At 40.8% G+C, this 72,089-nt stretch overlaps 2 protein-coding genes across 2 annotated transcripts in view; one reads left to right on the top strand and one right to left on the bottom strand.

Annotated features, from left to right (window-relative positions):
* Positions 1-21,588, top strand: part of LOC311586486 (cytochrome P450 3A9) — a 27,581-nt gene extending 5,993 nt beyond the window's left edge. Inside the window, exons 4-13 of the mRNA XM_084762541.1 lie at positions 104-203; positions 2,779-2,892; positions 3,108-3,196; positions 4,637-4,785; positions 8,297-8,424; positions 10,554-10,620; positions 14,963-15,123; positions 17,095-17,321; positions 20,431-20,593; positions 21,350-21,588. Coding sequence (XP_084618667.1) covers positions 104-203; positions 2,779-2,892; positions 3,108-3,196; positions 4,637-4,785; positions 8,297-8,424; positions 10,554-10,620; positions 14,963-15,123; positions 17,095-17,321; positions 20,431-20,593; positions 21,350-21,445 — 1,294 coding nt within the window. The 3' untranslated portion in view covers positions 21,446-21,588. The remainder of the gene's footprint in view (positions 1-103; positions 204-2,778; positions 2,893-3,107; positions 3,197-4,636; positions 4,786-8,296; positions 8,425-10,553; positions 10,621-14,962; positions 15,124-17,094; positions 17,322-20,430; positions 20,594-21,349) is intronic.
* A 13,030-nt stretch (positions 21,589-34,618) lies between these two features.
* Positions 34,619-60,295, bottom strand: LOC311586488 (cytochrome P450 3A9-like). Its single transcript, XM_084762544.1, has 13 exons — positions 60,136-60,295; positions 57,112-57,205; positions 53,318-53,370; positions 52,665-52,764; positions 51,411-51,524; positions 51,100-51,188; positions 47,598-47,746; positions 46,583-46,710; positions 44,011-44,077; positions 40,567-40,727; positions 37,919-38,145; positions 35,321-35,483; positions 34,619-34,899 (listed from the first exon to the last, which is right to left on the bottom strand). The coding sequence occupies exons 1-13, from the start codon at positions 60,204-60,206 to the stop codon at positions 34,804-34,806; spliced, it is 1,512 nt and encodes a 503-aa protein (XP_084618670.1). The 5' UTR covers positions 60,207-60,295; the 3' UTR covers positions 34,619-34,803.
* Between the last annotated feature and the right edge of the window lie 11,794 nt (positions 60,296-72,089).

Here is a 72,089-nt window from a genome sequence, read left to right as displayed (position 1 = left end):
CTGTGGGTTATATAACATCTGGATCAGATTCCGGGTTCCTGGGCATGCACCAAATATGAAACCCCTGTGGCTGGGTTTAATCCTCTTTACTTTGCCAATGCAGGTTGTACGACGGTCGACAGCCTGTCTTGGCCATCACCGATCCAGTCATGATCAAAACAGTGCTGGTGAAGGAATGCTATTCTACATTCACGAACAGGCGGGTAGGCACCTGTTTACAATGTCACAGTCTCTAGTTATTTATATATTAGGGTCCTTTTGATGTGTGAACGTTTACAGGCATGTGCATGTGTTATGTACATATGTATGCAGGTGCACATACGTACACACATATGGAAGCCAGAGAAGGATATTGGGTGTCCTGGTCAGTGATTCTTTTTATTCCTTTGGGGCAGGTCTCTCACTGAGCCCAGAGCTGGGCTGTCAGTCAGCAAGTACTGGCAATTATTCTGTTTCTGCTCTTCACAGAGCTGAGTTACATATGTACAGAGCCACATCCAGCTTTTAAAGTATGTGTTTGAGATTCGAACTCAGGTCCTTATGTTTATACAGCAAGGACTTCTTTGGTTTTACTGAGCCATTCCTCCAGAGCTCCACTTACATTTTTTAAACTTTGAAATAACTATAATTTCATAGGGCATTGGCCAAATATCCACAGCAAGGGTCCATGTGTTCTTCATCTTCTTTGACTCAACAGTGATGATTTACATAACCATAAATTTAGTATGTTTTTGTAATAGAAAATTTGTGTAACTGATACTTTTTAGTGAGTACCAATTTTACATAGCCCTAATTTTGGAACGTGTGTGCACAAAGGTGTATAACTCCATGTATATTTGTTGGTGCACCTATGTATAACCACAGGACTGTTGCCTCACTGCAGGTCTATTAGAGTTGTCACACATAGCTTGCCCTTTCTTCAAATTGGAAAATACTTTATCTTTAAGTTCTATATCATTGGCATATATTCATGATACAAAATAGTGAGTTTTCTCTTGACTTTATTTTTAAATAGTTATTTTCTGTGTGTGTGTGTGTGTGTGTGTGTGTGTGTGTGTGTGTTTGTGTGTGCATGTGCATATGTGTTTAGGTGCCCACAGAAGCCAGAAGAGGGTACAGGATCCCTTAGAGCCATACTTACTAGAATTTATGAGCAACCTGATATGATCTGGGAGCCAAACTTCTGTCTTCTGCAAGAGCAGCAATTCTTCTTAATTGCTGAGCCTTCTCGCCAGTTCCTATAATATAAGTAAAACAATCAAAAAAATAAAATTATCAATACTGATAGGTGATACTTGTGTTTCTGGATCTGTCTTCACTTAATATGAAGATTTCTAGGTCTATCCATTCTCCTGCAAATGATATAATTTTGTTCTTCTTTATGGTTGAATCAAATTCCAGTGTGTGTGTGTGTGTGTGTGTGTGTGTGTGTGTGTGTGTGTACTACATGACAATGATTTAGTATTTTGAGCCTTGTGTTTGTCAGAATTGTATGTATGTGTATACAAATGTGTGACATGTGCCTATGTGAGCCTGCAGAGGCCTGAGGGGGATGGTAGGTATCCTACTCTTCTCTTTTGGATATTCTGGCTGGCCAGGGAGCTATTGGCACCTGCCTGTTCCCCGAACGCTGGGTTATAGGCACTTCTGACTATGGTCAATGCATTTTAAAATGTGGACTGCTGGGAATTTAAACCCAGGTCCCCACGCTTGAACAACAAGTACTCACCCTCTGAGGCATCTCTCCAGAACAGTGCTTTGACCTGTGAATACTTCATGTCTTTTTTCATTTCTTCAAAATTTCATTGATTTCTTTAATTAACTAATGGATTAACATCCCAATTGCAGCCCCTTCCTTCCTCCCAGTTGCACACTCCCTCCCTCCTCTCCTATACCCCTTTCCTTATCCAACAGATAACGGTAGCCCTCCCTCCCCACCCACCCCAGCTCACCAGGTAGCACCAGGACTGAGCATGCCCTCTTCCCCTGTGGCCTGGTGAGGCAGTCCCACCCATTGATTTCTTTTATGAGCATTTTAACTGCTTATTTTTACTTGGATTTTGTTAGATTCATACCTAAAGTATTTCATTTTCTTTGGAACGCTTGTGGAGGTCCTTGTGTGTTTAATGTGGGTTTGCATATTCCTCATGTACCTTACTGATGCGCCTGAGTCCTTGTGAATTGATTCATTTTTAAGTTCCAGATGTTTGCTTGTTCATGCGCTTCACGAATTCTCTATCTTAGGCACTATTTTAATAGAAAATTGGGGAGCTTCTTCTTTCTGATCTACGTATTTTCATTTTTCTTAAATTACCGTGTCAGCTGGGAGCTCCAGCATGATGAGAACAGGATTCTGGGAGAGTTCATCTACTTTTAATGAATGGAACATTAGCCTTCTACAGTTAGGTCCAATTTTTAGCTCTTGCTTCTGAGCATTTGTGACATTTGTGCAGCAGACACACCCAATGTGTTTCATTGTATCTATTAATTGTATATATTGTTGGAGTTAGGTATAGTATTGACAAATGCCTGCATATTGATACATTGATCAGTTCAAGTTTACTTTTATCAAACCTCCACAAACCAACACCTCTTTTTCTCTACCTCCAGCTTCCTAGGGAGTGAGGCATTTGAAACATGCATTTCCTGTACCATTTAATGACATTATAGTTCTAAATAAATTTTTAAGTAAATGATGCTATTGACATTAAAAAAAAAAAGCACTTTGCAGTTCTAGAAATCTGTATAGGGCAGCTTCTCTTTTGTTTTGGATTCTAGAGTTTTGGTCCATCGGGAATTATGAAAAAAGCCATCTCCATCTCTGAGGATGAAGAATGGAAGAGAATACGAGCATTGCTGTCACCAACCTTCACCAGTGGAAAACTCAAGGAGGTAATGAAGTACTCAGTTTCTCATTGGAGACATGGAGAACAGATCTGGGGACAGGCAGAGTGGAAGATCTCAGACCCTTTCCAAGCAGAGTCCTCTGAGCTGACACTTCCTTTTGTGTTAATGTGACCTCTTGCTTTGTCCTTGGAAAGGCATTGTCCACTGGGAATTGAGTCCCCCCCCCACTCACTATGCGTGACATTTTGTTTTGTGCGTAGATGTTCCCCATCATTAACCAGTATACAGACGTGTTGGTGAAAAACATGAGGCAGAGATCAGAGAAAAGCAAGCCCATCATCACGAAAGAGTAAGTACAGGCACAGCTGTTGGGTACTGGGCTCTTGTTTTAGTTACTTTTCTGCTGCTGTGACAAAAGACTCAGACATAAGTAATTGAAGGTTTTGTTTTGGCGTACAGGGAGGGTACAGTCCATCATGGCTGGAAGGCTTGGTGGCAGGATCAGGAGGTTAACTTATCCCACTGCATCTATAAACAGGAAGAAGGAAGTATAGCCAGGCTAGGCTCAAGGCCAGCCCAACATGACCTGCTTCTTTTAATGAGGCTGTTTCTCCGGAAGTTTCCACAATTTCCCCAGACAATGCCACTAGCTGAGACCAAGTGTTCAAACACACTATCTGGGGGGGGGGATATGCACATTCAAGTCATATCAATAGTCCTAGGGGACACCATCATTGTTTGCTGGGGAGTTGACATTCCCATTGTTAAGTTATACAGGACTGGTCAAAAGTGGGTTGTATAATGTCAAATGTCAGCTCAAATTACTGCTGGTGCTGAGAGTAGAGAAACCTGAGATGCCCTGCAGCAGCAGCAGGACTGTAATGGGTCACCCTGGAAAGGAGTATCTCCTATGAGAAGACCGGGTGACTGATGGAGAACACGTCTAACCTCTCTACGTAGGAGTCGTTATTGACTTGCCAACTCATACATCATTTTTGACATGCTAGAAAAAGAGATAGCTTAGAAAGGAGGAACACTATCTAAACAAGGTTGTTAGTGTAGAGTCAGATAGAAAAGAGCAGAGGAAGTCCTCGCACTTAGTAAGATGTTGTGTGTATACTAGGAAAGCTAAAATGTCAAGCAATCTATACCCTAGCATAGGCTTATTCAGACTATCCGATCAGTGAACTAGTACGTGTTTCCTTGGGCTGGCAAAGCCATTCAGCACATAAAGGCATTTGCCACCAAGGTAACAACGTGAGTTAGACCCCTGGAAGCCACACGGTAGAGGGAGGGACCTGGCACCCGCAGTTAAGAAGAAGAACAGTAACAGCAAAAAGAATACATGTATGCTTAATATTTAGCTTATCTTATGCAGTTCAGGACTAAAGCCAAGGAATGCCGTCACCTCTAGTTGACAGTGTCTTTCCACATCAGTTAACACAACCAAAGCAAACCTCGACCCGTAGCCCTGTCCAACTTGGTATACACAATTCTTCTTTGAGACTTTCTTCCCAGGCGGTTGTAGATTATGTCATTTTGGTGATGAAAAGGCTGCCATTCATAGTCTCCGTGCCATCCTACAGCACGAAGACAGGCTCAACACTGTCTCCTGACAAACTCCTTGCAAGTGAAGTGCAATAGATGAAAGGACACCACAGACAGGCCTTCTGCGTGGCACTCTGACGGCCTTGGCTGGATATGTGAATGTGCTCTTGATTCCTACCTTATGTGTCTCAGGTGGACTAAAGAGATGTTTAACTGTTCATTTCCTTCTCTTCATTTGCAGCATCTTTGGGGCCTACAGCATGGACGTGATCACTGCCACATCGTTTGGAGTGAGCATTGATTCCCTCAACAACCCCCAGGATCCTTTTGTGGAAAAAATCAAGAAGCTCTTGAATTTTGATATCTTTGAACCATTGTTCCTCTCAGTGAGTAAGTGACCTTATGTTCAATCTTTCTGTCTTTTTACATGTAACAGTGTAGTGAAAGAGAATCCACATATGTTGGAAGTAGCCTACTTAAACTGGCCAGTATATGGCTTTCAGTATATTTAAAACACTTCCATCCATTCCTGTAGTCTGCTATGGAACATTTTTTTTTGTCATCCCAGAAACTGTACTTTTAATGATCGATTCCTTACTTGCCTCAGATATAGGCATAAGTAAGTGTACTAACTGTATAGATTTGCCTAGTCTGGACACTTCGTATGACTAAAATTGTATAATAGGTCACTTTTTGTGTCTAGCTTCCAAATCAATGTGTTTTAAAAGTTCATGTATCTTGAAGTGTATTAGGATTTCTTTTTTAAAATATATTTTATTAATTTATTCATATTATATCTCAATTGTTATCCCATCCCTTGTATCCTCCCATTCCTCCCTCCCTGTCATTTCCCCCTTACTCCCCTCCCCTATGACTGTGACTGAGGGGGTCCTCCTCCCCCTGTATATGCTCATAGGGTATCAGGTCTCTTCTTGGTAGCCTGCTATCTTTCCTCTGAGTGTCACCAGGCCTCCCCATACAGGGGACGTGGTCAAATATGGGGCACCAGAGTTCATGTGAAAGTCAGCCCTCACTCTCCACTCAACTGTGGAGAATGTCCTGTCCATTGGCTAGATCTGGGTAGGGGTTCGAAGTTTACTGCACATATTGTCCTTGGCTGGTGCCATAGTTTGAGCAGAACCCCTGGGCCTAGATCTGCCCATCATAATGTTCTTCTTGTAGGTTTCTAGGACCCTCTTGATCCTTCTATTTCCCTATCTCTTATATTTCTCTTACCAAGAGTCCCAGTGTGGTGTCCTCACCTCTATCCCACTTTCCTGGTAGGTGAAGACTTTCATGGGACATGCCCCGTGGGCTAGTGTCTAGTTATAAGTGAGTATATACCATTTGAGTCTTTCTGCTTCTGGGTTAACTCACACATTATGATCATTTCTAGTTCAATCCATTTGTCCACAGATTTTGGGAATTCCTTGTTTTTAATAGCTGAGTAGTATTCCATAGTGTAAATGTACCACAGTTTCTTTATTCATTCTTCTACTGAGGGACACTTAGGCTGTTTCCATGTTTTGGCTATTATGAATAGGGCCACTATGAACCTGGTTGAACATATGTCCTTGTTGTGTGTTGGTGAATCTTCTGGGTATATTCCAAGGAGTGGAATAGGTGGGTCTTGAGGGAGCCCTATTTCCAGTTTTTGGAGAAAGCACCAGATAGATTTCCAAAGAGGTTGTACAAGTTTGCATTCCCACCAACAGTGAAGGAGTGTTCCTCTTTCTCCACATCCTCGCCAGCGTGTGGTGTCGCTTGAATTTTTTATCTTAGCCATTCTGATGGGTGTAAGATGGAATCTCAGAGTCATTTTGATTTGCATATCTCTGATGACTAAAGACATTGCACATTTCTTTAAGCATTTCTCAGCCATTCGATATTCCTCTGTTGAGAATTCTCTGTTTAGTCTGAGCCCCATTACTCAACTGGATTATTTGGTTTGGTGGTGTTTAATTTCTTGAATTCTTTATATATTTTGGAATACTAGACCTTTGTCAGATGTAGGGTTGGTGAAGATCTTTTCCCAGTCTGTCGGCTGTTGCTTTGTTCTGTTGACAGCATCTCCTACCTTACAGAAGCTTCTCATCCTCATGAGGTCCCATTCGTTAATTGTTGACTGTAAGGCCTGGGCTGTTGGTGTTCTGTTCAGGAAGTTGTCTTCTGTGCCAACGTGTTCCAGGTTCTTCCCCACTTTTTCTTCTAACTGATTTAGTGTCTCTGGTTTTTTGTTGAGGTCTTAATCCACTTGGACTTGAGTTTTGTGCATGGTGACAAATATGGTTCCAATTGCATTTTTCTACATGTAGACATCCAGTTAGACCAGCACCATTTGTTGAAGATGTTCTCCTTTTTCCATTGAATAGATTTGGCTTCTTTGTCAAAAATCAAGTTACCATATTGATCAATGGATTCAATTCCATTGATCAACCAGCCTATTGCTGTGCCAGCACCATGCTGTTTTAATTACTTTTATTGTATAGGAGTGTTTTATCTATTCTGGGTTTTTGTTTTTCCATATTAAGTTCAGAATTGACCTTTCAATGTCTTTTAAAAATTGTGTAGGTATTTTGATAGCAATTGCATTGAATCTGTAAATTGCTTTGGTAAGATTGCCATTTTGACTATGTTAATTCTTCCAATCCATGAACAAGGGAGATCCTTCCATCTTCTGATGTCATCTTCAATCTCTTTCTTCAGAGATTTGAAATTTTTTCAGACAAGTCCTTCACTTGCTTGGTTAGAGTAACTCTTAAATATTTTATATTACCTGTGGCTAACATGAAGGGTGTAGTTTTCCTAATTTCGTCCTCGGCATGGATGCCATTTGTATAAAGGAAGGCTACTGACTTTTTTGAGTTAGTTTTGTATCCAGCCAATTTGCTTAAGGTGTTTATCAGCTGTAGGAGTTCTCTGGTGGAATTTTGGGGGTCTGTTATGTACACAATCATATCATCTGCAAATAGGGATAATTTGACTTCCTCCTTCCCATTTGGATCTCCTTGATCTTTTTTTATTGTCATATTGCTCTGGCTGGGACTTTAAGCCTTCTGGGTATTTCTTTGTCTTCATCTTACACGGCTTTCTTTGGTTTTGAGTTTTTGGTTAATGTTATCATCATCATTGTCATCATCATCATCACTGTTCTTATCTTTGTTGAAGATGTTCTCCTTTTTCCATTGAATAGATTTGGCTTCTTTGTCAAAAATCAAGTTACCATATTGATCAATGGATTCAATTCCATTGATCAACCAGCCTATTTATATTTATATATTCATGGATGGGTGGGTAGGTGTACTTGTATATATGGGTACACATAAGCATGCAGAGGTATACCTCAGAGGAAAATCTCAGGCATCTGCCACTTTTTACTTGAGGTAGGCTGTGGTCTGGCCTAGAATTTCACTGAGTAGGCTGGGCTAACTAGCCATGAAGCTTCCAGGAATTCATTGTCTCCACCTCTCATGTTGCCATTGCTGAGACACTGCACTTGGCTTTAACATGGGTTCTAGGAATTGAACACAGATTTTCAAGTCTGCAAGGCAAGCACTTTGCCCACTGAGCCATCTCTGCAGCCCTGAAAGCTCTTGCTTGAACACCTTGATTCAGTGCAGCACTGGACTAAAACCTGATTTATCCAAATAGACCTTAGCGTGACATGTAAAGTTGAGTAATTTAACCCTGAAACTACGCAGCAAGAGCCACTGATATCACCTCTAGCTTGGTGGGCATTGACACGCCCCTTCCCAGCTAGTGGTCTGGAACCAGAGCAAGAGGGAATGAATCTTGATTGAGAGCCTTATGACTTTTCCTGTTCTGAATAGCAGAATAGAATATAATTTTCCAAGGTAAATTTGGCATTTTCATCATGGTTTCTCTTTTCTTTCCCCTCTAGCTCTCTTTCCGTTCCTTACTCCAGTATTTGATGCATTAAACATCACCATGTTTCCAAGAGATGTCATAGACTTTTTTAAAACTTCTGTAAAACGAATGAAATATAATCGCATGCAAGATAAAGAAAAGGTAATAACTGCCCACACAAGAACCTTAATTTGTTAATGATGTGTTTCTTACTCTCCGTACAAAACAAATATACATCCTCTGCATCTTTAAGAGTTAGGTGGAAGAGTGTAGGTTAAAGACAGGAGAATTTTAATACTTTGAAGAGAATAAAGAGCACAGTGGTTGAGAGTAGAGAGATAAAGTGAGCCAGATAAATTTTAAAAAATGTATTTATTTATTATTAATACAATGTTCTGCTTGCATGTACACCTGCACACCAGAAGAGGGCGCCAGATCTCATTACAGATGGTTGTGAACCACCAAGTGGTTGCTGGGAATTGAACTCAGGACCTCTGGAAGAGCAGACAGCGCTCTTAACCTCTGAGCCATCTCTCCAGCCCCAGATAAATTTTAAATTAAATGATAAACATACAATTAGCGTGCCATAGAACAAAAGTTTTGATTTTTTCAAGACAGGGTTTCTTTGTGTAACCCTGAATGTGCTAGGACTCATATAGCAGACCAGGCTGACCTCAAACTCAGAGATGCCCCTGCCTTTGCCTCTGAGTGCTGGAATTAAAGTCATGCAACACCACTGCCCATGTCAGAATAAATATTTTTAAGCAAGACCTTCACCATACATCTGAGAAAAGAGATTCCTTGCATACAATTTGAGGGGATGTAAGTTAGGAGAATTATGAAAATCTTTGTGATTATATGTCAAAAAATTAAAGTCTTCTATTTTCTCTGTGTCGGGGGTAAAACCTAGTCCGTTACACATGGTCAGCAAACATGTCATCCTTGAACACTGGTCCAAGTTGCCCTGGGTACCCAGCTCAATCCTATCTAGAGTTGCATACTTGAGTACACGGTTTATGACTTTGATGTTGGATCAGGATTATCCCAACGGAACTACCATTACTATAGCTAATTTATTCAAGGATCAAGTGTTTTGTGATCTTAGTTCACATAAGAGGGAAAAAAAATGAGCAAAAGTTAAAAGTACAACTCCCACATGATCCAGCCATTTTCATGCTGGTCAGATAATGATGTACGGCATATGATTGTGTGAGAGGCTTCTATCCTCCCATGTTCATCTGAAGCCATTTTAGAAAACAGGAGAATGGAATTCGAAAGTTCTCATCATGAATAAGTAAGGCATACTGAGAAAAATATGTTTAACCTGATTTCAGAAACATTCAATATATGCAAGTATCAAATTTTTATTTAATTCAGTTGCCATGTACATTTTTAATGCATCCATTAAGAGAAATTAAACATGTAGACAAAAGTTCACACATCCCTTTTCTCAATGGACTATGACTCTACTTAAACATTTCTTTCCAGGTACTTTAATTCCCCAGATCTCATAGTGGCACGGAGTCACTTCATTTCCAAGCTTATCCTTTTACACATTTTCTTAAAAAGTCATTTTATCCTACCTGGCCTAATTTAGTCTGCTTTATTTTTGATCTTTATTGTTTTGAGACACAGTCTTGCTATGCAGGCCAGGCTTGCCTTTCTCAGTCATTCTGCTTCTAGAGCTGTGACTAGAGCTATTTGCTGACAAATCTGGCTGGTATGAACTAAATTTGAGCCCTTCTGACCTGAAGTGGCACAGGGTTAATCTGTGTAGTCAGGCTTTGCTGCGTGTAAATGGACTATGGAGTAAAGAAAGGAAGCAGGACTGTGTATGCCCACTATCACTTAGAATCATTGCATTCTAGCTTGGTGGGGGCATTTAAAGGTTCCGCCCACAAACTACACATGGGGTCTGAAAGTGGAGTTTCATCTATAAGGACAAAGGCTTGAAACTAAGATAGGAGGAAGTGAGATTGAAGCCAGAACTCTTTCCTGCATAAGCACAGATGCAAAGGGAAGGGGCCGACCAGGACTGTTTAGAAGCCAGAGAACTCAGGGTCAAAGAAAGGAAAGACCAAGCCATTGGACACCCACCTACTGTTCACTCACGGAAGCATGTTGCTCTCAAAAGCATGCGTATTGATATTTTTATCATTGACTTTGGGAATCGCAGCCAGACTTCTTGACTTTAAGTAAGCGTCATTCTCAGAACGGTGACTAGTTCTGAACTTGTGACTCCGTCTGACCTCTCACCTGACCTTGCATCTTTCAAAATTATCTCATTTCAGCAAAGAGTGGATTTTCTTCAGTTGATGATAAACTCCCAGAATTCCAAAGTCAAAGAGTCTCATAAAGGTAAGGAAGGACGTTTCATGTATAATGAAGGGGGACTTCAGAGTCAGGGGCTTGTCCTGGAAATATGGAGGATGCTTTGCAGTTAGATGAATATGTGTCCAAATTGCGAACAGACAATTCCAACTCCTCCAAACAAAATCCAACCCAACCCACAGATGCAGAAGCTATATACAGCAGCCAGAGGAACCTACCGGAAGGACAGGGCTATTACTGTGTTCAAAGTCTGAAGGGCAGCCATAAGCATGCAATTCAGGAGGCCTTGAGGTCATCAGTGATCGGTGAATCTTGTACTACAGAACAAATGCCACCGTAGACTCATCAAGACCCACCGAGCCAGAAACTGTGCCTGGAGATTTGCATCTAGACATCCAGTGGGCAGGAGAAGCCCCCATAGTTGTGATGCTCACTGAAAACACAGGTTGCAAATCTATCCAGCACTTGATTTATCCAGCAAGTCAAACCTTGATTTCCTGTGTAGTTACTAAGAAACACGGAGAAAGCCTCGGGACTAGGCACATGTCCCACTCCTCTCAATAGTTTTTCACCCACTCATTTCCCCCTCATGGATGGCTTTTGAATAAACACTTGCTGTGATAGATGAAGAAAGATGGATTTTCAATTTCATCCTGTCTTACGCAGTTTTGAGTTAGGTTCTGTGTAATGGAGGGACAAGATGCCCATTTTCAGGGTTTCATTTAAGAAGTAGTATTCCCTCATGTGCACAACCTCCCATTTTTTTAGAATACATTTTAGACATTCTCTTATTTTGTCTCTGTATGTATGTGGGCACGCACATGCAATGTGTGTGTGTGTGTGTGTGTGTGTGTGTGTGTGTGTGTGTGTGTGTGTGAGAAGGTAAGAGGACAACTTACACAATTCTGTTATCTAGTTCCCCTCTTTTTTTGTTCATGGAATGGAACTCATTTCATCAGGCTTGACATTAGGCCCTTTATCTGCTGAGCCATCTTGCTGGACCATCTCACTTTTCCATTTTTGACATTTATCAGTCGGGTAGGATGTTTTGTTGTGAGCACTGAACCTCCACGTTTCTATTATCACCGAAAGGCCATAATTATATTTAGGATTCATTCTTGGTTTTGTCCATTATGTTGGTTTGACAGATGTGTACTGATATACCCCAGCTGAACAACACAAAAAGTGTTCTGTGCCACTTACACATCTTTATAAATGATTTTCCTTTTTTTCTGTGTCAAGATATTCAAGGTTTCTGCTAAATTTCTCCAGACAGCTCTGATATCAGTGATTTGTTCAAAGTTGCCATTTTTTAAAGTATGAAATGAAATGTCAGATCAAAATCTGGGACCTAGATTTAATTATTCTTCTGGAGACTAATCCTTGTAGAATTCTTTCAGTGGACAAAATTATTAAAATTAAGTATGAATCCATGGAACAGAAAAAAAATTCTTGTTTAAAATTTCAAGTGTGTATGTGTGTGTGGTGTGATATGTATGCATTTATGCATATTTGCAGGTGTATAGACCCAGAGATGTGTGCATGACTTGTTGAGGCCCAGAGCTGATGTTAGGAATCATGTTCAATTGCTTTCCCATCTTCCTCACTGAGACAGTGTCTCTCAGTGAAAGCTAGATCAAACAGGTTTGGCTAGTCTCACTAGTCATCTTGCTCTTGGAATTCCCTGTCTCTTCCCTCTGAAGCTGGAATCACGTGTGTGGCCTCTATGCCTACCTGGCATTCATGTGTGATTGGAGGGAGACTTTTCTGTATCCACATTCAATGATTCTCCTCCTCCTCCTCCTCCTCCTCCTTTTCCTCCTCCTCCTCCTCCTCCTCCTCCTTCTTCTTCTTCTTCTTCTTCTTCTCTCTCTCTCTCTCTCTCTCTCTCTCTCTCTCTCTCTCTCTCTCCCTCTCTCTCTCCCTCCTTCCTCTCTCTCTCTCCTCCCTCCCTCTCTGTCTGTCTTCCTCTTTTCCTTTCTTTCTATTCCTTCCTCCATCCCTCCCTTTCTCCCCCCCTCTCTGTGTGTTAATGGTAGTGAAGAAATAATTGGCAGTGAATGAATTCACCCCTGTGACCAAATAGGAAGCATAGTTGATTGCTTGAATTTCAAGGGGGTAAGGAGACCTGTGAAGTAACCAGAGTACTGCAGCATAGGTTACTGTGCTGGGAGGAGTCTCCATTCTAAAGAAGACCTTGGACAATGACTGTCTTTATGCGTAGTTTCATGGCATGTGGTTCATACCATGTGACTGTGGGCAAGTTTCTACTGGCCTGGCTAGTTTATCCTTTATGGGAAGTTAGTATGAGTCATTTTGCACACATTTTTTTTTTTTGGTAATCCCTGCCTTGTAAAGAAGATCCAAGCAAACAAGGAGCAAACACATAAGGGCAGTCTTGTTATGTCTAAGTTCAGCATTAGTCAAAAGCTTGGGTCTTGCAGAACAGAGCTACACTTCACAGTGTCATGGTACAGCACTTTGCAGAGGTGGTTTAGCTGCAGGTGAGGTCCTTTCCATTTGAGTTTTCTTCAAAAATTCCTTAATTAGGACCAATTATTAGAACATTGCTAGTCAACCATTTAAATAAAATAATCATTTTCTTATTTATATCTCTGTGTGTGTATGCTTGTATGTCTGTGTGAATGTATGGGTGCAGGGGCCCTGGAGGCCAGAGGAGGGTTTCAGATCCCCTGGGGCTTGGGCCACAGGTACTTGTGAGCTCCCCACCACTGAATTCAGATCCTCTGCAAGGACAGCTTGCCTTCTTAGTAGACTGATCCATTTCCCCAGGCTTCACTCAATGCTCCACAGCTATTCTTTTTCCTCTGCAGCTCCCCTAATTTATGAGTTGCACTTTGAACATTGACAATCCTTGCTTGTCCTATGGATTATGCATAGAAATAGTATAGGTCTTGAAAGTTCAGATACTGACCAGAGGATGTGGAGTAGATCTGAGGCTACTGAGAACCTCCCGGTTGGTGCTACTGGGCCATACTTAGAGTGACTTTCACACTACTGCCACAGGTTTCGTGAGACAGGTATAGTTTGTAGATATGCTCATGTTACATTCACTCAAGCATTTCTACTGAATGCCCTCTCAAAAAATTTGAATCTTTTTTATGTGGGTCCTGGGAATTCAAGCTGAAGTCCTCATATTTTCAAAACAAGTGCTCTTATTCATTGAGCCATTTCTCCAACCCCTGCAAAGCTACTTCATATAAGCAAAATAGGGATTGTATTCTCCCCTAAAAACCTAAATTACTTTGTCTGACACTTAGCTTGAGGGCCTGGCTATATGTGCCTGTATAACCCCCAAATTCGAGGATGGAGACAGAAATGTTGAAGTCATTTTTTTAAAAAATGTGTTTGCTTACATCTTAACCCAGCTATCACACAAATAATTGAGACTCTTTAATATTTATTTAAAAATAAGCCTTACCACACAACTTTGAGCAGGTTAAGTCTAATCTATGTTGTTTTGTCTTACTCCAAGCGAACATCCTAGTGATATTTGCTCTTTGTAGATTTCCTTGGCTCTAAGTTCTTCTTCTTGATCTTTCTTGGATCAATCCCCTACTCACCCTCTAACTTCTCCCCTGCTCAGCGATTGGGGACCAGTGTTTACACAACATTGAGACAGAAATCAGAATTTAAACTACACAATAACTTTATACCTACACAGGAAGACCCAGAGCTCAGTGGCTAGCCAAACTAGCTGAAGTAATGAGCTGCAAAAACTTGTGTACATCAGAGAGAAATGCTTCTTGTTGAGATTTCTTAGCTGGGACGGTTTTGAGGATATCAGAATGAGAAGATTGTCAAAAGGATTGTAGACATTAAAGAAACTGGATAAAAGTGACTTTCCCATTTCAATTCTTTGTCCAACCAACATGAGAATAAAAAAAACACCCTCAGGGTGGCTCTGAATTGGTTTTTCATGATCTTTTTAGGGATTTGGGATACTTAGTTGAGCTGTTTTTCATCCAAACCATGATTTTTTAAACTATGATCTTCTTTACCTAAAGTGTATGTAGTGGGCTAGCAATATTGGTTAGCAGATAAGGGTGCTTGCTGCCAACCTTAAGACCTGAGTTCAAACTCCGGACCCCAAATATCTCGAGAAGAGAACTCACTCCAGCAAGTTGTCCCCTGACCACCACAGGAATGCTAGGATATACTCTCTTTCACAATACACACATACGTGCATGGTGCACGCAGGCACACACACAAACTCTCTCTCTCTCTCTCTCTCTCTCTCTCTCTCTCTCTCTCTCTCTCTCTCTCTCTCTCTCTCACACACACACACACACACACACACACATTGACACACAAATAAAATAAAACAATGTATTTCCTTTCCCTTCAGCATTATCTGATATGGAGATTGTGGCCCAGTCAGTTATCTTTATTTTTGCTGGCTATGAGCCCACTAGCAGTGCTCTTTCTTTTGCTACCTATTTGCTGGCCCTTCACCCTGATGTCCAGAAGAAGTTGCAAGATGAAATTGATGCAGCTCTGCCCAATAAGGTAAGGGCCCGGGTCCTGGAGAGGGAGGAAGGGAAGAGGAGGGTCTGAATGGTTCCTTATCCCACTCAAAGAGATTTTTTTCAAGAAGATTATAAACAATGATTCTTTTACCATCCTTACTTAAAGAAGGTTCTGAAAAGAGAAATTAAGGGAAAACAGATATTGGATTTTTTAAAAAGTGAAAATGACATCTTTGTAGATGAATGTTGGTATAACGTTATTCATTATCTGTTTCCAAAATTGACCAAGAAACATCCACAAAAATACAGTGGCATGGAAATGTGAATGTAGGTGTACTTTTAAAATCTACTTTTTTTTTTGGTTTATTATATCTCTTTCTCCCTTCTCATCCCAATCCTTTCCAACATCCCAACATTAGGTAGTAGAGAGAGAAAGTTAGTGGGCAGAAAGGGCATAGTTCTCTTTGGCTACTTTCTGCTGTTGAGGGTCATCAGGTTCTTTGGGGGCAATACCAATCTCTGTCATCAGGATATTCAGTCTGCAACAACAAATGCAGCCGCCACCTTCTTTTCCTCCTTTGACCATCCCCTCCAAGGGTTTCTCTTGTAGCTTTCACCCTCTTTTAGCTCTCATATTTATACCCTCTCAGAATGCCCAAAAGGGTGTTTTCCAACTGGCAAAGAATGTGCCCCCCACAAGAGGCAGTTCCCAGCTGCCAAAGATCATGTACTCTCTCACAAGGATGTTATCAGTTGTGCACAAACTGGAGAAGCCCCATATTTCACACCTGAGACTAAAACAAAAACATGCTTACATAACATAACTGATTTTTAAAAAAGGAAACCAAAACTTCCACAACGTGTGAGCATTGGTTAGTCAAGTGTCTGGATAGTCTGTTTTGTTGATGTCATGTGGTATGTTGTTATCTGCTGTCAGCTGGGTGTGCTGGGCTGGGCTAGGCAGACTAATTTAGTGCCACCACACACAGCTCTCTTAACTGATAATTGGCCCTTGGGTCATATTCTTTTTTTCTTTGTTGGTTTGTTTTTTGAGGCAAGGTTTCTCTGCGTAGCCTGGACTATCCTGGACTAACTTTGTAGACCATCTGGCCTTGAGCTCACAGCAATCAGCCTGGCTCTGCCTTCCAAGTGCTGGGATTAAAGGCATGCATTGAGTCATACTCTTAACTTTACATTATGGTCTATCCAAAAAAGTCCCAGGCAGTCGCAGTCACAAGTTTCCCATATCAGTCTTTAGAACTCTGCCCAAAGTAGAAGGCTGTGAGTTGTGAGGTTACCTGGCTTATGGGTGGTCTGGCTTATTATTATTCTTAGAGCTCACAGGAGAGTCCTGAGGGAAAAACAAGTGGGCTGGATCAGCAACATGATGGGGCTGAGTGATTGATCCTGTTCTCATTGTGACCTTTACCAGGCTTGAAACTAAACACTGTAATCATAGCAATGACTTTACATCTGTCTTTTGTTACCTTTAATATAGAAGACTAGTATTTCCTTAGACCATTTAACATTTTATTCTAGCTAATATTTTCAAATGTTATATATAATCAAAAGAATGGCCATATAGGATATTTTTCAATAAGTACAACATGGATTCCTTCTCTTCCTATGCTCTATATACATTCCAGCACACGTATATGGACTCTGTAATGGTAACTCTCAGTGTGTCAGGATTTTGTTGACTCTGATTATCACGATCTGTTAGTTGTGGCTCCTCACATAAGAAAGACAAAAAAGTGTATAGTAATTTTGAGATTTTCATGTCTTCGGCTTGAGATTGTCACAAAGTCTACCTGTATTTCATAATTACCCTACATTTCTTAAAGATACACTGAGCAGGTTGAAGTATGCCAAGTTATTAGACTGCTTCATAAATGCTCAGGTCCTCCATCAATATGGGTTTTTCTTTGGTAGTGTACTATCTTAGTAGTTCCCCATAGGTAAAAGTTAGTTCAAAATCTTAATTTATGAAAATCTCTCTACCTTTTCGTAGGCACCTGCCACCTATGATACCCTGCTACAGATGGAGTATCTAGACATGGTGTTGAATGAAACTCTCCGATTATATCCAATTGCTGGAAGACTTGAGAGAGTCTGTAAGACAGATGTTGAAATCAATGGAGTGTTCATTCCCAAAGGGACTGTTGTGATGGTACCAATTGCTGCTCTTCATGAAGACCCAAAGTACTGGCCAGAGCCTGAGGCATTCCGCCCTGAAAGGTACAGGGATGTGGGAAACAGAAACTCTCAGAACCAAGTAGTCTACTCATGATGTGTTGTCTCCTGATGCAGTCTGTCTATGTGTCTACTTATTATATATTTATCCATTCATGTAACTGTTCAAAATTCTCATACAAGATAGCATCTGTAACAATGTCCTCAGCATTAAGTTATTTTATGCATTAGTCTTTCCATTCCTAGTTTTTTCTTGCTGTTCCCTTTAGCTGCTCCCATCATCTTTAGAGAACATTTACATTTTCCTTTGACAAGACTTTGCCTCCTGAGTTCTCCAGTGTGGCTGTAATAGTGCCATTTAAGGGCTGTGTTTGGTCAGCCCTGCTGAGGACAGAAAAACCAACTGGTCCTTTCATTCCTGCCCCGGGCTGTTGTCTTGGCCAGCTATGTTTTCCAAAGCCATGTCACCTGCCGTGTAGAAGTCTGAGACAACTTTCTTTGGAGGTAGCTCAGTGGGCTCTTCTGGAAAACTGGAAGCAAGGTCAGGATTGCAGTCTAGTTGTTTCCTTGGCAAACAAAATAAAGAATGGTGTTTTTAGGGCAGAAACTGGCAAGCCTAAAGGCCCAGAATCTAGACAGTCACTTCTTCTAATTATGCACCTCCTAATTTCTGGTACCTTCCATGATAGACCATTTAGATGCCATTAAGTCTAACTATATAGGACTTGTTGAAGAAGTTAACTGGAGATCATCAGTTCTTCTGTCTTTTAGACCAGGTGGCTTCTGTGTTTCTTCCAGTTTCAGCAATCCCATCTTCTATAGCTTTGTGGCACAGAAAATTGAATTTATGCACATCTGTTACATTTATTTAGTAAGGAAACAAGATAAGTGTTTACTGTGTGTGCAGGACTACTGAAAACCCTGGTAAATCAGTATGTTGATAAGTTTGTACAACAGAGAGTGTTTGACAAATTCACAATGATACTGTATACAAATCAATATCCAAAACACTCTTAATGGAATTTTATATGACCAGCAACCATTCATTCATGTGTGGTGTTTGTACATATACCTCTACAAGTGTCATTATGTTTTTGAAACTAAAATACTCTAATATACATGAGAATTTTCCCCAGATTAACAAAACACTTAAAAATACAGTCATATTACAATTACCACTTTTCTAGAAAACAGCAATTTTTCTCTTCAGTATCACTTACATGAATATAATTTGAATAAAAAGTGTCTTTCCCCCTAGACGTTTATAATTAAAGGATCACACAGAGAAATAAGTTAATGTTTATATTATATTAGAATAGCATTGTACATCTTTGAAAATTACCTGACTTAAATTACTCAGTGAAGAAGGAAGAGATGAGAAGAAGAAAAGGAAGAAAGAGGAAGGAGATGTAAAGGGAGGATATAGAAGGGACAGAAGGAAGAAGGAAGGAAAAGGATGAGGAAGAAAGAAAGAAGACAGGGAGGGAAGAAAAGGAGGAGGAAGGGAGTATGGGAAGTTGGAAGGAACAGAGTGAGAGATGGAGAGAAGTGAAGAGAAAGAGAAAGTAAGCACCAAAAGAAAGAAATAAAGTGGGGTGTTAAAGTCTTCCACTATTAATGTGTGGGTATCAATGTGTGGTTCAAGCTTTGTTAATAACTCTTTTACAAATGTGGGAGCCCTTGTACCAGCCTAAGTTTCCCTCAGTAGAAAAATGGACTAAGAAACTGTGGTACATTTACACTATAAAATACTACTCAGCTATTAAAAACAAGGAATTCCCAAAATTTGTGGGCAAATGGATTGATCTAGAAATTATCACAATGAGCGAGTTCATCCAGAAGCAAAAAGAGACAAACGGTATATACTCACTTATATCAAGACACTCGTCCAAGGGATACGTCCCATGAAAAACCTTACTTACCAGGAAAGTGGGTCAGAGGAGAGGACATCTTATTGAGACTTTAGGTGAGAGTAGCATGGAAGAATGGGGAAATAGTAGGATCCACAGGGTCCTGGAAACCTACAAGAAGAACTTTATGACAGGCGGATCTGGGTCCTGGGGGCCTCCTCAAACTAAGGCACCAGCCAAGGAGAATATAGGCAGTAAACTTCGAACCCCCACCAAGACCTAGCTGATGAACATGATATTCTCCACCGTTGAGTGGAGAGTGAGATCTGACTCTCACATGAACTCTCTGGTGCCCCTTTTCTGACCACGTCTCTGGATAGGGAGGCCTGGCGGCACTCAGAGGAATGATAGCAAGTTACCAAGAAGAGATTTGATAATCTAAGAGCATATATAGGGGGAGGAGGTCTCCCTCAATCACAGACATAGGAGAGGGGAGAAGGGGGAAGTGGGAGGGAGGGAAGAATAGGAGGAAACAAGGGAAGGGCTAACAATCGAGATGTAATATGAATAAATTAATAATAAAAAAGAAAAAGAAAGAAAGAAAGAAATAAGAGGAAGAAAGTAGCAAAAGAATAATAGAGAAGAGAAAAAAGAGCAACAGAGAGAAGAAAAAATAATAAAAAGAAGAGAAAGGAAAAATTTATCCTTCTACTTGAGTGTCAGTTCAGCTAATAACATACTTTTCCTCACTTGGTCTCATTTTTTATGTCTCAGGGAATGAACACATCACACTGAATGCAATCATCATATTTAAAAATAATTTAAAAAAAGCACTTAACATGATTAAAAGCAAGAGTGAGGACTTGTAACATAATTTCTATGGCATATCACCCGCTCTGGGGCCCAGGGAACACCACAGAAGAAGTGGGAAGACTGTAGGAAGTAAATAAAGGGGAGGTGTGCTAGTAATGTCCTCCAGAACATTATGAACACACAACGTCGGTGCCACCTGTTAAAGGCTTGCACAAAATAGACATGAAAATAGGAGGAAGACAAGTTGGGAAGAAGAGAGTGAATAGAGTTGGGAAGAGTGTACCATAAGTTAACATGTGTTTGGGGGAAGGATCATCACTATGTATTGTATACAAGTGAGAATCTGTATAAGTCACATCAGCATTTCCACATCACCCCAGAAAAGCTTTCTGTCTACAGCTGCTTGTGGGTATCTAAAAGATATTTAAAAAGTGTCTGTTGTGGGTTTTATGCTTCATGAACTTACCTTAATCTACTCCTGTGGGGATCAGGTTCAGCAAGAAGAACCAGGACAGCATCGATCCTTACATATACCTGCCCTTTGGGAACGGACCGAGGAACTGCATTGGCATGAGGTTTGCGCTCATGAACATGAAAGTTGCTCTTGTCAAACTCCTGCAGAACTTTTCCTTCCAGCCTTGCAAGGAAACTCAGGTCAGTGGGTTTTTTTCCAGTAAATTATGGTTTTATAGAAATTTTGCTTCCTTACTGGGGTATTGAGTTGTAGAAAAGTATATTGATCTATTGTCGAAGGATTTTTTTTTTTTTGCAATATCTATTGGACAGTTTTTCAGTTTTTCAGTTGTATCTTTTGCTTTAAAAAGACATAAGTATAAAGATCGTCTAAATTCAGGGGCTGCAGAGCATAAGTTAGTCAGTAAGGTTCTTGCTTTAAAAGCATGTGGACTTGAGCTTAATCCCCACAACACAGGCAAAACAAAGCATACAAAGTGAGCAAGAAAACAAACAAACCAAACAACCGACCCGCCTCCCAACCAAAATACTCACTTACCAACTCACCAATGAACCAACCGACCAAGCAGCCAGCCAGCCAGCCAACCAACCAACCAACCAACCAACCAACCAACCAACCTACCAACCAACCAAACAACTCACGTAATACTAACCAGGTGTCTTGGCATGCACTCAATATCCCAACCCTGGGTAAGCAGAGACCAGCAGATTCCTGGATCTGACTAAGCAGCCATCCTAATACAATTTGTGAGTTTCGGGCCCACGAGAGACTCGGTCTCCACAAAGGTAGATAGCACCTAAGGAAGGACACTGTAGGTAAAAGTAGTTATTGTGTGCTTGCAAAGAAAACACTTTCAGCATTTGTGTGTCTCTTCTTTGCACCTGTGGTTGCTATCATTTCACTGATTTCTTCTTGTACCCGCTTACCTGTTGCAGATCCCTTTAAAATTAAGCAAGCAAGGACTTCTTCAACCAGAGAAACCAATCCTTCTAAAGGTTGTGCCAAGAGATGAGGCCATAACTGGAGCTTGATATATAATGGTCTGCCATGATGCTGTATCCTGCTGGACCAGATACAGTCAATTCAGAGTGTGAATGAATCCAGAGTAGAAGACTGTTGTAATCTTGTTCACTCATGCATGATTCTGGGTGTCCTTTGTGCTTGCTCAGCACCTGTGATGACACTAATTCAACATAGATATATCCACCTCCCTGGTTCTTGTGGGACTGTCTATGTCTACTTCATTGTTTCCACCATATCCCATGATTTCTAATGAGAAAATAAACACCAATTATTAGTTTTATCAACATGTGTTACTGAAAATGATAATTTTTTATTGTGATACTAATGATAAATTTTTACTAAACCTTTTTATTTGTAATATGCTACCATGAATTACTAAGCTGAGAAGTCAACATGCTGGCATTGACTTTTCCCTAGAGAATTGTGAAGGAACAACTATTTATTCCAGATATGACACTAATGAGACACCAAAAGAATGATCCTAACCAAGTTTGGCTTAGTGAACCAGTGAGTTTCTAGGGATACTGACAGGAGTGTGGGTGAGGGGTTGCTTACACACACACACACACACACACACACACACAAACACACATGTGATTCAAAAGTATCAGCATCCCTGACGTTCTCTACATCCTGAAGCCATCTCTCCTTCAAAATTGTTACTGTTTATGTAACCTGGGTGTTGAGAGCTTATGACTCTTGGAAGGTTCAGGAACTTTGTTTACCTTTTGAGTATGGTAAGATTTATTTATTTCTGAAAAATTTAAAAAGCTCTTCTCTCTCTCTTTTTTTTTTGGTGGTGCACCCCTTTATTTTTTTTTATTTTTTTAAATACAATTTTACTAATTTATACATATTACATCTCAGTTGTTAGCCCATCCCATGTATCCTCCCATTCCTCCCTTCCTCCCACTTCCCCCCTACTCCCCTCCCCTCCCCTAAGTCTGTGTCTGAGGGGGACCTCCTCCCCCTGAATAAGCTCATACGGTATCAAGTCTCTCCTTGGTGACCTCTTATCTTTCCTCTGAGTGCCACCAGGCATCTCCGTCCAAGGGACTTGTTCAAATATGGGGCACCAGAGTTTGTGTGAAAGTTAGATCTCCTTCTCCACTCAACAGTGGAGAATGTCCATTGGCTAGTCCGGGTAGGGGTTCAAGGTTTTTACTGCCTATTTTTTCCTTGGCTGCTGCCACAGTTTGTGGAGGGCCCCAGGGCCCAGACTCGCCTGTAGTTTTCCAGGACCCACTGGATCCTTCCATTTCCTCTTTCTCCCAGGCTTCTCACACCTAAAGTTTCAATAGGATGTCCTCCCCTCTTACCCACTATTCTGATAGGTACAGTTTTTCATGGGGACGTACACCTTGGACTAGTGTCTCGATATAAGTGAGTATATACCATTTAGCTCTTTTTGCTTCTGTGTGAACTCACTCATTATGACTTACATTACATCCTGATGAGTATGAAGACAAACTCAGTTGTACAGCTTGCAGACTTGATACTTATCACACAACCCTGCCCTCTTCAGGCCAGATTATAACTCAAATTTAATATACACCAGTCTTGAGGAATGTGCCAAATAAAAGATAAGAGGCTTGGAATTGTTAGGTTAGGGTCTCATTATGTATCCTAGACAGATCTCAAATTCATTGTATGGGACGAGCTTTGACCTCTTTTTTTTTTTTTAATGAGAAGTCAGTGATCTTTATGGATTGGCATTTAATTGGCCTTCTTTCTTTTGATTTTTAAATGTTTCTTTTAAAACATATACATTTATATTATTACACATGAATAAAATAAACTATATACATCAGGAAGAACCATGAGACAATCAGAAATTATGTAAATGCTACATTCACAGTGATTTGGCTATTTGGCAAACTTGAAGTAAACATCTTTCCTGTTTTGTTGGTTCTAAATTTCTGAATGAAAATCAATATCTGTCATATCTCATCTCTATTAACTTAAAACATCTATCTTGATCTAAAAACATCTTAACCCCTAACCAACGGAGCTTAATTGTAAAACCCAAATATATGGTCTTCAAGCCCCTCAGAGACTTGAGAAGGAATAAAACTTAAATACTGGAGTGAACAGGAGGTGCAGGTATCAGCTTCCAAAATGAAAAAAAATGACTGAGAGAGTTTGCTGCTTGAACAGTAACACAACACAACAACATAATGTTGGAGCACCATCTTCAGCCATTTAGCCCAATATATCAAACACACATACTTGTGAAACAGGAACTATTGAGGACCTGCTTACTCTGTCTTGGCTGTCAACTCTGCCTGCATCTTAGCTTCCCCATTTTTAGGCAGAATTCTGTGGTAGAAACGAGGACATTTCTGCCTCAGCCTCTTAAATGCAGGGATTATATGTGTGTGACACCATATATCACTAGGAGGATTGAAATTGTATTTTTTTTTGAGAATCTAAAACCTGGGGAAAATTGTAGTATTAGAAATTTTTCTCATATGTAAAACTTAAATCAATGTACTTTGCTTATATATGTCATGACCTCTGTGATAATCTTTCCTCCTTCACCCCTCTTACTGGTCCTCCTTCTCTCCCTCAACTGCCACTCTTCTGTTTGCATGTCACACATGCATCTACACATGTAGATAGATGATGGATTACAGGAGGATGACATAAACATTGATAGTCCGCATGAGTGAAGATGTGCAATATGTATATACATCTTTCTTCTTCTTTTACCTTCACTTTTCCCTCCACACCTCTACATGTTAGATGCCTGCATCTCATCATGGTATTCTTTTTACTTTTATATTTGCCATAGAGCTGCTTGAAAGTAGGCAACATTTGTCCTTCTGAGTTAGATAGTTTCACTTAATGTGTTAACTTCTAATTCCTTCCATTTTTCCTGGAATCTTTTATTTTGAGATACCGAAAGGAAGGGAAGTAGTAAATTTCTATCTCATAAATTGGCCTGCATAGGTCCAAGCCAAATGGAGTCCTAGTGCTGAGGTGTGGAAGTAGACATGATGTCACATTCTCAACCAAACACTAGCTCCTGTTGACAACCACTCACAAAGGAAACGTTAGTTTCTTTAAGGTAGTCTTACTGGATGTACAAACCACACTTCTGGGTACCCTCCATGCTTGGTTGTAGATGGCCAATGTAAAATGAACTCAAAGGTATTTTAGATATTTTTGGTTTCAAATTTCTTATTCTGGGCATTTTTATCCTTATTAATCTTTTGATAGTATTTTATGGTTTCTCTTCCTCCTCCTCTTCCTCTTCTTCCTCCTTCTTTCTTCTTCCAGACAGGGTTTTTCTGTGTAGCTGACAGCCTTAGTAGACCAAGCTGTCCTTGAACTCACAATGATCCACCTACCTCTGTCTCTCTGAGTGCTGAGATTAAAGGTGTGCATCACCACACCTGGATAAAATTGAACCTTGGGTTTGAACCTTAGACCTCCAGGCTTAAGGTGTGGTGCCTTACCAACTAAGCCACTTAAGGTTTTTATATTATGAATTCTGATTTTGAATTTTTATGAATTTTTTGTGTGTATGGTCTGTGACCATAGAGAATGTAAAAACAAAACAAAACAAAAGCCCCACAAAGTGATCCTAGAAATAAACTTGAAGAATCTCTCCAAAGTACACCTGGGGGAATCTCACAGCTAAAGCGATTGTTTTTACCCAATGTTCCCAGGATTTTCTCTCTTTACACCTGTGGTCTACCATAATTAAAAAACTATTTCATTCTTTGTCAGAGAAGCTTCTTCTTCTTCTTCTTCTTCTTCTTCTTCTTCTTCTTCTTCTTCTTTCCATTTTTTTCTCCCTTATTAATTTATTCTTGTTACATCTCAATGGTTATCCCATCCCTTGTATCCTCCCATTCTTCCCTCCCTCCCATTTTCCCCTTATTCCCCTCCCCTATGACTGTTCCTGAGGGGGATTACCTCCCCCTGTATATGTTCATAGGGTATCAAGTCTCTTCTTGGTAACCTGCTGTCCTTCCTCTGAGTGCCACCAGGTCTCCCCCTCCAGGGGACATGGTCAAAGGTGAGGCACCAGAGTATGTGAGAAAGTAATTTCTTCTTCTTCTTCTTCTTCTTCTTCTTCTTCTTCTTCTTCTTCTTCTTCTTCTTCTTCTTCTTCTTCTTCTTCTTGTCATTGCGGTCATCATCGTTGTCATCCTTATTATTTACTTTTGTAGTGGATAGCAGTCAATGGAAAGAAGCAGAACTGAACTTGTCAAAGTGCTGAGTATCAGAGACCAAGTGTTCAGCCATAACCGTAACATCTATATCAACACCTCTCCCCGGTACTGTTGAAAGAGTGTAGGAGCCAGAGGATAAGTGCTGAGAACAATTTCTGCACATGACAGGGCTATCATAGTTGTGACTTCACAGAAGCTATGGTTGCCTGCACAAGACCAAAGCAGTCAGAATTCTGGCAAAGATGGGGTAGATGATCTCCAAGCCTCTTCCCATACTGAGCATTGGTTGGTAGTTTCTGGGGGACAAAGGCTCATTCTGTATTTTGAAAATGTGGTCATTGATAGGATTCTCATGCTGCAGCAGATGGCCCCATATGCATTCACTTAGGGAGAACTCTAAATGGAGTTAGTGTGGCATTAAAAAACAATAAGACCTGAAGTTGGCTGGGAGACACGTTGGGGGGAGCTATGGAGGGGCTTGGTAGGGGGAAAGAGGGAGTTGTATATAATCACATTTCTTTTGTATGTATACATGCATTAAATTCTCAAAACAAAAGTTTCTGTCAGTGGTGACTGCCTCTGTTGCTGTGGGCATGTGGCAAATCTGAATAAAATATCAGTAGGTATAATAAAATTTGTGATTGAGGGAAAAAACCAATTATCTGATGGTAACTGGGAAGAGGAGAAAGGAAGGAACTGAGGAATATAAAAGATCTGATAAGAAAATACGCCCTTCAAAGTCAGGAACTCAGTTGTAACAGTCACGGCAGAATTTTCTCAACTAGTTCCTGGAGGCTGCTCTGTGCCCGTCGCAAATCCCTCATTCATCACAAGGCAAGAGGGCATTTTCTTTGACAATGCATTCCCCTAAGACTAGAGTTGGAATAATTTTTATTACATTTTATTTATGGGTCTTGGGTGTCCTGTTTTTGGTGACATCTGTTATAGATTGCTGGCCAAAGTGTCTGTGGTCCACCTGTCCTTTCAGCCTACTTTTCTCTTCAGTCATTTCACATACATTGAACTTGGACATGAAGTCTTTTCAGAGACAAGGATGCTCTTTGGTTAAGATTTGGCTAAGTTGGGGACTAGGAAGATGGCTCAATGGGTATATTGCTTGATGAGCAAGCATGAGGGCTGGCATTTAGATCTGTTGCATGCATATCAGGCAGGTATGGTGGCCTGCTTGTAATTCCTGTGCTTTAGAGATGGAGAGAGATGAACCTCAGAGCAATATGGCTAGTTAAAGTGCCAGTGTTGGTAAATTCTGGGTACAAATGAGAGACCTTGCCTCAGTACATAAGGTAAAGACTGATTGAAGAAGAAGGCACTGGCCTCAACATATAGATGCACATGTAATGCATTTCCACATTTTTGGACGCACACACAGACACACACACACAGACACACAGACACAGACACACACAGACACACACACACACACACACACACACACACACACACACACACACTTTCCCATTTAAAATAATTTGGCTACACTTTCCCCATAGACTCTCGTATGCACTAGGCTCAGGAATCAATACAGTTTTGCTCTTGGTCTGATAGGAGACACCAGGGTTAGTTCAAAAGTCTGGGTTCTGAGAATCCCCACAGCACACACTGATCCATGCAGCTGGACGTGATAATTAAAGGGATGAACAGAGGGAGAGAGGACAAAGAGGGGAAGACATTGACAACAATGTTAGCAACTCTGTTAATAGGAGCTTTAAGACTGTGTGAGTGTGTTGTATATACATGTGTGTGGATGCCCACACCTTTGTGAATCCATGTTTGTTACAGGTCCACAGCAAGCGTCTTCTGCTATTGCTTTCCACCTTAGTTTTTGAGTCAGGGTCTCTTTACCAATTGGCTACACTGAGAACCCAAGAATCCTCCTGTGTCTTTTTACATGGATGCTGGGAAAATACTTCATCTTGTCTTCATACTTGTGCAACAAGTGATTTATCTCCTTAACCCTAGGGATTTGAGATTTTATGGAAGGAAATCAAAGCATGGTTTCGTGGTTTGAATAGGTTTGTCCCCCATGGATTCATATGGTTGATGCTTGGCTCGTAGGGAATGGCCTTGTTGGAGAAGATGTGGCCTTGTTGGAGGAAGTGTGTCCCTGTGGGGTGGGCTTTGAGGATGCTTAAGATCCATCCAGTGTGTAATTTCCATCTCCTCCAGGCTTCCTGAAGAAGACAGTCTACTACTCCTGGATGCCGTCAGTTCAGGATGTATATTTTTGGTTCCTTCCGCACCATGACTGCTTGGAAACTGCCATGTTTCCAGCCATGATGATAATGAACTAAGTCTCTGAAACTCTAAGCCAGACCCAGTTAAATATTTTCCTTTAAGAGAATTGCCTTGGTCATGGTGTTTCTCCACAGTAATGGAAACCCTACCTAAGACAGACGGATTAAGGGTATTACTGTGCGGGCTAGTTATTGATGTCAACTTCACACAAACGAGGTCCATCTGGGAAGAAGGAATCGTTTTAAAATGATTAATTAATTAATAGTCCACATTACATCCTGGTCCTATCTCTATCTCTCCTCACCTCCTAGTACAACCCTTCCTCCCCCTCTCCCATCCACCACCATGCTCCTCAGATAAGGGGAGTCCCCACTTCCATTGTACCCCAGCTCATCAAGCTGCATGAGGACTGAGCACATTCTTCCCCCCTTGTGGCCTAGCAAGGCAATTCTGCCAGCGGAAAGCGATAAAAAAAGCTGGCAACAAAATCTGTGTCAGAGAAACCCCTGATCCCCTTAATATAGGAGCCACATGAATTCTGAGCTGTCCATTGGCTACATCCATGAAAGGGGCCTAGATCCAGGCCACACATGGTACTTGGGTGATGCTTCAATCTCAGAAAGCCCCTCAGGGCCCTGGCTAGTTGTCTCTGTTGGTCTTCTTTTTTTAATTGTTTTTAATTACTTTTTTCTTTTTTTTCTTTTTTTCCTCCTTTAATAATTTATTCTTGTTACATCTCAATGGTTATCCCATCCCTTGTATCCTCCCATTCTTCCCTCCCTCCCATTTTACCCTTATTCCCCTCCACTATGACTGTTCCTGAGGGGGATTACCTCCCCCTGTATATGTTCATAGGGTATCAAGTCTCTTCTTGGTAACCTGCTGTCCTTCCTCTGAGTGCCACCAGGTCTCCCCCTCCAGGGGACATGGTCAAAGGTGAGGCACCAGAGTATGTGAGAAAGTCATATCCCACTCTCCACTCTACTGTGGAGAGTGTTCAGTCCATTGGCTAGATCTGGGTAGGGGTTTAAGGTTTACCGCCTGTATTGTCATTGGCTGGTGCCTTAGTTTGAGCGGGACCCCTGAGCCCAAATCTGCCTATCATAATGTTCTACTTGTAGGTTTCTAGGAACCTCTGGATCCTTCTACTTTGCCATTCTCCCATGCTTCTCTCATCTAGAGTCCCACTAGAATGTCCTCCCCTCTGTCTCAGTTTCCTGGTAAGTGAAGGCTTTCGTGGGACATGCCCCTTGTGCTAATATGCAGATATAAGTGAGTATATACCATTTGAGTCTTTCTGCTTCTGGGTTAACTCACTCATTATGATCATTTCTAGCTCAATCCATTTATCTACAAATTTCGAGAATTCCTTGTTTTTAATAGCTGAATAGTATTCCATAGTGTATATGTACCACAGTTTCTTTATCCATTCTTCTACTGATGGACACTTAGGCTGTTTCTATGTTCTGGCTATTATGAATAAGGCTGCTATGAACATGGTTGAGCAAATTTTCTTGTTGTGTGCTGGAGCATCTTCTGGGTATATTCCAAGGAGTGGAATAGGTGGGTCTTGAGGAAGCCCTATTCCCATTTTTCTGAGATAGCACCAGATAGATTTCCAAAGTAGCTGTACTAGTTTGTATTCCCACCAGCAATGAAGGAGTGTTCCTCTCTCCCCACATCCTCGCCAGCATGTGGTGTCGCTTGAATTTTTGATCTTAGCCATTCTGATGGGTGTAAGATGGAATCTCAGAGTTGTTTTGATTTACATTTCCCTGATGATTAAGGAGGTTGAGCATTTCTTTAAGTGTTTCTCGGCCATTTGATATTCCTCTGTTGAGAATTCTCTGTTTAGTTTCAAGCCCCATTTCTCAATTGGGTTATTTGGTTTGGTGGTGTTTAATTTCTTGAGTTCTTTATATATTTTGGATATTAGACCTCTGTCAGATGTAGGGTTGGTGAAGATCTTTTCCCAGTCTGTAGGCTGTCGTTTTGTTCTCTTGACAGTGTCTCCTGTCTTACAGAAGCTTCTCAGCCTCATGATGTCCCATTTATTAATTGTTGACATTAATGTCTGGGCTGTTGGTGTTCTGTTCAGGAAGTTGTCTCCTGTGCCAATATGTTCCAGGCTCTTCCCCACTTTTTCTTCTAAGTGACTTAGTGTCTCTGGTTTTATGTTGAGGTCTTTAATCCACTTGGATTTGAGTTTTGTACAGGGTGACAAAAATGGGTCCAGTTGCATTTTTTTTACACATAGACATCCAGTTAGACTCTGTTGGTCTTCTTATGGAGCTCCTGTCTGTCCCAGGTCCTTTTTCCTTCTCCATACCTTTTCACAACATTCCCTACGCATCACCCAATGTTTGGTTGTGAGCCTCAGCATTCATTTTGAAGTGCTACTGTCTGCAAGCATAGCAGAGCACCATTAATAGTTTCAGAGGTTGGCTCTCTCTCATGGGGTGGGTACTGGGTTGGGCCAGGCATTTCCTCAATCTCTGTTCTTTATGTTCTATGTTTATCCCTGCACATCTTGTAGGCAAGGTGAGCTTTGTGTTGATGATTTTGTGGGTAAGTTGGTGTTCCCCTCCCTCTACTAGGAGACTTGTCTAGTTAGAGGGTGTCCTCTTCAGTCTCTATGACCCCTGCTACTCTTAGTCTCTGCTAGAGCCCTTTTCATATCCTCCCAGAGACTATCCTGACTTAGGTCTGCAGCTTGTCACAGAGATATTTCCCAAGTTTCTCTTTTCTCTACAGGTCTCCTGTCCTCCTGCCCCTGATTTCTCCAGGTCTGACCTCACCCCTCATATTTCCCTTAGCTCCCTCCCTTCCTTGTCCCCTCTCTTCAACTACTACCTCTGTCTATTCTATTTCCCCTTCTAGGTGAAGCTTAAGTGTTCTTAAGTTAAGTTAGTTTCTTTAGGTCTGCTCATTGTAGAATGTTGATCTTGCACTATATGGCTAAAATTCCCTTATAAGTGAGTACATACTACCTGTATCTTTTTGTGTCTGGGTTACCTCACTCAGAATGATCTTTTCTAGTTCCATACGTTTGCCTGCAGATTTAATGATTTCTTTGTTTTTGATAGCTGAGTAGTATTCCATTGTATAAATGTGCCACAGTTTCTTATTTATACTTCAGTTGAGAGGCACCTAGGTTTTTTCATGTTCAGGCTATTACAAATAAAACTGTTAGAAACATAATTGAGCAAGTGTCTTTGTTGTGTAGTGAGGCATCTTTTGGACATATACATAGGAGTGGTATAGCTGAGTCTTGAGGTAGAGCTGTTCCCAATTTTCCTTGAATGTGCCAGATTGATTTTCATAGTCATTGTACAAATTTGCACACCCGCCATCAATGGAGGATTGTTTCCCTTTCCCACTTCTTTGTCAGCATGTGCTATCACTTAAGTTTTTGATCTTAGCCATTCTGATCAGTGTAAGGTTGAATCTCAATGTTGTTTTGATTTGCATTTCACTGATAACTAAGGATGTTGAGCATTTCTTATTTATTTATTTATTATTTAAAAATTTTTTTTATTAATTTATTCTTGTTACATCTCAATGGTTATCCCATCCCTTATATCCCCCAATTCTTCCCTCCCTCCTATTTTTCCCTTATTCCCCTCCTCTATGACTGTTCCTGAGGGGGATTTCCTTCCCCTGTATATCCTCATAGGGTATCAAGTCTCTTTTTGGTAGCCTGCTATCCTTCCTCTGAGTGCCTCCAGGTCTCCCCCTTCAGGGAACATGGTCAACTATGAGGCACCAGAGTATGTGTGGAAGTCATACTCCATTCTCCACTCAACTGTGGAGAATGTCCTGTCCATTGGCTAGATCTGGGAAGGGGTTTAAAGTTTACCGCCTGTATTGTCCTTGGCTGGTGCCTTGGTTTGAGGGGGACCCCTGGGCCCAAATCTGCCTATCATAATGTTCTGTGCTTCTTGATCATTCAAGATTCTTGTTTTGAGAATTCTCTGTTTATTTTGTGCCACACTTTAAAATTGGGTTACTTTGTTTTTTGGCATTTAATTTCTTGACTTTATTGGGTATTATCCCTCTTTTGGATGTATGATAGGTGGAGATATTTTCCCAATCAGTGGTCTGTCATTTCATTCTATTGATAGTATCTATTGCCTTAGAGAAGGTTTAAAGTTTTGAGGTCCCATTTATTAATTGCTGATCTTAGAGCCTGAGATGTTGAGGTTCTGTTGATGAAGTTGTATCCTGTGCCAATGAGTTCAAGGATCTTCCAACTTTCTGTTTTAAAAGTTTTAGTGTATCTGGTGTTATGTTGAGGTGCTTGATCCACTTGGACTTGAGTTTTGTGCTGGGTGATAAATATGAATCTATGTGCATTTTTCTACATGTAGACATCCAGTTAGGCCAGCATCATTTCCTGAAGGTGATGTCTTTTTTTTATTGTGTGGTTCTGGCTTCTTTGTCAAAAATCATGTGTCCATAGGTGTGTGGGTTTATTTTTGGATGACTCCCAAAATTCTAGAGGGGAACTCCTACAGCTGGTAAACACCTTCTGCAAAAATTGCTGGATACAAAATTAACTCAAAGATATATGTAGCCCTCCTATACACAAAAGACAAATGGGCTGAGAAAGAAATTATGGAAACAACACCGTTCACAATAGCCACAAAAGCATAATGTATCTTGGTGTAATTCTAACCAAGCAAGTGAAAGATGTGTATGAAAAAACTTCAAGTCTCTGAAGGAAAAAAAAATCGAAGAGCATGTCATAAGATGGAAAGATCTTCCATGCTCATGGATAGGTAGGATTAACAGTAAAAATGGCCCTACACATTCAATGCAATTTCCATCAAAATACCAACACAATTCTCTACAGATCTTGAAAGAACAATTCTCAACTTTATATGAAAAAAAACCTCCTCTGGTTAGGTAAGACAATCTTGTACAATACAAGATCTTTTGGAGGTGTCTCTTATCCCTGATCTCAAGATATACTAGAGAGGGAGCAACAGTAATAAAAACTGCATATTACTGGCATAGAAACAGACTGATGGATTAATGGAATAGAATAAAAAAACCCCAGACATCTGCCTCAGCTTCTGCCTCCAGATTTTTGCCTTGATTTTTTTGTCCTGACTTCTCTAGATGGTGGGCTGATTCCAAACTGTAAGTTGAAAAATCCTTTACTCCACAAGTTGCATTTAGTTACGATGCTCTATCACAGCAATAGAAATCCTAGCTAAGACTTGTATATATGAAAAGCAGAAAGGTAATTTTTGCCAAACCAGCAGTCTAAATAATCTTATTTCAATTTTGCTTCTGTAGGGGCCTCCAGCGTAGTTGCTGTAGATGTAATCATGTGCATTTCCCTGAGATGGCTGCTTCTTTTCTGAGATATGTCCTCTCTCTCTCTCTCTCTCTCTCTCTCTCTCTCTCTCTCTCTCTCTCTGTGATGTAGATTCCATTGCTGTATGAATGTAGATTTGTTCCTTAATGCTCATCAATCAGTCATGTTATTCTCATAGTTGAAGGTAAAAGCATGGGGGAGTAACTCCGAAGGGAAAAGATAAAGGGGCAGAAATAGAACAAAATGGGGCTGGTTAGGCCAGTGCCCAATACCCTCCCTTGGATCCTTCTTATTCATGTACCTGGTGACATAAGAACTGCACTAGTATGCTGTTTCTTCTTACTTAAATTGATAGCTTATGTGCTATAGCTCATGGGAATCCTGACCTGATTTCCAGTGGCTGAATGAATATCTCTCACTAGGGTATGTGAAGTATTGCTCTGAAAATGTTTTCATGTTATATTTAAATTTCAGGGGGGCTGGAGAGATGGCTCAGAGGTTAAGAGCACTGACTGCTCTTCCAAAGGTCCTGAGTTCAATTCCCAGCAACCACATGGTGGTTCACAACCATCTGTAATGTGATGTGATGCCCTCTTCTGGCCTGTGGGTGTACATGCAGGAAGAACACTCTACACATAATAAATAAATAAATAAAAAAAAAATAAATTTCAGAAATAATAATCTTTTGATTGTTTTCATATGTCTGCATGTTTGCATGTAGAGGGACACACGTGTGTGTGTGTGTGTGTGTGTGTGTGTGTGGTGTGTGTGTGTATGTGTGTGTGTGTGTGTGTGTGGTGTGTGTGTATGTGTGTGTGTGTGTGTGTGTGTGTGTGTGCATGCACACATATAATGCAGGGTGTTTGTGGAAGTTCAAAGTTTATGAAGTCTTCCTCTGTCCCTCTCCATTTTACTGTGTCATAGAGATTACTAATTTACCGGTCTAGTTAGTTAACTTGCCCATAGGGATACCCTATCACTGACTCTCCAGTATTGGGACTTTGGGTGGCTGTCCAGCCTGCTCATCTTTTAAATTTGTTCCGAGGTTCTTAGTGCTAGTTAATTCACTTGCATAATGAGCGCTTTATCCACCCAGTCATGTCCTCAGCCCATGTATCTTGACTGTGCACAAAGATCCAGACAAATAAGAGCAGCACTGTTATCTAACAAAGGCAACCACCCATTCTTCTGTGAAGTAACAATCTACCTGGGCCTAGTAGTGTGGGACAATAATCTCAGCATTAGGAAGGTGGAATCAGGTGTTTCAGGACATCCACTGCTCGTTGGTGAGTTCAAGGCCAGCCTGGGGTAAATGTGACACCGTTTAAAAACAATCAACCAGCAAGACCAATCCAAGCAAGCCAAAAATAAAACAACAAACAAACAAACAAAAACCATACACAGAAAATGCTCTTGCTCTTGTCTATTTTGGGAAGCACATGATTTTTGAAATTTGGTGAGTAAAGGAGGTGAGCAGCTTGGTGAATGCCCAGAGTCCCCTGTACATCAAGAGAATCAATTCTGTCTTCATTATTTCATTTTCTTCACAAAATAAATTGGATTCTGGTGCCATGGGACACAGCCTGTGGTAGGCTTTCTGTCAAGCTCCATTTACGGTTCCGTCTCTTGATACAGCCCTTAGAATGATGGGTTTTTCAGGTTGAAAAAATCCTTGCTTTCTTAGTTTTAAAGGAATCTGCAACAGTTATAGAAAAAACACAGTGAGAGCTAAGCAATGAAGTGTCACCAAGTACAGAAATAAGAAAGAGATTCATTACAGATGAATATGCTTTATAAGCACCAAAAAGTACTTTTCCTTGGTGTCATTCCTTAGGAGCCATCAGTGTTTTTTAAAAATTTTTTGAGGTCTGGACAGAACTCAGGTTACAGTGGAGGCATTTTCCCTAATGAGCCACTCCCCAGAATATAGGAAATCATTATAATTAAGGCAAAAATTCAGGCAATGCTTGAAGGCTCCAATCCTCAACAGATGTCACCAAAGAAGTTATTCGGCTCATAGAATAAATTAAAAAGTGAGTAAGTATATACTTCTATGCATATAGATGCCCCAATTAAGAAACCAAAGTGCACATAACTTGTTGAAGGAGCACACTGACCTGAGTTTCCTTGCAAGGCTGGAAGGAGAAGTTCTGCAGGAGTCTGACAAGAGCAACTTTCATGTTCATGAGCGCAAACCTCATGCCAATGCAGTTCCTGGGTCCGTTCCCAAAGGGCAGGTATGTGTAAGGATCGATGCTGTCCTGGTTCTTCTTGCTGAACCTGGTCCCCACAGGAGTAGATGAAGACAAGTTCATGAAGCATAAAACCCACAATGGCCACTTGTTTGGTATCTTCTAGATATCCACAGGCATCTTTGTAGTGCCTTATTAAAATATTTTTCATTCATTCATTAATTACTTTATTTGCTTTACATCCCAGTAGGAAGTCCCTATTCCTCCTCTCCTTATAGTCCATCCCTCTCAACTTCCCTCTCCTATGCCTGTGATCTCTTCTGTTTCTTCTCAGGGAAGGAGAGACTTCCCATGGCTATCAATCTGCTTCTACATACCAAGTAGGAGTGGGAATATCATCATTTTTTTTGAGGCTAGACAAGGTCGTCCGGTTAGAGAAAAGGGATCCAAAGGCAGACAACAGAGTCAGTGGCAGCCCCTGCTTCTGCTCTTAGAGGTCCCACATGAGGACCAATCTGTACATCTGATACATGTGTGTTTGAGGCTAGATCTATCCCATGGATGGTTTCAGTTGGTGGTTCAGCCTTTGTGAGCCCCTATGGGTCCTGGCCCAGCTTGAGTCACATGCCGTGAGAGATCCCACCACGGACACTACTAATGATATTCATGCATTCTTCAAGGCAGGAGGCTACCATAATAGTCATCTGTGTGGCTTCACACAGATGCTGCTGGAAACTGGTGCAGAGACCCACAGCCAAACAGTAGTCAGAGCCTGGGGAATCTCGTGGAAGAGGGGAAGGAAGGATTGAAAGATCCAGAGAGGTCCAGGACACCACAAGAAAACCTGAAAAATCAACTAACCTTTTTATTTAAATCTTGATGGAACTTTTGAAAGTTATTTTTTTGGGGGGCAGCTTATTAGTTGTATACAACACACTGTGAACTCACTTCCTTCGTGATATTCTTCCCAACTAGTCCCCCTCCCACTTTCATGCCTCTTAATTCGTGTGAAAATCTTTTTACAGGAAGTCACAGGTGCTTTGTGTTTATGATGGAAATGGCCATGTCTTGTCCAGAAGACATTGATAGCACACCTCTCACCCTTCTAGCCAGTACAGTCTGTCCACCCACTCTTCTTTGATGTTTTCTAGCTTTTGGAGTAGGTGATATACTATAGTAATTGTAGGTCACAGGCCTCTCCTTTCACCATGGTGAAGCTTGTAGTTGCATTGAGATGAGGTTAATGCGCTTCCAAATAGCACCCTTCCAAATAAATTGTTTGTTTGTTTGTTTGTTTGTTTATTTGTTTATTTATTTTTGAGTCACAGTCTTAGTATGCAGCCCTGGCCAGTCTGAAACTATGTATGACAGGCCACACTCAAACTCACAGAGATCTACCTATTTTTGCCTTCAAAATGCTAGGATTAAAGGAATGGGTCACTACATCCAGTTTAATAGAATCATCTTTAAACAAGAAAGGTGAATTTAGTACAGTGATGTGTTCATATTTTGACACATAATAAATAAGACTTATTGAAGAAAAGCAAGTTTTTGCCTCAACTAAGACTTCGGCTGACCACTTGCTCACTGGGCACAGAGAATAAGATACCTGGTGCTACGGAAAATTTGTTTCCTCTTTCCCTGTGTAATTATATCATCTCTTCTCATTATATCATCTATTCTTATTCTTTTGGACTACATGTCCTTTCTTGTTTTTTTTGCCAGCTCCTTTCTCTCTTTCTCCCTCTTCATTTCCTTCATTTCTTACCTACCCATGTCTTCCCTTCTTTCCCCTCCCTCCCTTTCCCCTCCCTATCCTTCCTTCCTTCTTTTCTCTTCTTCCAGTCCCTTCCTTCTATTCCTTCTTTTCTCATTCTGCCTCTGCTCCTTCCTCTTCTTTTGCTTCTTCTTACTTCCCTTCATTACTTATTGGTTATTTAAATCAGATATTTTACAAAAATATACAGTCACCCCACTACAATGTCATTATAAAGTTTACCTTTATATGTTTCCTTGGGTATAAACTTCTAGAAATTTAGACACATTTAAAATTTTTTTATCACATTTAAATATTTAAGATAATTCTGAAATATTTATGGGTTTTATGTTTCACACAAATGCACAGCACACACACACACACACACCATGATAGAGAGAGAGAGAGAGAGAGAGAGAGAGAGAGAGAGAGAGAGAGAGAGAGAGAGAGAGAGAGAGAGAGAGAGAGAGAGAGAGACAGAGAGACAGAGAGACAGAGAGACAGAGAGACAGAGAGAGAGACAGAGACAGACAGAGACAGAGAGACAGAGACAGACAGAGACAGAGAGAGACAGAGAGAGGGAGAGAGAGAGGGAGAGAGAGACAGAGAGAGAGAGAGAGACAGAGAGAGAGAGAGAGAGAGAGAGAGAGAGAGAGAGAGAGAGAGAGAATGTTGTTGCTACAAACAGATCTTTAGTACCAAGAGTCAATACATCATGCTTGGAGTAGCCTGGCTTGGGGTAGTTTCTTGTTCCCAAGTCATTGTACCTTTCAGGGCGGAACTCCTCAGGCTCTGGCCAGCAATTTGGGTCTTTGTGAAGAGCAAAGGTTGGTACCATCACAACAGTTCCTTTGGGAATGAACACTCCGTTGATTTCAACATTTTTCTTACAAATCCTCTCGAGCCTTCCTCCAACTGGATATAATCTGAGAGTTTCATTCACCACCATGTCTAGATACTCCATCTGTACTAGGGCATCATAGGTGGCAGGTGCCTGGAGGGGTGGGAAGGGAGAGGGAGGAAGAAAACAGGAGGAAGAGGGAGAGAAAGCCGGTGAGGGAGAGGTACAGACATTCATAAATTAATATTTTGACATAATTTTCATCTATGAATTACTAGTTTGGTGTTTGGAGCACCACAGAATAAGTCCTATTGATGAAGAACCTTAGCATTTACAAAGCAGTTTTATAACTGACATTCATTAACCTCTTCAATATCCCATTAAGAAGAAATCCTTTAGGATAATTTCAAACCCAAGGCCTTGAGTCCTCAACAGTACCATTCACTACTTCTCCTTTCTTACGTCAGGAACCATTACCAAGAGATGATGACAATTATACATAATAACAACATGCCATAGTTAGGGTTACTTTCCATGAAGAAGCTACACGTATACATGAAAGTCCATAAAATGGGAGTAAGAAGAAATACCTATATATTTTCTAAAAAGCTCTACTTTTATTTATGTGTATATATCTGTGTTGAAGCTTGTACATGTGATTTCATTTGCTCTCAGGGGCCAGGAGAAGGTGTCAGAGCCTCTAGAACATGGTTGCGAGCCTCTTGAAGTAGGCGTTAGGAACTGAGCTCAAGTCCTCTGAAAGAACAGCTGATTTCATAACTTATGATCTATCTTTCTAATCTTTAAGCAAATCCCCATCTTATTTAGTTGCAAATATCTTGCATGATCATTCTTTTTATTATATCAAAGATTTAGAAACACTAGATCAGATAGAATAGCTACTACTGTTCATCAAAGAAACTCCACTTTGCACCCCAGGAAGCTACAACTGACACAGTGGAGAGGTCAATGGATCATGGGAACCTCCCTACCAATAGATAGGTCTACATTACAACTTCATTTACAGCTCTGGGAACATGGGGAGGAGGAGGTGAAAAGATCATAAGAGGAAATCTGCCACAAAAACAATGTCTCTTAGGAATGGATGCATAAGCCGGGCTTGGTGGCACAGGCCTGTAATCCCAGCACTAGGGGAGGCAGAGGCAGGCGGATCTCTGTGAGTTCAAAGCCAGCCTGGTCTACAAAGTGAGTCCAGGAGAGCCAGATTGCCACCGAGAAACCTTGTCTTGACAAAAAAAAAAAACAACTCCCAAAAAACCCTAAGAAATGGATACATAAACAAAACCAGAACAGCGGCAATATTAATGGTCAGGTCAATGTGGATGGAGATAATTTCAAATGGTCCCACTCCTAGACAAAGAACTTTAGGCAAGCAGTGACTGCTATAAGAGGGAGAGTTAGCCTCTCTCGCGGGTGAGCCTTCTTAATGGTTGTCCATTGCGGAGTAATCAGCTTTGAAAACAGATACACACAAACAACAAAAATGGACCCAGCAGGTTGTGTGTGTGTGTGTGTGTGTGTGTGTGTGTGTGTGTGTGTGTGTGTGTACGTGTGTATGCTTATGCACACACACATCTGTAGACATGCATATATTTATGTAACAATAGTAATCAAAAGGTGTTGTCATCTTCAAGTGAGGGTATGGAAGAGATTTGAGGCATGGGCTGGAGGGAGGAAAGGAAAGAAGGAAAGCGATGTAGTTCTACATCAATTAAACACATTTTAAAATTAAGTAAAAGTATGTAACATGGTTGTGAAGCAAAAAGCAAAAACAAATTTATTGGAGGAGGTACTAGTAGTCTCTTCAGCACTAAAGATGACAAAAGACAGAGAAGAGTCACTGTTATCAAGATGTTCAACTGCACCCTGGAAAAAGTCACAATGAGAACAGGAGCCATCACTCAGCCCCATTCTTTCTTGCTGGTCCAGCCTGATAGTTGTTACTTTAGGGATTTCCTATAAGCTCTGAAAAGAATGATAGGCCAGATGGACTACACATAAACCAGGTAACCTCACAACCCACACACACCCAATTTGGGCAGAGTTGTAAAGAGTGAGGTGACTATTATTGTATGGGAATTTTGGACAGACCATAATTTAGGGGTAAGAGTATGACTCAGGAGCCACCTATGAGTGGAGAGAGATGTGTGGAGTAGTGCTAAACCAATCATCTATCGCATGACAGCTAAGGCCAGTCACCCTCAGCCACTAGCGAGTAACAGCACAGAACATGGCATCAATAGAGCTGACTAATCCAGACACTTGACTAATCAATGCTCACACTTCCATGCCACTGTGATTTGTGGCTGTTTCTTGGTACTTTTTGGTGACAGAAAATGGATAAAGCTATGTGAACATTTATCTACAAAGACATTATTTTCCTTAAAGCAGAATCTGATGCCTGTTTCCTATTAATTTGCATTTTCACATCATTTTAAAAATAAAGGTGGCAAAGGAACCTATACCTTTGTTAAAAGTTCTCACTGGATGTGATAAGGAGCCATTCATGTCAATGATTCTGCACACTGTCCTCTCCAGGTCTCACCCCCTCACCTTATTGGGTAGAGCCACATCAATTTTATCCTGTAGCTTCTTCTGGACATCAGGGTGAGTGGCCAGCAAATACATAGCAAAGGAAAGAGCACTGCTAGTGGGCTCATAGCCAGCAAAAATAAAGAAAATGGACTGAGCTGCAATCTCCAGGTCAGATAAACCTGAAAGGAAAGGAAGCACATTTTATTTCATTTATTTTTACATTGATGTATGTATGTATGTATGTATGCATGTATGTATGTATAGAATGCAGCATGCCAAAATATGTGTTTAGAAGTCAGAGGAAAACTTGCAAGACTTTGTTCACTTCTTTTTCTCTGATTTGGGTCTTGGAGTTTGAACTCAGGTCTTTGGGCTTGGCAGCAAGTGTCTTTACCTGCTGAGCCATCACATCTGTCCAGGACATACATTTTAGGTGAAGGAGGTGAGTATAAATCATGCTACATTAGATGAGGATCAACCAAAGAAAGATCACAAATCTCTACAGAAAACATGAAATTACATTCAGGGTTATATCAGGTTTGGTTTTCATTCCCTAACAAGGGGGTAAAACGGAAAAGTCATTTTAATCCAGTTTCCCTGAGTGTATATTACTCTTGCCCATTTGATCCTCATCCGATCACCACCAACAATACCAAAGCTGGGCAATATGGAGAGACAGCATGACTGCTTAGTATGAAACAGTGTCTTAGCATGCCTCTGGATAACTATGATTGTAGAAAGCATCTACATGTTTTCTTCACTTTTTAGTTCCACTCTTTAGACAATTTAAAATTTCCAAATAATCCTTTACAGATAGGAAAATATGATATATTGAAACCTTCATTCTGCTTAATTAAAAAATATTGTGTTTGTGTGTGTGTTATGTGTGTGTCTGTGTGTGAGTGTATGAGAGGTGTATATATATGAGTGTAGATGGGGTGATGTATGTGAGTAAGATGTGTGTATATGGTATATTTGTGTAGGGACTCGATGGTGTGGGGGTTGAGAGTAGCATGTCTTGCAGACATCAGCAGAGCTGACTATCCAGATACTTGACTGGTCCATATTCACACTTCCATGCCACCGTCAATTTGTGGATGTCTTTCTCTGTCATTTCCATGTTATTTATTTGCATCAGAGTATTTTACTGACCTGAAAGCTTGCCCTTTCAGCTATACTGGTTAGGCAACGATATTAAGCATTCCTCTGTCTCTTCCCTTAAATGCTGGGGTTACAGTTATGTCTGGATATGCCTGGCTTTTTATGTGTATGCTTTGGGAACTCAAACTGAAGTTCTTGTGCCTATTGGGTAAGTGCCCTCAACCATGAAGACACCTGGCCAGCCCTAGAAAGTCTATTTCTATAAATGCAACCAAATAACATTCTCCATTAGGAAAAATTAAAATATCCTTAGTAAAAATACAGCTGGAAACACCTTGAATGAACATTCAATACAAAGACCCGAGTTCATGGAGCATTAACAGATCTGCAAAGTACATATACCTTAGGTAACCCAAGGCAATGGCATTAAAGATACCCAGAGTGTAGTCTGGATTCACAGCCTCAAGTAAGTTGAAATAGAGGGTCTTAAAGTGAACTTATATTTCTCAAATCAGAACAACGACTTTTGTGAGGTGTGATATTTTTGTGAACAATCTCACTTGATAAGCAAGGATTGCTAGTATTCTAAAGAGGATGATCATGGAAATTATGCTAAATAACAAGCCACAGGAGTGGCAACTGACCTTATTCCAATAAATACACTAATATATCAGAAGAAAGAAAATGCCAGTTAAAGGAGAATTGAGCATGAAACACACAGAACCATGAGTCCATAAAATAAAGTTAGCAATGCTTATTCAATCACAGCTGAACGTCATCTTCCTTAGCAGTCCCCTCTCCCAGCTGTGTTCCACACTGGCTGACTACACAGAGTTCTGACAATACTTGTTCTCCCACTTGGGCTTTAGTCTGTAGAGAAGCTTAGAACAGTTAAGCACTGAAGAGTTAAGCACTGATCAAGGGCTGGAGTCAGATATTTAGAAACATGTGTCCTGCTCCAACCTTGTAAATTTAAAACTGAAAAAAAAAACCAAACCAATAAAGGTGGAAAATGAATGTTTGTAAGGTTTGCAGATTTCTGGTTTGCCTTCCATGACATCTGTACTGCTCTTGGTGGAAAGATGCCCGATCAGATTCTTCATCTCCGTGAACATGAACCTTATGTTATTGCTGTAGATTGAATGTCAAGTATCCCCTTAAACTCATCTGTCTGAACATTTGGTGCCCAGATGGTGTTGATGCTTGGAGGCCGTGGGTCACTGGGATGGAACCTTGAAGTTTGGTAGTCTAGCCACACTCTCTGCTCCTTTGACCATGTTTGTCTTAAGCATTGTCAAGTCTCCAAAAATAAATAGGTGACCAATTTCACCCCCAAGTCAAATTAAACCATACCTTCTTAAATTTTCTGATTTTTATGTATTTTCTCACAGAAACAAGAAAAAATCCAATAAATGAAAGTAGAGTATGGATGTGAAAACTTCCGAACTGTGCTCTTTGCTGTGGTAGCAAAGTAGAGACACAAAGCTGCTTAGTTTTAAGAAATCAACATTCAGTTACCTTAAGAAAGAATTTAGGAGTTCATGTGAAAGGGCTTCTACCCTAGACTAATGCTATTGAATCCGTGTGTCAAAATAAGTTAGGATGGTAAGGGAACAGGATTGGTGTATGATTGTGCTGCTGAGAGACGTGTGGGAGAAGATGGAGGATAAAGGAAAGGAGTGAAGAAAGAGGAAACAAAACAAGGAAGGTGGGAAGAAAGAGAGAAAAAAGAAAAAAGAAAACAAAAAGACAGACAGCTTTCTCTTTCTTATAATGGGGCTCATAGCTGCAGAGGACATTATGAAATTAGCAAGCCTTCAGTCTTCAACCATCACAGCAAAAGCCATCCATGATGGGAAAAATGAGTAACTGAAAGGCTATGAAGAAGAATGGGATATGTGCTTCACACCAAGGCTTTCTCAACACAGTTTTTAAATCAACTACACAGGCCATCAAAGTTTGACTCTAAATCAAGCATTGAGTAGACTTTCACCCTGTGCTTTCAGTGAGCATCACCCCTGTGGGGCTTCTCCTGATCACGGGATGTCTATATATAAATCTACAGGCACAGTTTCTGACTCCATGGGTCTAGATGAGGCTGAGATGGTATTTGTTCTGTGGTATAAGATTGAGAGATCACTAATGACTTTTAGGCCTGAGTCTCATGCTTATGACTGCCCTTCAGACTTTGAACACCGTAACGATAGTGTGCTTCTAGAAAGTCCCTATGGCTGCATAGCTAAAATTTTATTCTGTAATTTGAAGACATGTTCGTCTACATGGAAAACCCCTTGCATATTTCCATAATAAATATCTGTCTCTGTGGTTTCAAATCAGTAGAAATGACCCATCTTTGTTTACCTTGATGAGACTCTTTATCTTTGGAATTCTGGGAGTTTATCATCAGCTGAAGAAAATCCAGTCTTTGCTGAAAAACAATTTTGGAAGGTGCAAAGTCAGTTGTGTTGTCAGAGAGAGTCACAAGTTCAGACCTAGCCATACTTCTGAGAATACTGTTTATTTAAGTCAGGAACTCTCAGTAAGGTGCCAGAGGTAGTGGTGACCACGTATGTCTACATACCAGCTTTGGGCAGCAGAATGCTTTCCTGAATAAACACCAGCTATGTGTCCAGTACTGCTGGTCTTTGTTGCCCTTGACCCAGAATTCTCTGGGCTCTGATCATCCCTGGTGGGATCCTTCCCTTCTCATGTGTGCCTACGAGGAGGAAGTTCTGGATTTCACTCTGTGTCCTATCTTAATGCTGGACAGTGTCCTTGTAGTTTTGGGGTGATCATCTTGAAATGTTCCTCTGAACTAGACTGCTATGATTCTCAGGGACATCTTGGGGTTACCCAGTCCTGCCTCCCTGACATATGAACTTCCTTACTCTGAAATTAAGGCTCTATACAATAAAGCCCGACTACCTGGATAAGTCCTGTGCCCACTTTAAGCCATAGGAGACCCAAATTTAATTTAGATCAGCCAGGCAGGTTGGTTATGTGTGTTCATAGCATCTTAGGCAGGATAACTGAGAGACAGAGGTAAGCTTGGGCCACATAGTCATACTGAGTTTCAAAAAAATTAAAAACTCAAAATAAAGCAGACAGTACAGCACCAGATAACCTAAAGTGAATTTCTTTTGGAAATTTTATAAAATAGTAGGTTTGGAAGTGAAGCTATTCCTTACTAAAGGTGAGTTAAAGTATCTGGGAAATAATGTTTAAATAGAACAATTTTCAGTTTAGGAAGGTATATGGCAACTTTTGACCCACAATTTTTTAAATATTTATTTTTTCTTTATATGTTTTTAATGTGTGTCTGTGTATGGGAATGTGCATACATGAGTGCAGATGCCCATAAAGGTGAGAAAATGGTGCTGAGTTCCATGAAGCTGTTACACTATTCTATGAGTCTCCAGCCCTACCTAGATATGTGTGCTGGAAACTATAATCTGATCTTCTGCAAGAACAGGTCAATTTTTAACCACTGAGCTATTTCTGTAGCCCTCTCATCTAGTTTTAAATATTCATGTGAAGGCATACTTTGAAAAAAATGAAAATTGTCAGCTGGGTGCAGTGGTGCATCCCTGTAATCCAGGCACTCAGTGTGTGTTTGTTTGTTTGTGTGTGTGTGTGTGTGTTTGATCTCTGGAGTTCAATGCCAGCCTGGTCTACAAGAAGAATCCAGGATAGCCAAGGCTACACAGAGAAATGCTATCTCAAAAGCAAAGAAAATTTTGCACATATCAATGGGTAAAGTGGGATTTTGATACATGTATATAATGTATACCATTCTAATAAGGTTCAACATATTTTCAGACACATTTTTATTTATGATATAACTTTTAAAGTCCATTACTCCAACAGCTTTTGGAAACTTTAAAAAGGCTTCAGTGCACATGGGAGTACATATGCTTCCCACACAAGCTCATGTCACTTTGTCACTAGTAGGGAAATGAGTATATTATATGGAAGTTCTAGGTTTTAACTTTTTGCTCATCCTTTTCTCCTGGGATGAATTAAGATCACAGACCTGAATCATTGAAGAAATGAGCCATTAATAATGGATGCACTGTTGTGATCTCTTGACCCAACATTAAAATCATAAAAGCTGTTCCCAAAATACAATTCCAGAATAGGCTTGAGCTGTATACTCAGGGCAACTTAGACTACTATTCCAGGATGATGTGTTTGTCACTCATGAATATGGTCCTGAGTTTTAACCTCAACATTGAGAAAATTAAAAGCATTAATGTTTTTAAGGTATATCCATAAAGTTTTCCATAATTTCTGTAACTAATTTATATCCTCACAAATTTTATACACAACACACACACACACAGAGACAGACAGACAGACAGAGGCATGGACAAAGACAGAGAGACAGAGGGACAAAGAGAGAGAGAGAAAGGGAGAGAGAGAGAGAGAGAGAGAGAGAGAGAGAGAGACAGAGCAGAGACACAGAGAATGAATTTTCAGGTTAGAAATATCATAGTCTGAATTCTTTATCCATTAAGAAATGAAGTCAGGGTTCATTTTTATGGCATGTGAAATTCTCATCTCAAAAGTATTTATCAGATGGAATATTGATCATAATATATAATTTAATTTTAAATGCTTTCTTCCTAGCTTATTTCATATCTATATTCCAAAAATCTTCATTTTTGTCAAAATATAATAAAATTTCCCATTTTTTAACATAGGAACTGTCATAGGGGAGGGGAATAAGGGGAAAATGGAAGGGAGGGAAGAATGGGAGGATACAAGGGATGGGATAACCATTGAGATGTAACAAGAACAAATTAATAAAATAATATATATCTTGGAAAAAATTATATGGAACACACACACACACACACACACACACACACACACACACACACACACACACCCTCCTTAACACTTTATCAACAAATGAACATCCTCATGTTACCTTTTCTTTTTCTTGCATGCGGCTCTCTTTCATTTGTTCTACAGACGTTCTAAAAAACCTTATAACGTCTTGTGGAAAGATGGTAATTTCAAGTGCATCAAAAATAGGAGTAAGGAATGGAAAGAGTACTACAGGGGAGAGAAAAGAGAAACCACAATGAAAATACAAAATTTACCTGGGACGATTACATTTATTCTACAACTCAGGACAATAATGGCACTTGCTGCACAGTTTCAGGGTTGAATTTATTTCTCATCTTTTACATGTGGAACTAAGGTCTGTTTGGATAAATCAGGCTTTAGTCCAGTTAATCAAGGTGGTCAAGAAAGAGCTTCTAAGGCATGACACCTCTCAGAAAGAGAAAACCTAATACTAACATCACTTGTAAATATGGTTGCAAGATGCTCACCAAAATAATAATACACTCAACCAAGTGACTGGTTCAGCCACTAAAAGAAAGGACATGCTGAAACATCCTGTAAGACACACGAACTTTTGACGTTTTGGTTGTGGGCCTAAGCCATTAATGGCTGAGCCACCCCTCCAGCACTGCATGAACTTCTCAGAACATAACAACTAGGAAACTAGACACAAAAGTGACAAATTATAAATTCTATTTACAGGAGGTTAGACTCTAGACTACTGGTTGCTTACACCTGAGGAAGGTAGGGAGTTAATAGCTAAATGTACAGAGCTTCTGAATTGACAAAAAGATTCCATAGCTGACAATACTCATGACTATGAATATCTTATGTGCACTGAAAACCATGGACCAGTCCATTTAAGTGGGCCATGTGCAATGTGTCTGAAATAAAGTTAATGATATGTGTAATAATATAAATGCATATGTAAGAAATAAAAACATTATTAAAAAAGAAACCATAAGAAAGGTACCAGTGGGAGAGGGGGAGGGTAAGAAAGAGGAACAGGGGAATGAAAGTGATTAAAATTTGTCATAAACTGTTGAAAAATAAAATGGAAGAAAACAGAAGTAATGCAATGTTAGTTCACATACTCACTGAGAGGAAGAATGGATCCAAGAAATTAAATTTTAAGAGCTTCTTCACTTTTTGTACAAAGGGATTTTGTGGGTTGTTGAGGGAATCAACGTTCACTCCAAATGATGTGCCTGTGATCACATCCATGCTGTAGGCCCCAAAGACGCTGAGTAGCGAGAGACATGGAATTAACATCTATAACTCCTCTTATTTCTTCTAGCACTCATAATGGACCAAATGGGAGTAAATTCACAAGCCAAGCTAAGACACACACTGCCAGAACCTCTGCTGTGGTGAAGCTAGGTCTCCATCATGCTTTCTGGTGAGTTCATCAGATGAGAGTGTCAAAAGTGTCCTTGTCCTGGCCTGTGATAGGGATGCTGTTAAGGGTGAGTTTTAGTTGTCAACTTTACACAATCTAGAATCATTTGTGGGCAGATTCTCACTGAACTTTTGTTTGTATCCAGTTGGTATTTGGGCATGCCTATGAGGTATTTCCTTGACTGTGCTAGTAATGTGGAAAGAGCCAGTCCATGTTGGGCAACACTTTTCCCTGGGTTTGGATCCCTGACTGCATAAGTGTAGAAAAGGTGAACTGAGCACAAGTGTGTGTGTGTGTACTTATTTCTCTCTGTTCTTCACTGTGGGTGTGACTAGTGGCTTCAAGTTCCTGCCTTGACTTCCCTGTGATGTTTGACTGGAAACTGGAACTGTAAGATAGTATGGACTCTTTAACCCCATAACTTGTTTTATTTATTTATTTATTTATTTATTTATTTATTCTTGTTACATCTCAATGGTTATCCCATCCCTTGTATCCTCCCATTCTTCCCTTTCTCCCATTTTTCCCTTATTCCCCTCCCTTATGACTGTTCCTGAGGGGAATTACCTCCCCCTGTATATGCTCATAGGGTATCAAGTCTCTTCTTGGTAACCTGCTGTCCTTCCTCTGAGTGCCACCAGGTCTCCCCCTCCAGGGGACATGGTCAAAGGTGAGGCACCAGAGTATGTGAGAAAGTAATATTCCACTCTCCACTCTACTGTGGAGAGTGTTCCGTCCATTGGCTAGATCTGGGTAGGGGTTTAAGGTTTACCGCCTGTATTGTCCTTGGCTGGTGCCTTAGTTTGAGCGGGACCCTTGGGCCCAGATCTGTCTATCATAACTTGTTTTTTTTTAAATTCAGGATATTGGTTTGGGTTTTTGAGACAGGGTTTCTCTGTGTAGCATTGGATGTCCTGAAAATCACTCTGTGGGCCAGGCTAGCCTCAAACTTGGAGAGATTTACCTGTCTCTGCCTCCTGAATGCTGAGATTAAAGGCACATACCACCACTGCTCAACTATTCAGGGTATTTAAAAGATTTTTTTAATCCCACAAATAGATATGGAATTTGAATAGACACCAAGAGACACGGAGTCACAGAAGAAGAGAAACTTATAATCAGACACACTGTATCAGTGGGAGAGAAGTGTGGATGATGATGAATGTGGAAGCACCATGTCCCACCAGGACAATTTAGAGTGACTGTCTATGCCTAGGGGACTAAGAAAGAGAACATCATATCAGGTATTTGTGTATTGCTGGTATTTATGCCCAAAGCCTATACATCTTCAGTACAACACACAAGAATTGTTACTAATTCCCTGAGTCACACCCCATGCTCGAGGTACTGATAGATCTGCTAGTCCCCAGTCTTGGGGAGGTGAAATTGCCCCAAGGGCAGAATATTATTGTAAATGGTGAGAATCAATAATATTCCTGGTAAAATACAAATTTCTCTCCTCTACTTGTGTGATCACATTTCTTCATCTTCCAGGAAGTCTGAGTGGTGCATCAGTGTTTCTTGAATGACTCAAAAGGCCTGGGTTTATTCTAGAAAATGACCTGATCACAAAGCCCACAGCCTTACAGGAACTCCCCTCTTTAAAAACAGGCTAAAAGAGAAATAGTGGGATGATTACACTTTCATTTATTGACTCTGGGTGTATCTTTCATATATGTGCACCTCCCCCTGTGGGGTGTGTGTATATGCATGTATGTGTGTTTCTGTGGGCACACTTGTGCTGTGACATGCATGTAGAGGATAACTTGTGGGGATAAATTCTTTCCTTCCTCCATGCAGGTCCTGAGGATTAAACACAGGCCTTCAGTCATGGTGGTAAACTTCTTTACCCATCCAGTTGCCTTGCTTCTACACTTTAATATCTCTGGTGAACACACGATGTCCCAATATGAGCGGAATGCTTTCTTGGCTGTCTATGTTCTATGAAATCCACACTAACGAATGTGCTTTAAAGCATGATCCTTCTTTCTAAACAATTTATCTTGTTTCCTTGAATTTCCAAAATAATTGAACAATTGATAGAGAGATTAACCACAGCTCCTATATAAAGAAGTGGCATCCTTTTACCTATAACCACTTGTGGTGAATAGGTATGGCCCTCATAGACTCATGTATTTAAATGCTTAGGCTGTAGGGAGTGGAACTCATAGGCTGTGTGGTTTTGTTGCAGTAGGCATGGCCTTGTTGGAGTAGCTGTGGCCTTGTTGGAAGAAGTGTGCCATGTGGAAGTGGGCTTTTAGGTCTCATATGTTCCTCAGCCATGCCCAGTGGGACAGTAGTCTTTTGCTACATGCTGATCAAAATGTAGAACTCTCAGCCCCTCCTCCAGCACCACGTCTGCCTGGACTCTGCTACACTTCCCACCATGACAATAATGGACTAAAATTCTGGAACAGTAGGCCAGCTCCAATGAAATGCTTTCCTTTATAAGAGTTTTTATGGTCGTGGTGTCTCTTCAAAGCAATAAATCTCAAACTAAGACATCAATCTACCTTCTCTTGGGAGATGTCCTTTTTCTTGGATGGCCTATTATAGTCACAGCACTGTTACAGGAAAGTCTTCTAGTTTTTTCTGATCTCAGCCTCAGCAGGAGGCTGAGTTGTTGCAATCAGTTGTAAGAAGAAGAAGAAGAAGAAGAAGAAGAAGAAGAAGAAGAAGAAGAAGAAGAAGAAGAAGAAGAAGAAGAAGAAGAAGAAGAAGAAGAAGAAGAAGAAGAAGAAGAAGAAGAAGAAGAACAATAACAACAACAACAACAACTCATTCATGTCTGGTTCCTGAAGGGACTTAATGTGAACCTCAACTCCCTGGCAGACAATTGTGGTGTTTACTAACAACTGCTGTGATTTGAATATGAAATGCCCTCCACCAAGGCTCATGTGTTCAAACACTGGTTTCTGAGGCCATGGTACTATTTGAGAAGGGTAGATTGCTTCAGCTAGATCTTGAATCTTTATAGGTTGGGCTTCCTGTTTCTTGAGTGTTAGATGCAGTGTTATCAGTTAGCCTCCTGATCCTGCCACCATGTCTTCCTGCCATAATGGACATGTAGCCCCTAGAACTGTAAGCCAAAATAAATGTTTCCTTTTTCCAGTTGCTTTTGTTGGACTATTTTGTCACAGCAACAGGAAAGTAACTAATGCAAGAGCCCAGCACCCAACAACTGTGGTGGTACTTACTCTTTCATGGTGATAGGATCACCTTGTTCTGATCCACATCTCACATTTTTCACCAACAAATCTGCGTACTGGTTAATGATGGGGAACATCTATACACAAAACAAAATATCATCCGCAGTGAGATGAGGGGGCTCAATTCTCAGTGGACTAGCCTTCCCAGGGACAAAGCAAGAGGTCACATCGATACAAAAGGCCATTGTTAGGAGTGTCAATGCAGTGGGCACTGCTTTGGAAAGGGCTGTGGTCTTCCACTCTGCCTGTCCCCAGATCTGATCTCCATGTTTCCAATGAGAAACTTACTACTTCATTACCTCCTTGAGTTTTCCACTGGTGAAGGTTGGTGACAGCAATGTTCTTAATCTCTTCCATTCCTCATTTTCAGATACAGTGATAGCTTTTTTCAAAATTCCCACTGGACCAAAAACCTAGAATCCAAAGCAAAAGAGATGGTGCCATATATAAGTTTGGTGAATTCAACAGCTGTAAGAAAGGGTATCATTTATTTATGATGCTCTTGTTAGTTAATCTAACTTGTTCAATGCATATTTGTCTCAAATACCTAACTTCATCCTTTCAGTCTGTGTCAAGTAGAAAGGCACTGATGACAACTGGTGGCCTTGTAAAGACAGGCTAGTTATGTATTTACATATATTCATAGGATGAGCTTTTTGATAAGGGATGATTAAAGTGGTTTGGGAAAAACTAATCATACTTGGAGGGATCTGGCATTATTTGGAAGAAGTAATGCAATTCGATGTAAAACATTTTTATTGCTGTTTTTCATTAGGTATAGTTGATTGAATCTTATGCACATTAAGAAAACACATGTTTTGTACAAAAATAAGTATTTTTGGCGATATGTCCTTTAAAATGAGAACATTTTGGGTCTGATGTGTATAGATAAAAAATTTACCTATTATATCAAAATTGAATTCAACATAATAAATTTAGAGAAATAATTGTTTTTGGTGTTTTTCCTTGGGTATGCAAATGTGTGTCCATGTGTGCATGTGGAGAGGCAAGAGGAGGACACAAGGTGTCCTGTTTTGTCACGCCACATTATTCCTTTGAGACAGTCTATCTCATTGAACCTGAAGGTCTCTGTTTCATCTAGGCTGGCTGGCTGGAAAACTCCTGAAGTACACCTGTCTGTCCCCAGTGCTCAAGTTATTGTACCTGTAGCCATGCCCACTTAAAAATGGCAATGGCCAGGTGTGCCTGTAACCCCAGCTGTGTGAGGCCAGAGACAGGAAAACGTCAGGGGAGGGGCTTCTGGCTGTCAGTTTATCTTCAGGTTCAGTGAGAGATTCCATCTTAAGGGAATGAGAGAGTGACTATATAGGCCACCTGGCATCCTTCTCTGGCTTCCTTGTGTGTGTTGAGCAGGGACAGCTACTCACATCTAATGCACGTGTGCGTGCGCGCGCGCGCGCACACACACACACACACACACACACACACACACACACGCACACACGCACACAGAATCATACGCACCAAAACACCCTACCTAATGCATAAACACATGAATAAATGTTGAAATGATTTAAAGAACAGATGCCTACCCGACGGTTTGTGAAAGTAGAATAACATTCTTTCACCAACACTGTTTTGATTATGTCTGGATCCATGGTAGCCAAAATAGGTTGTCGGCCCTCATAAAACCTGCATTGGGAAAGCAGAGAGGATTCAACCAATCAGCTAGATTTTATAGCTGGAGGCATGCCCTGGAACCCACGTATTGATTCAGATCTTACAAGACCCATAATCCAAACTGTGCAACACACAAGGATGCGAGCTCCTAGTTGAAGACATGAATTCTGACCTCATGTCCCAGGAGTCTCATGAGCAGAAGTAAAATGTAGCGCATGCAGGAAGGAGCAATCATGAAATAGTTCCACAAAGAGATCACACTTAGGAATAAATGGGAGCGTTTGTTAAATCTGGGTGATGCATACATGAATATTGACCTGAGTAGCCAAACATTGGTCAGAAGGTCAGGTGAGCCATCCCTGGGCCATCAAGTCTAAGAGAAATGTCAAAATATGTAATTTTCTCAGACTAATTCAGTCTGTGAACCATGGTACCTGGAGACATACAGGACCTGTGATAGGAAAAGCCTCTAAAATACTTATAGTCATAAGTCTATGGATGTCTTCCAGGCACTGAGATACATAATAATTTCAAGTAAACCAATGGAAGTTTCCAGAATACTTACCCCCACATTTTACCATATTTTTTATGACATTGTCTGTCAAACTCCCAAAATCCCTGGGAAAAGAAAATAAAATGAAAAATCAGTATTATTATTTTTATATTTTTATATGTATTTATTTGTGTGTGTATGTTTGCATGAGAGAGAGAGACAGAGAGAGACAGAGAGAGACAGAGACAGAGAGAGACAGAGAGAGACAGAGAGAGACAGAGATTCAGGTGCTCAGGATTGGTGGCAGACACATTTACCAGCTGAGCCATCTTCCTGCCCCAGATTACTATTTTAAGTAGATTGCCCTTATCTAATTGCGGTACAAATGTTTTGAATTTCACTAAATCAATATTATGGTCTATCACTGGCCATAAGGGGGATGCTCTTACTCTTACGTATACGATTGGAAATGAGCAAGAATACAGGAGATATTTGAAATAAGGACCTTTAAATTGTTAAGTTTCCCCCCAACATTGTACATGCATGGCCACTTACTCTTGTCTATGAATAATAGGGAGTCCGTGGCTCTCTAAAATATATTTGTTTCCCCATATGTCATCCCTAAATGCTCAAGGACTGGGAGTTATTCCTTTCATAGGCACAAGAGAAAACAGAAGCTAAGTGAACATGAGGAAAGATTCCAGAAACAGGCACCATTGTGCATCGCCATATTTAAAGTACCTTTTGTCCACCTCAAAAGCTCTCCCTAGAACACCAGAGGAAGTAGACGCTGGAACAAACTTAGGACTTCTTTGCCCCCATTCATTAATTTATTTACTCAATCATTTTACAGCTTGATCGCAGACCCTTCCATTCTCTTCTCCTAGCCTCACCCTCACAACCCTCATCCCCTACCTCCCATTACTTGTCCTAGGAGAAGGGCACCAACCCACCCTGCTGCACCAAGTCATAGAAGGACTAATTACTTCTGCTCTCACTGAGGCCAGACAAGGCATCCCAGATAGGGGACACGGATTGAAAGGCAGGCAACAGAGTCAGAGACAGTCTCCACTCCAATTGGTAGGGAACCCACATGAAGACCAAGCTGCACCTCTGCTACAGATGTGTAGGGGGCCTGGGTCCAGTCCATGCATGCTCTTTGGTTTGTGGTTCAGTCTCTGTGAGCCCCCATGGGCCTAGGTTAACTTTCTTTGCAGCTCTTCTCATGGTGTTCAGGACCTCTTTTAATCTAGAGAGTGGGCTAGTCTCAGGCACACTGCTGAGTGAGAAAACAAGTAAGCAAAGAATGACAGAGAACTTGCTTCTCAGGGTTTCTACTGAACACAGAAAGATGGAGAGATGCTCCCAACTACATGAACGTTACAGTTTATGGTGGTTTGAAAGAAAATGGCCTCCTAGGCCCGTAGGGAGCTGCACTATTAGGAGGTGTGGCCTTGTTGTCGGATGTGATCACTGTGGGTTGGCTTTGAGTCCTGGGATGCTCAAGTGGCCCCCAGTGTAGCAGTCACTTCCTGCTGCCTGCAGATCCAAATGTAGAACTCCTAGCTGCCTCTCCAGCACCATGTCTGCCTGCACGCTGCCATGCTTCCTGCCATGGTGATAGTGGACTAAGCCTCTGAAGTGTAAGCCAGACCCAATTAAATGTTTTCCTTTACAATAGTTGCAATGATCATCATAATTCTCCAAAGCAATAAAAAAGACACAAATCAAGCATTTTCTTTGACTTTTTACTTCCTGTACTAGTTCGTTTTAGTGATTACCTTGAGTGAGCCAAATTATTTGAGAAGAGAGTCTCCACTGAGAGATTTTCAAGCTCAGATTGGTCTGTGGAGTTAATGTCTGTGGGGTTTATCTCAATGGCAAATTGATGTAAGTGACCTAGCTCACTATTCCATGGGCAGGTACTTCTGAGCTGTTTAAGAAAGAAAGCTACAAAGAGCCTAACAGAGCAGCATCCCTCCATGGTTTCTTACTCAGGCTCCTGCTGACATCTCTCAATGAAGAATTCCAGCCAGTGAGATAAAATAAGACCTTTCATTCCCTAATTTGCATTGTTCACAATGTCTTGTTTTAAAGACTTGTTTTTATTTTATGTATATGGGTATTTTGCATGCATGCATGTATGCGTGCCTCATGCAGGAGGAGGCAAGAAGAAGAAAACGTTAGATCCCTTAGGATTGGAGTTAGAGATGATGTTAGCTGCTATGTGGTTTATGGGAACCAGGCTCAGGTTCCCTGTAAGAGAAGTTAGTATTCTGAACCATCTTGTGAGCTCCTTTGTTCAGAATGGTTTATCACAGCAACAGAGAGGAAACCAGACCATGATTGTAACAGAAACAAAACAAAACAAAGCAAGACCAAGCAAACTTTCTGCTAAGTTTCATTTGTGACGTTTTTAAGTATGAAAACAAAAGTTGCCAGTGAGTTGGCTCAGTAGGTAAAGGCCACATAAGCTCAGAGACCTACAGAATATGACATTTAAAAATATTTTTATTCTAAAGATTCTTTGGCAACAAGACAAGTTAACTCCTGGCAACATCCAGCCTATCTCAAAGATGATGAGTGTTTAAGAATCTACTTATGGAGCTGGGCGTGGTGGTGCACGCCTTTAATCCCAGCACTCGGGAGGCAGAGGCAGGTGGATTGCTGTGAGTTCGAGGCCAGCCTGGTCTACAAAGTGAGTCCAGGACAGCTAAGGCTACACAGAGAAACCCTATCTCGAAAAACAACAAAAAAAAAAGAAAAGAAAATAAAAAGAAAAAGAATCTACTTATGAAGATAGCTTTAAATATAGCAAGACAATCAGTGGCAAAATGTCCTTCATTTTGCCACAGACAGAATTCTGCCTTTAAAAAGGGCAAGCTTGGATGCAGGCATAGCCGACGGCCAAACTCTGCCAAGACAGGGTAAGCAAGTCCTCAGTAGTTCATGTCTCTCAAATATGTCTGTCAGATATAATGGGCCAGAAGGCTGAAGATGATGCTCCAACATTATAGAGAGTGTTGGGTGACTGTTAAGGCAGTAAACTGTCTCTGTCAGTTTTTCACTTTGGGTGTTGTTAACCTGCACGTCTGGTTCACTCAGGTAATTAATTTTTATTCCTTCTCAAGTCTCTGATGGGGTTGAAAACGAGATAGTTTAGTCTTACAATTAAGCTTAGTTGGTTAGGGGTTAAGATGTTTTTAGATCTACATAGATGTTCTAAGTTGATAGAGATGAGATACGATAGATATTGCTTTTCATTCAGAATTTTAGACTCAACAATATAGGAAAGATGCTTACTTCAAGTTTGCCTAACACAAATAGCCAAATCACTATGAATGTAACATTTATATAATTCCTGATTGTCTCATGGCTCTTCCTGCTATGTGTAGTTTGTTTTATTTATGTGTAATAATATAAATGTATATGTTAAAAAAGAAACATAACAAAAACGAAAAAAAGAGAGAATCAACTCTCATAGTAATTCTCTGACCTTCATGTTTACTTCACCACTGCATGTCACTGCAACACACACACACACACACACACACACACACACACACACACACACACACACTTAAACACAGGTTCCAGAGGCAGTACTGTCTTTTGCTAGAATATGTACTGGAAAAAAATCAAACAAACTTTCTTTTGAGCCTCAGAAGTCTTCACAACACATCCTCAACATGAGAACAAATAAGCTAAAGGGCTGAGCTGATCACCTGCACCAAAATCAGACGCCCCAAAGAAAATAATCCTAACACCAGAGACCTTTTAGACAATATCTGGTCTTTCTAATTGCAGGCTCTAAGCCAGCTTTGGCAACTGCAGCAAGCCAGGCTGGAGGCTCAGTCAACACTTACGTTGCGGTATGCAAGGATATTTCCCACGAAAGGCAGTGGTTTGGGTCCAGGAATCCCCAAATTCTTAAAATGTCCATGTGTATAGGTTCCATACCTGTAAAGTGAGATATTAAGTTCTTAGGGACTGTCACTGTGTGTCATGTGGGCTTACCTGTCACAGACACAGAGATTCTAACATTCCAGCTGGAGTGGATCAAAACATGTAAGCAACACTCAACAACAAAAACTTCAACAGTAACACCTACTTTTGATCTTCATTTCTACCCTCACCTTTTCTGAGAGACTCCCCAAATCCACAATGGTTAGATAAAACATATGTAAATGTCTTTTTGGCTCTAAGTGCTGAAGTAAATGTTAATGTGATGTTAAAGTTAATGTGATGAGATTCAGTCTAGAATACTTCTACTTAATTTTGTTTTTCTTTTTTTTTAAATTAATTTATTCATATTACATCTTGATTGTTAGCCCTTCCCCTGTTTCCTCCCATTCCTCCCTCCCTCCCACTTCCCCCCTTCTCCCCTCCCCTATGTCTGTGATTGAGGGAGACTTCTTCCCCCTATGTATGCTCTAAGATTATCGAGTCTCTTCTTGGTAACTTGCTATCCCTCTTCTGAGTGCCACCAGGCCTCCCCATCCAGGGGACATGGTCAGAAAAGGGGCACCAGAGTTCACGTGAGAATCAGATCCCACTCTCTACTCAACAGTGGAGAATATCGTGTTCGTCGGCTAGGTCTTGGTAGGGGTTCGAAGTTTACTGCCTATTTCTCCTTGGCTGGTGCCTTAGTTTGATGAGGACCCCAGGACCCAGATCTGCCTGTCATAAAGTGCTTCTTGTAGGTTTCCAGGACCCTGCGGGTCCTATTATTTCCCCATTCTTCCATGCTACTCTCGCCTAAAGTCTCAATAGGATGTCCTCTCCTCTGACCCACTTTCTTGGTAGGTAAGGTTTTTCATGGGACGTATCCCTTGGACTAGTGTTTTGATATAAGTGAGTATATACCATTTGTCTCTTTTTGCTTCTGGGTGAACTCACTCATTATGATAATACCCAGAAAATGCCCTAACACACAACAGGGACATATGCTCAACCATGTTCATAGCTGCTTTATACACAATAGCCAGAACATGGAAACAGCCTAAATGTCCCTCAGTAGAAGAATGGACTAAGAAACTATGGTACATTTACACTATGGAGTATTACTCAGCTATTAAAAACGAGGAATTCCCGAAATTTGTGGGCAAATGGATTGACCTAGAAATTTTGTTTTTCTTATCATTTATGAAGTTGATTGGATGCCAATGGGTGTCTGCCCTCTAGTGACCTTCAGTGGGGGCTGCGACCCACAAGTGTACCTGAGAAGTCTTCCTTGTGAGGAATATTTTCTTATTTCCTCCCAACTCAGGCATTCTCATCCTTTTTAATGTTGCCACACTTTAATACAGTTTCCCATGTTCTGGTGACCTCCAACCATAGAATTATTTTCATTGCTACTTCACAACTGTACTTTGCTACTGTTATGAATCAATTTGTAAGTATCAGAAGTGCAGCATATCTGATATGTGGCCCCATGAAAGGGTCTAGATCCACAGGTTGAGAACTGCTGTCCTAACTCATACCTGGATAGAATTTATGTCATCACTGCCCCATTCGCTTCCTTATCCACCTACACTGAGAGATTAACATAACCTGATGGACAAGCACAGCAAAAACTGTTGAATTATAAAAAACCTGCTCAGCAAGTTTATCTCAGAGCATACATACAACTTATCCTATGCATTTGTTCATGCCTTAGGCATGCACTTATAAACAGATAAAGTCACATTACACACAGCTGTTGTTACAAACATGGAGAACAACAGCCAGACTTTAACCTTCTGAATAGAAAACTGCTGGTCTTATCTCATAGAAGTTTTAGGATCAAATGAAATGAAACCTTTTCAACTAATTGCAAAACATGACTAGATGGAAGAAGATGTTGCCAAAATACCACAAATGCGTAGCCTTCCCCTCCAAAGATAAAAAAGTTTGATGTTTCTGTTTTCACATCACCATGACTATCTATCTTCTATTAATGTAAAATCATAACAGAAGTTAAATGTGATGTGTTTGGTGAGGGGGAGCATCTACTATCCATGAACTCATTAACTCATTATGTATTCTCTCTCTCTCTCTCTCTCTCTCTCTCTCTCTCTCTCTCTCTCTCTCTCTCTCACACACACACACACACACACACAAAGCAGTAGAATGAGTTGTCCATGGTGGTTACATTTGTAGCCCTGGAACTCGGGATAACCTCTTTCTTACCGTGTACCATTATGAAGTCATCCCAATGTAGAAAGGAAGTATTGAAATAGATATTTTGACCAATGCTTCCAGGGGAATTTAGAAAGAAAGTATATAAAAAGGTCTGCATATTATATAGAACATCTGTGCTTGCGGAGGCAGAGAGCTCCAGGGATGAGTAACAAAAAAAGAGTGAATCTGGGCCTATCACAGAGCCTGTGGTATACTAGAGATTTTGTATAAATGGTCTTAGAAGTTGGACAAGGGAGCACAACTATGTGGACATGGGGCAACACTCTACATCTCCTGCATCAAAGAAGACAGAGTAGAAGACAGCACAAGAGCTCCTCCCACCCCCACAGTCCTGAGACCTTGCAGAAGGAGTGTCTCATCAAACGCAGGGGCCAGTCATTTGTGACCTGCTTCTGCTGAGCCTCGGTTGATTTATCTGGGGGAAACACTGAGGCTCAATCAGAGGACAACCCAAGCCTAAGTGAGATCACTCAGTCATCTTATCCACAGAAAGTGGAGCTAAGTAGAAGAGGAATGTATACGTATCCCCTTGGAGGGATTTGCCTAAGACTGAAAGCAACACCTTAGGTCTTTATAGCATTCCACACCCAAGCAATGTCCCCTTCATCTTCCCTTTGGAATTTTCAAGCTGGTAAGAGGGAGAAATGTCTTATTCATGTCCCCCAAGTCATAACCACTGAGGAGAGGATCCTGGGTAGTTTACTCACAGGTAGAGGAGCACCAGGCTGGTAACCAGGAGCATCCAGGTTTCCATGGCAAAGTTTGGGATCAGGTCCATTGTTGCTTTCTTTAATCAAGTCTTTCTTTTGTGCTTTACTCTCAGCTGTGTGTACCGCACCTTCCAGGTTTGAGCCTGCTGATCTCCCCTCCCTGCCTTGCTGTGATTCAGGGAGGCCAGCCTGCAGTGCTTAAGAACTGGAAAAGAGGGTGGGGCTGGCCTTACATTCAGCAGAAACACTGCTTTGCCCTACCTACAGTTCCAAGAGTCCTGTGCACTTTCCACCTTGCCAGTTGGCACAGAACCATGGGTGTGACCACTTTGATAATTGAATTCCTTTGGTAGAAATATCAATGAAAATACAAGTTGTGTTATCATTGGATCCAAAGGTTGTTGCTTCTTATCATAAACTTGACAGAAGTCATTGGCTTTAAGCTCTTCCAGTCTGTCCTTTTGCCCAGGGGTGCTTTTATTTTGCAAGACTTGAGATTTATGTGAGCTACACTTAAAAGTTGTTTTTTTTTTGTAATTTACTTCCTTCTACCTACAATATCCTCTGTCTCAGAGAATGCTCTTATTCGTTCTTCAGAACTCATTGGTTTAAATTCCATCTAGGAGAATCCTTCCTCACTGACCTCCTAAAAAATAAAAATGATTAGTGTCTTGGACATAGTTTGTTATGTCCAGGAAACAATTGTAATTTTGTTTTTCTGAGGACAATATTGGGTTTCATGAATGTTTTCATTACCATGTCATAAGCTTCTGCAAGGTATCATCTTATTATGACTATCTTTTATGCCTCCAGTTCCTAATAGAAAGCTTTAAAATAGTTGGCCTCTGGAAAGTTCAGATGAAGTTGTCTTCTCTGTGTCCGTTTCCTATAAATTAACCACTTCATGTTCCTGGGTCAAAAAAGAAAGTGGGATTAGCTAGTCTCAGTATCCTTCCTGAAAGATGCAGGCTGTTCTGGCATGGAGCTGATTGCTCCATCACATGGAGCTGGAGAGATGTCTCTAGAACTTAGAGCACTGTCTGCTCTGTCAAAGGACCAGGGTTCAATTATCAGGATCCACATGGTGATTTACAATGTTCTGAATTTGTCCTTCAGTGGATTCAACTCCATGGGCACTGCGCCCATGTGATGTGCAGACATACATGTAGCCAAAACACCCATATAGGTAAAACAAAATAGCTAAAAAAAAAAACAACCCATGTGTGTTTATGTGTGTGTGTGTGTGTGTGTGTGTGTGTGTGTGTGTGTGTGTGTACTCACAGTTGTAGGAGTGACTTACTAGGATTATGCAAATCTCTGTTAGACATACAGATAGGGAAAGATGTCACAGATAGATGACAAAGATAGAAAATACCTGGCTTCGGACCTCACTCTCCGGACTTGAAACAATGGCCTGGCAGGCTTTACAACAAGTTACAAGATGGGGCCGGATAAGTTTGCCTAAAGTTGTGCACCTTTCAGAATCCCTTTCTTTGTTTAAATTAGCCAAGCTTAAACTAGGGGAAGAACCCAGTTCCAGCCCACCCACAGCCCTTAAAGCCCCAAGCTCTCCAGAAGGTGCTGGACTTCAACTTCCTCCATCCCCTTCTGTTTCCTGGGTTCCTTCTCCAGCTGTGCTTTGCTGTAGGCATGCTTCTCCACCTGCAGTAGGAGAACTTACCATCTATTGACTCCACTTTCTGTGCTACTTGTTGTGCTGCAAATCTACCTGCGTTTTAATTCTTTAACTGGCAGGAAGAACAAAGCTGATCTAGAACCACTGATGGTATTAGTGGTGCATGTGAGTATGGATGTGTGCCTGTATGTGTATCTGTGCATGTGGAGGCTGGAGGTACAAAGCAGGTATCCTCCTCAGTCACAACCCATCTTATGTATTGGGTCAATGTTTTTTCGCTTGAACTCTGAGATTGCCAGTTTGGTTTGTCTAACTGACCAACCTGCTCTGCTATTCCCCTGGCCGTGCCTCCCACACCTGGGGATAACAGGTAGTCCACTATGTCTGCCAGACATTGTATGCATATAATCAAACTCTGGTCCTTATGCTTGCATAGAAGGCGCTTTCCCACTGAACCATATCCCCAGTGCCCACGTTACTCAAATTCTTAACCAATGAATGAGAAGTCTCTGAAAAGACCTCACATCTGCGATGAATGTGTATTTAAGGATTGAAGATGACAGTTGTCTGAAAAGACAAGAGGTACACAAACACTTTAGCCCCTAATCTATGGCAGATGCTACTACATACATCATTCAAAGGTGCCCAGGACTCCAAAGTAAAATATGATTCCAGCTATAGACTTGGGGGGAAAGGTGTGTAAAAATAGACACACCCTTGCTTTCAGACAAATGAATGAATACGCCATAAGCACATAGCGTGTTCCAGAAGTTGGATTAGAAATTACAGCTGGGGTCCTGTCTTGGAAGGTGTGTCTTCTTCTATCAGATTCTTTAAGTTCCTCCTGTCCGTATTCTCCTCTCTTCTCCTTCTCACTCATTCCTGGGTAAGCAGTTTCTTTCTGCTACATGCTCGCTACCTTGATGTTTCATTCAGATTTGCCATATGCCCAAAGAAATTGATCAACACAGGGACTCCTGACCTTAGGAGTCAAAACAAATATTTTGTCCCTTAGGTTGTTTATTGGAGGGATTTTTCTCCTGCTCGTGAAAAGTTACCATGAATAACACAAAGAACTGGCATAAACAAGTGAGTCGTTACATAACTGTGGGACTCAGGAACCCGTGGAACTTGTTTGCAGAAGAGTAAGAAAAAAGCTCTGGGAAAGGAAGATGTTTCTTAGGTTGCCGTAAATGAAGACCGATGGACGATTGTGGTGTCAACAGGGATGACTGCATCACTGTGGACAGAAAATCTTGACTGATGATGTTTCAGGTGGAAATGAGAACTTTGTTGGATTCTTTTGGAGAAATCAGAGGCCATTCGTGGTACATGATGGCAACAAACACGTCTACATTTTATTGATGCCGCGAAAGCACTGGAGGCCGAGTTTAAAGGGGATGGGCTAATAATCAGGGAAAATTTAAAGTAACACAGCATTAAGCTTGCTGACATGGTTACTTCTAGCTGCTTCTAGCCAGACTTACCAGGAGAAGAAGGAGTACAACGCAAAGAGCAAATATGTGAAAAGTTTGCAGCTCGGTCAAACTTTGTTGGGGCCAAAATGGTACAGTTACTAAAGAGATTAGCGTCATTTAATGAAATATGAAGTAGTTTTGATTTGCACTTCCATAGTTACTAAAGATGTTGAACATCTGTTTCTTGACTTTTTTTCTTTTTGCCATTTCCATCTCGTCATTTGAAATGTGTCCATTTAGTTTCTCTTATAGCTAGATTTATGCTAACTTGACACAAGACGAAGTCATTTTGCAAGAGGAACTTTCAGTTGAGAAAATGTGCCTACTAGACTGGCTTATGGGCAAGTCTTTAGTGCATTTTCTTAACCAGTGATTGAGGTGGGAGGACCCAGCCCATTTTAGCTGGTGTTACATCTGATCTGTCGGTTCTCAGTGCTGTATGAAAGAAGGCTGAGCAATCCAGAAGAAGTTAGCCACAAAGTAGTGTTCCTCCATGGCATCTGCGCAGTTCTTGCCCTGATTGAGTTCTTGCCCTGCTTTCCTTCCATGATGGGCTACGATATGGGATGAGGGTGGTTTGAATGAGAGCAGACCCCATGGGGGGTTTTCAATACTTGACCAGCAGTTGGTAGAACTGTTTGGAAAGGATTAGAAAGCGTGGTCTTATTGAACGTGTGTGAATGGAAGTGGACTTCCTGTCTCCTTTCCCTCATTTAATTAATTTACTTAATCACTTTACAGCCTGATTGAAAGCCGGTCTCTCATCTCCCCCAGTCACACACTCACACCTCCCTTCCTTCATTTCTCCCTTCCTCCTCAGAGAAGGGGAGGCCACCCCCCCCCCATGGATACCAACTCACCCCGAACATCAAGTCACAGCAGGACTAGGCACATTCTCTCCCATTGAGGCTAGGCCCTGTTTGCTTGATATGTATTTTTCTGACAGGAAACAGAGGAGGATTGGGGCGCTGGCAGGAAAGGAAGGAGGGAAAACTGGTTGGGATATATGTAGAAATACATTAATAAAAATGTCATTGCTGAGAAAAAGCAGCAGTTGATAATTGACATTAAATATCACTTCATTTTATAGGACAAAAATTTTTAGAATTTGACTATGGGGATTCCTAAATGACTCCAAGACTACAATTAAAAACATTACGTTGTAAAAGGAACTTATATGTGAATAAAGCCATGAAAAATATAAGGGAGTTTATTTCATAACATTTATCCACATTTGCATTTATTTGTGTGTGTGTTTATATAATTTCTGATTCCTTATGAAAAGTAGAGCTTCATGAGAACAAATCTTCAGAATCTCTCTTCTCTTTAGTGCCTACCACACGTCTCAAACACCTTAGACATAAAATTCCATTAAGCAAAATTCCTGCCATGTCTCTTATTTCAATACTCTAAAAAAATATAGTGCCTGTATTAACTATGAGAATTTCATATTCACATGCAATGTCTTTTTAATCCTAACGAAGCTCCTCCATGTAATTTAAGTGGAGGTGCCCCCTTTTCTGAAAGATCCTGGAAAGGTGTTTTTAATATAGTCTACTTTTCTTTCTCATGCTTGCCCATGTTAAAGTCTGATCACGGTCTCAAGGCCCTTTCTCCTAAAAATGCTCATCACCAAAAGGGTAATTATGTGTCAGTTTCCTTTGGGGGGGGGATAAACAAGACTCTTGTTCTGAGGGTAAAAATATTCAATAGAGCAGTGAAAGTACATTTTCAATAAAGTTCTGACTCATAAACTGGAGAGATAAGTTAGGAAAGCTGGCTGCTCCTGCAGGGACCTTGATTTTGTTCTCTTTATCCACATGGGGGCTCACAATTTTTTTTTTAACATTGATAGCGTGGCTATAGTCATTTGTGAGCTTAATGGCTTCCTTTACTGATATCTGAAATTAAACTTTATCTTTTTAGGAAAACCGAAAAAGATAAGAACAACAATATTGATAAAAGTTTTATGTCGCTATGTGGTTAATTTTAACTCAAGGTACTATAATTATCACCTTGTCTCCATTTGCAACCAAAAATAGAACCTGACTGTCACTGGTCTGTGTTCTCTATCAGTCTATGAGTCATGCTTACTCCACGTATTCTTAGAAGGTCATCAAAGGCCTATGGTGTGTGTAGACGGGAGCATAGAGGTCATCAGGGTGTACTGCCAGGCACAGAATGTCTTCATCCATGCCTGCAGCTCAATTATTTGTGTTCATCATCTTTTTGTGTGTAAAGTTATTAGTGTATAGAACAAATTTTATAAAAAAACATGTCTCCTTTTATGACTATTTGTAGACTAAGACATTTGGCTTTGGATTGGCCATGTGTCTGTCTGGGTTTTAGTCTCAAGAAGTGACTAGACTATCTCCCCCAGGTAGACTAGAGTACAGGTGTAGAGGACAGTTCAAATCCATATTTATATCTCATTACGGTGCCTGTAATTAACCATATTAAGTTTTTCCAAAATAAAATGTGTTAGCTCCAGAAAGGCATTATATTTTTGATGTGTATGTTTGTATGTCTGTTTCACTTGTGTGTGTGTGAGTGAGTGAATGACAGAGAGTATGTGTATACGCAGGTGTCACTGCACATGTGTATGACTGTGTGTTGTAGCCCAGAGTTAAAATCAAGCATCTTTCTCTGTTCATTTCCCACCTTTATTCTTTTAAGGTTTATTTTATTTGTATATGTGTTTTTATACTTATGTATGCACAAGCATTTGCATGCTTCCCTAGAGGCTAGAGGAGAGTACATGATTTCCTGTAGCCCGAGTTACAGGCAGTGGTGAGCCGCCCAATGCTGTGCTAGAATTACATCATGTCTTATACATGGACAATGAAAATACTTAACCACTGGGTGATCTCCCTATCCTTTCCACCTTCAGCAAAGTGGCTGGATACAAAATTAACTAAAACCTCAGTATCCCTTCTTTATACAAATGATAAGCAGGCTGAGAAAGATATCAGGGGAATAAACCATTCACAATAGCCACAAATAATATAAAATGCCTTAGTGTAACTCTAACTAAGCTAGTGAAAGACTTATATGACATGAGCTTCAAGTCTTCAAAGAAAGAAATTGAAGAAGATATCAGAAGATGGAAAGATCTTCCTTGATCATGGATTGGTAGCATTAACATAATAAAATAGCCTTTTTATCAAAATCTATCTATATATGCCATACATTTCCATTAAAATTTCAATACAATTCTTTAAAAAAATTATTTATTTATTCACTACCTTCGAATCGTAGCCCCTTCCCTCCTTTATTTCTATTCCCACCCTCCCTCTCTCTTCCCTTTTTCCCCTCCCCTACCCCTCAGAAAATGGGAGGCCCTCCATCCATCCCAATACAACATCAGGACTGAGCGCATCCTCTACCAAGGTAGCCTGGCAAGGCAGCCCTGCCAGAAGGAAGTAATTGAAAAGCATGCAAGAATTTCCTTACCTGAGACAGCCCCTGCTCCCCTTACTAGGGGACCCACATGAAGACCAAGCTGCTCATTTGGTACATATGTGTAGGGGACCAAGGTCCTGTCCTATATATGGTCCTTGGTTGGTGTTTCATTCTTTGCAACTCCCCTTTCTGGGCTCAGGGTAGTTGGCTCCTTTGGTCTTCTCATGGAACTACTGTTCCTTCTGGGTCTTTCTAGCATTCTTCTCACTCTTCCACAAGGCTTTCTGTGCTCTGCCCAATGTTTGGCTGTGAGTCTCAGTATCTGTTTGGATCCATTTCAGGGTGGAGCCTCTCAGAGGACTGCTATGCTAGGATCTCATCTGAAAGTATAGCAGAGTGTCATTAATAGTATCAGGGGTTGTCTGTCTTGCATGTTGTGGCCAGGCATTATCCAACACAATTCTTTACAGATGTTGAAAGAACAATTCTAAACTTCATATGAAAAAACAATCTTGTACAATAAAAGAACTTCTGGAGGTGTCACCATCCCTGATATCAACTTGTGCTTCAAAGCACATTGTATTGACATAAAAACAGATAGGTGGACCAATGGAATCAAATAAAAGACCCAGAATTAAACCCATACACCTATGGACACTTGAGTTTTGACAAAGAAGCCAAAATCATACAATGGAAAAAAAAAAAGAAAGCATCTTCAACCAATGGTGCTAGTCTAACTGGATATCTGCATGTAGAAAAAATGCAAATAGATGCATATTTGTCACCCTGCACAAATCTCAAGTCCAAGTGGATCCAAAATCTGAACATAAAACCAGTACACTACCAAGACTAGAAGAAAAAGAGGGGAGTATTCTTGAACACATAGGTATAGGAGACAACTTCCTGAACAAAACACCAACAACTCTGTCTCTAAGACCAACAATTAATAAATGGGACCTCACAAAATGGAAAAGCTTCTGCAAAGCAAATGACACTGTCAGTAGAACAAAATGGTAGCCTACAGGATTGGAAAAGATCTTCACTAACCCTACATCCAACAGAGTGCTAATATCCAAAATATATAAAGAACTGAGGAAGTTAAACACCAACAAAACAAATAATCCAATTAAAAATGAGCTGAGAGCTAAGCTGAGAATTTTCAACCTAGGAATCTCCTAGGAATCAACCTAGGAAAAGTGGCCAAGAAGCACTTAAAGAAATGCTCAACATCATCTGCAGTCACCAAGGAAATGCAAATCAAAATGACTCTGAGATTCCATCCCTTGAGAATGGATAAGATTAAAAAAACAAGTGACAGCACATGCTTTCGAGGGTGTGGAGAAAGGGGGAACACTCCTCCATTGCTGGTGGGGGTGGAAACTTGTACAACCCCTTTGGAAATCAATCTGGCACTTCCTCAGAAAATTGAGAAAGTGTCTACCTCGAGACCCAGCTCTACCACTCTTGGCCATATACCCAAAAGTTACTCCACCATACAACAAGGACATTTGGTCAACTATGTTCATAGCAACCTTATTCACAATGGCCAGAAGCAGGAAACAGCCCAGATGTCCCTCAACCAAAGAACGGATAAAGAAACTGTAGCACATTTATACAATAGACTACTATTCAACTATTAAAAACATGCAGGCGAATGGATCGAACTATAAAGCATCATCCTGATATGAGGTAACCCAGACTCAGAAAGATGCACATAGTATGTACTCACTTATAAGTGGATAGAAGTCATATATTACAGGACAACCATACTACAATTCACAGACCCAAAGAAACTAAGTAACAAGGAGGGTTCAAGAAAGGATGCTTGAATCTTCCTCAGAAAGAGAAATAAACTAGACATTGGAAGTGCATGGTGTGAGAGAACTGGGTGGCAGAGAGGGCAGGAAGGCTAATAAAGGTGAAGATTAGATGTTGGAAGAGTGGAAGTGGGAGGTGAGAGGGCTGGGAGAGATAAGGGTGTAGGCTTCAGACTTTTTCAAACCTACTTTATTTGGGGTTCTTTAATGCTTCCAACACACCTATCCTAGATAGGAGAGAAAAGAGGTTAATGGGAACAGGGGAAATAGACCTCCTTAGACTCAGTCCCTGTGAGCAATTCCACTGGCAGAGTTGGAATAATTCCAGCAGACTGGTTAAACAGCAAGTGAGCAATTCATTAACCACACTATCTGGAACCTGGAGCAGTGGCTGGAACCTGGAACTTTGAAGCATTCTCTGGAGCAGTTCTCTCTAGGAGCGTCTCGAAGTGAAGTGATGAACAGCCAAACAATAGGAAACACTATTAAGACTAAAAGGCCTAGCCTCTTGTTTTAGGCTAGAATATATATATTCTCTTGGAGCCTGTACTAAGATGTTTTTCAGCTGGTAAAAACCAAGCCCTCGCAAGAATGTGAGGACATCCTACTGAGATTCTAGGTAAGAGAAATATAGGAGATGGAGAAATAGAAGGACCCAGAGGGTCCTAGAAACCTACAAGAAGAACATTGTGATAGGTGGATTGGGGGCCAGGAGGGTCTGCTCAAACTATTGCACTAACCAAGGACAACACAATAGTAAACATTGAACCCCTACTCTGATCTACCTAATGGACAGGACCTTCTCCACAGTTATGAGGAGAGTGGAGACTGACTTTGACATGAACTCTGGTGCTCCATATTTGACCACCTCCCCTTGGTGGGGAGACCTGGTGGCATTCAAAGATAGAATAAGCAGGCTACCAAGATGAGACTTGATAGACTATGACCATATAGTGGGGGAGGTGGTCCCCCTTGGTCATAAACCTAGGGGAGGGGAATAGGGTGAAAGTGGGAGGGAGGGAGGAACAGGAGGATACAAATGATGAGGCAACAATTGAAATGTAATCTGAACAAGTTAATAAAATTAAAATTAAAAATTAAAAAGAAGCATTTCCTCTTCTAGTGGATAAACATCTCCTCTTATCTCACCAGTCTATTCCCCATCCCACACATGGGATCAAAACAAAAATATGTTTACAACCACTACATAAGGGAAATTGGTGGGGGACAATCAGGAGACCTGTGATGGGGTAGGCTCCTGTGAGGATATGGGGTGATTCTAGCTGAGACCCCTAGCAGTGGGGGATATGGTGACTGAAGTGGCCACCACCTATAGCCAGGCATGTCTTCTAGTGGAGGGAGGGGGGACACTAACCCACCCACAAAACCTTTGACTCTAAGTTTATCCTGCCCACAAGATGTTCAGGGATAAAGATGGAGCAGAGATTGAAGGAATGTCCAACCAATGACTGGCTAAACTTAAGACCCACCCCATGGGAGAGACCCAACCCCTGACACTATTAATGATCCTCTGCTATGTGTGCTGACAGGAGCCTAGCATAACTGTGTTCTGAGGGACTCCACCTAGTAGTGGATTGAAACAGATGCTGAGACCCACAGCCAAACATTAAAGCACAGAGAGTTGTGTGGAAGAGTTTCAGGGAATGATAGAGGGACCCGGCCTCACAAGAACTCTATAAGAAGACCAACAGCAGGGGAAGGGCTAACAATCAAGATGTAATATGAGCAAATTAATAAAAAAAAACACCCAAGAGCAACAGAGTCAACTAACTTAGGACTGTGAGGACTCACAGATTCAGAACCACCAACCAAAGAACATGTATGGGTTAGACCTAGACTCCACACACATATGTAGCTTGGTCTTCATATGGGTCTCCTAGCCATTGGAATGAGGGGTATCTCTGACATGGACTTTGTTGTTGGCTTTTGCATCACTTTTCCCTAGCTGGGCTGCCTTATATGGCCTCAGTGGAAGAGAATGGGCTTAATTCTGATGTGATTTGAGGTGATGGGACAGATTGGTATGGGATGGCAGGGGTTGGGGGAGTGGGGGCTCTACCCTATTCTGAGGAGAAAGGGAGGGGGAATTGGGGTAAGAGGTGCAACCTGGAGGAGGGGAGGAGAGGAGGTGGGGAGGGAGGGGGCTGCAACTGGGATGCAAAGTGAAAAAGTAAAAACATAATTTAAAAATTTCCTTACTCATAAATAATATTAAATTATTACCTATTTAATTATTCTTAAATGAACACTACAAAGGCTCCTGTATAGACTTGATCCTGATCATTAAGAGTTTACTACTACATTTGTTATTTGTTTCCTGTCCATAATTGTGTACATCATTTTCCTAAATGAATTGTCAGGAATTTAAAGACAATTTGTCCTATTATCTCCCCATCCTTTAATATGCAGACTCTAAACAGAAGAGACTTATCCCATGAAATTACAAATTACATTACAAATTTTGATAGGATGCTACCATCTAATTCACAAACAACATTAGACCTTTTGTGTCTATCAAAATAGTATCCTTAACGGATCCCAAATGCAACTTAGTATCAAGCAAAGCATTCAGTTGCAATCTCATGCATATATTTTAATTTGGAAGTTTTTCAACCTTTCCTTGTTCTGTCTGTCACAGATATTTTAGGGTTTTTTTGGTAATTATTTATTTTGTTATTGAAAATAGATTTTTTTCATACAGTACATTTTGGTTATGGTTCCCCTCCCCACATTCTCTTTCTGATCCTCTTCACTTCTCTACCTACACAAATCTACACCCCTTCTTTCTCTTTCTCATTAAAGTACAAATAGGAATCTAAAAACATAAGGAGATAAAATGAAAACAAACAGTAAATAAAGCCAAAGAAAAACTGCAAGAAACTGATAAAACTCAGAGACATACACATTCAAACACAGAAAAGCCAGAAAACAAAAATCAGAAACCATACTATATAAGCAAAAGATCCATAGGGAAAAAACACAACAAATGAACAAAACGCCCAAACAAACAAAACCAAAAACAAAACAAAAGCAAAACCAAACCAAATCAAACAAAAAAACCCCTCAGGCAATATATTGTGAGATTAAAAACAAAACAAAGCAAAACAAGAAAAAAAAAAACTCTCCCAAACTACCACTGAGTTCATTGGCCATGTACGGCTGGGCGTGGGGCCTTGCCTTAAGTGTGGTGGTTTGTGTACCCAGTTAGAATCCTTTGGAGAAAACTAATTTTTCATTTGGAAGCAGTTACCAATTGGACATGGGCCAGGAATGGAGGGTACGTTTATTTCCCTTGTCACAGCCCAGATCTCATCTGGCATAGGTCTGTGAAGGTCCCATACATGCTGCCACACTCTCTGTGAGCTCATGTGTGCACCAGTCCTGTTGTGTCGAGAAGACCTTGTTTTCTTGGTGGCTCTCATCCCCAAGGGTTCTTAGAGTTTTTCTGCCTCGTCTTCTGCAGAATTCTCGGGGTCCTGAGGGAAGGGGTTTGGTAGGGGTATCCCCATTCAGGACTGAATGTTCTAAGCTCTCTCATTCTCTGCACATTGTCTAGTTGTGAGTCACCATATTTGTTCCCATCTACTATGAGAGGAA

Source organism: Acomys minous, assembly GCF_964271855.1.
Source record: "Acomys minous genome assembly, chromosome: 16".
Taxonomy (NCBI): Eukaryota; Metazoa; Chordata; class Mammalia; order Rodentia; family Muridae; genus Acomys; species Acomys minous.
This window is presented reverse-complemented; position numbering and strand designations above follow the sequence as displayed.

What these genes read in the sequence shown, in the direction of transcription:
- LOC311586488 (XM_084762544.1), bottom strand. Translation starts at nt 60,206, where the DNA reads ATGGACCTGATCCCAAACTTTGCCATGGAAACCTGGATGCTCCTGGTT. An exon ending in CCAGTGGAAAACTCAAGGAG is followed by an intron (nt 51,189 to 51,410) that starts GTAATGAAGTAG and finishes TTTTGTGTATAG; the next exon opens with ATGTTCCCCATCATTAACCA. An exon ending in AGCCTTGCAAGGAAACTCAG is followed by an intron (nt 34,900 to 35,320) that starts GTCAGTGTGCTC and finishes TAACTGTTGCAG; the next exon opens with ATTCCTTTAAAACTAAGAAA.